The sequence below is a fragment of the Ixodes scapularis genome, unplaced genomic scaffold, assembly GCF_016920785.2.
Source record: "Ixodes scapularis isolate PalLabHiFi unplaced genomic scaffold, ASM1692078v2 PGA_scaffold13__105_contigs__length_92229423, whole genome shotgun sequence".
NCBI classification, from domain to species: Eukaryota; Metazoa; Arthropoda; class Arachnida; order Ixodida; family Ixodidae; genus Ixodes; species Ixodes scapularis.
Window position 1 is genome coordinate 35,339,639 of NW_024609839.1, and position 71,181 is coordinate 35,410,819.

General features: G+C 46.8%; 4 protein-coding genes across 4 annotated transcripts; 1 reads left to right on the forward strand and 3 right to left on the reverse strand.

The window, feature by feature from the left end:
- Positions 1-17,447: 17,447 nt before the first annotated feature.
- Positions 17,448-19,807, reverse strand: LOC115331017 (BEN domain-containing protein 5-like). The gene is made up of 4 exons (XM_040222098.1): positions 19,374-19,807; positions 19,183-19,253; positions 18,657-18,876; positions 17,448-17,593 (listed from the first exon to the last, which is right to left on the reverse strand). The coding sequence occupies exons 1-4, from the start codon at positions 19,465-19,467 to the stop codon at positions 17,448-17,450; spliced, it is 531 nt and encodes a 176-aa protein (XP_040078032.1). The 5' UTR covers positions 19,468-19,807.
- A 9,838-nt stretch (positions 19,808-29,645) lies between these two features.
- Positions 29,646-39,488, reverse strand: LOC115316560. The gene is made up of 5 exons (XM_040222099.2): positions 39,324-39,488; positions 35,020-35,238; positions 30,803-30,971; positions 30,631-30,707; positions 29,646-29,974 (listed from the first exon to the last, which is right to left on the reverse strand). Exons 1-5 carry the CDS (start codon positions 39,486-39,488, stop codon positions 29,657-29,659), a joined length of 948 nt encoding a protein of 315 aa, XP_040078033.1. The 3' UTR covers positions 29,646-29,656.
- Positions 39,489-42,830: 3,342 nt separating this feature from the next.
- LOC120836002 lies at positions 42,831-48,120 on the reverse strand. The gene is made up of 3 exons (XM_040222100.3): positions 47,846-48,120; positions 44,735-44,874; positions 42,831-43,020 (listed from the first exon to the last, which is right to left on the reverse strand). Exons 1-3 carry the CDS (start codon positions 47,981-47,983, stop codon positions 42,831-42,833), a joined length of 468 nt encoding a protein of 155 aa, XP_040078034.1. The 5' UTR covers positions 47,984-48,120.
- A 424-nt stretch (positions 48,121-48,544) lies between these two features.
- Positions 48,545-50,746, forward strand: LOC120849844. Its single transcript, XM_040505160.1, has one exon. It carries the CDS (start codon positions 48,545-48,547, stop codon positions 50,744-50,746), a length of 2,202 nt encoding a protein of 733 aa, XP_040361094.1.
- Positions 50,747-71,181: the final 20,435 nt, after the last annotated feature.

The following is a 71,181-nucleotide window of genomic DNA, read 5'->3' on the forward strand; positions in this document are numbered from 1 at the left end:
TTGTACCTTCCCCTTTTTCTCAAGAGCTGCGCTCTAATTCGTCATTACAGGAAATTGTAAACGTCTTTCATTTTTTAGAGCGCAGCTCTTAGGGGCCCGTTTCCAGCCTGAGCGGCGTCGGCGTCGCCGTTGGCGGCGCCGTCGGCGTAACCGCGCCTCTCTCTCTCCTCCTCCTCCCCTCCTCCTCCTCCTCCCCCTCCTTCTCCTCCTCCTCCCCTGTGTTATATGGTCCGAGCGGGTCACGTGACCTCGGGGGAGGGGGTCACATGACCCGTTTCCAGCCTGTGCGGCGTCGGCGTCGGCGTCGCCCCTCCCCCTCCTCCTCCCCCGCCAAGGTCACTTGACCCCGGGGGGTGACTCCCTCCCCTCGCCGGTTACGTGACGGCCCGCCCAAGGTCATGTGATCCCGTCCCCTCGAGGTCACGTGACCCCCCGGACCTCTGCCCTCCTCCTCCTCCCCCTCTTCCTCCTCCCCTCATTGTCTAGTATGGTCCGGGGGGTCACGTGACCTCGGGGGGAGGGGTAAAGGAGAGGGAGGGGGAGCAGGAGGGGAGGAGGACTAGCAGGCATGATCATGAGGGAGGAGGAGGAATATACCCTCCACTCCTCCTCCTCAAGAGCTGCGCTCCAATTCGGCGTTACAGGAAGTTGTAAACGGCTTTCACTTTTTTATATTGCTTTTTTATTTTTTACCCGTTACTGCAACAATGCACCGCTCTTTCGCCATTCTGGTACTTACAGGGCAGAAGACACCCGTCAGCTCGCCCGTATCTGCACTCTTAAACCTTAGCAACAGCAAAAACTGCGTTACGACGACCGTCACCTCCCTGCTGCCTTTACCAAAGGTGACAAAATCCTCTTGTGAACCTCCCGGATCGGAAATGACAGGTGCGAGGAGTTCCCGAAACTGTCTGTTGGCCCTTTTCGTGCTGTCCGACAGCTTTCCCCAACCAATAATGTAGTCGTGCCTGTTACGCCGCCCCTTGACCATCGCTCCAGGCCCTCCGACGGGGAGAAAATCAGCCACACAGGGCCTTTGTACCGCCAGCATTCATAATGTTCTAAACGCGCCGGGTGAACGGCGCTTACAACGCCGGGGGGTTATTGTAAAAAACAAGTGGCACCACTCACAATTACGATGGGAGGCGCTGCAATCGCCCATGAGAGGCTGAAGATACAGAATATTACAGTTGAGAGAGCTAGTAAATACAAGTATCTAGGAGTATGGATATGTGATGGTGCAGAATATCTTAGAGACCATGAAAAGTATATAATAGGTAAGGGCAACAGAAACGCAGCTGTAATGAAAAATAGTGCACTTTGGAATTACAACAGGTATGAGGTGGTGAGAGAGATTTGGAAAGGGGTCATGGTGCCTGGCTTGACTTTTGGAAACACAGTGCTATGCATGAAATCCGAAGTGCATGCGAGACTAGAAATAAAACAGCGCGGAGTAGGTAGACTGGCTTTGGGGGCACATTGCAAAACGCCAAACCAGGGAGTACAAGGAGACATGGGATGGGCATCATTTGAGAGCAGGGAAGCAGTGAGCAAGGTAGAATTTGAGGATAGGTTGAGGCAAATGGACGGGGAGCAATGGGCACGAAAGGTTTTCAGCTATTTATACATGAGGAGTGTAGACACAAAGTGGAGACAGCGCACTAGGAAAATAAGAGGAAAGTTTTTGGGCTAAAGCGAAGATACGGAAGAGCAAGTCTCAGTTAAGAAGAAAGTTAAGGCCACAGAAAGAGATTGGTGGCTAGAGGGAATGCAGACAAAGACGGCTCTGGAAAGCTATAGATTAAACAAAAGAGTTATTGCCAAAGAAAGCATTTATGACAATTCTAGGGGAAGCTCATTGCTGTTTGAGGCAAGAACGGGTGTTCTGCGAACCAGAACATACAGAGTGAAGTACCAGGAAATTGATACAGTGTGCACTGCTTGTGGAGAGGAGGACGAGACGGCTGAGCACTTGATACTCTACTGTAAAGGGCTTCACCCTATGCCTACCGAAGACAACATAGATTTAATAAAGTCATTGGGTTTTCGAGACAGCGAAGGGAGAGTGGATTTCAAGACTGTAGAGATTACCAAGCAAAGATTAAGTGAATGGTGGCAGAAATCGAGAGAAAACTAGGTATTTTCTTATCCACTGATGGCAAGGGGGTTTCATAGCCTCACTTTCTTTGCACTGCGGAGTGAATATAGATTTCACATTTAAATATTCTAAGCTTAAATGGTAAAACAAAATGGCTAGGTGGCGTAAGCTACCGCCCGATCCAAAGGGCTCAGCCGTATTCATCCATCCATCCATCCAAGGAAGCCGCATCTACGTGGAGCTCTGTGTTTTTGGATCGAAAACTCCGGCGTAGTCACTTTTACGACACCGAAGACGTCAGGAAGAACGGTAAAGACCCTCCGGACTCACGTAAGCTCAAGTCGTGCTCCGGCGGATCGGCCTTTTCTACCTCCGAGGAGGGTTCAGGGGTGCTATGTTGCGCTTTTTGCACTCACAGGAGACTTGGAAGGGGGAAGTGACGTCAACGACACAGCAAATGCAGATTGTATGTTGACAGAAGAAAACGAAATCAACACCCAATCTGCGTTTGCTGTTTCGTTGACGTCAATTCTCTCTCCCTAGTCTCCTGGGAGTGCAAAAAGCGCAACATAGCACTCCTGAATCCGGTCTGGAGAGTAGGCCTAGCGTGGCCGATGTGAACGTTGCGGCGGCAGGACCCGGCGCCGCCGGGAACTTTAGCGCCAACGATGCCGTCTATCCCGCCATGGAGGTATCGCAAGCCGATGCGGATGAGTCAGCTGCTGCTGGCTCTACGTTAACACCAAATGGTTCTGCCGCGCCGACGGGCGCCGGGTCCCCAGCATAGCGACACTCGCCGCCGCTGCAGGTCTACCGCACACCGTCGCCGGCCTTATCCTACCGAGTCAACGTCCGGCCACGAGAGCCGTTCGACATGACACAGGTGCCGGGTAAGGTGCTGCAAACGGTTACTAATCAAGGCTTACAAACAATGGGATATCGGGGCTACGAAGTGCACGGACCGTCGAACTCCATCACGCTGCATGTCGCAACGCCGGAGGACGCTGTGCGGATGTGCCAACTCTCGGCGCTGCCACTGTCCGAGAAAAAGCAGCTCCCGGTACAAGCATATCTGGCATCGAGCCCTGATATTACAAGACGTGTGGTCTGTCGCCTACACCCAGAAGACCCAAGTGAGAACATCCTATCGGATATTCACTGCTCGTCCCACAAAGTCATAGCTGCGCGCCGTCTGGGCAAGCGAGACACGTACCTGCTCATGCTACAGGGCCCCCAGGACATTCCGGATATTGTTTACTACTGTGGGGGTATTTTCCGCCCCCGGCCCTATCGGCCGAAGGCGATCGTATGCTACAAGTGCTGCCACTTAGGGCATATGCAGACTTACTGCCCACATGCCAAACCCAAGACAGACCTATAGTCACACAGGACGGTCAACCCCGGTATTAATGTGGTCTATGTAAAAGAGATGACCATCATATCACGTCTCCCAACTGCCCCCGCAAGCGATAGGCGACACTGCGCTCCCGCCAACAAAACCGGCTGCTGGAGAGGCAGTCGCCGACGAAGAATAGGTTCCTGCCCTTACTGGATGTTGATCCGGGAGATGCCGACGAAGGGGAGGACTTCCCAACGCTGTCCTACGCAAATGCGACCGTGAAATCCAAACGGCAGTCACAACGCCGGATGCAGAGAGCCCCCGCTCAGGAAACCTCGGCTAAGGAGATTGTTCAACAAATTGAGCGCCTTACACGGGACATCGCCAGAAGTCAGAAGCTCCTACAAGAACTACAGGCCAGGCGACAACAACTACGGATAGCCACAGCTCGACCTCGGGAGAGCCAGGAACACGACTTCAGTGCTGACGACGACACTCAGGATGTCCAAATGACAACCCACCAGCTTCTCATGGCCATATACCAACACCTGAAAGGCTCCCCACGACGTTGTGGAGTAAAATCGCCATAGGTACCGTGCTGCAGTGGAACTGCAGGGGCCTCGCTGCCAGGCGCAACGGGCTTCTCTTTCGTATGCAGTATGGCATCATCAAGCCCTGGGCATTCCTCCTCCAAGAAACACACGGTCTGCCCAACCTCTATCAATTCACGGGGTATCACTGTCCCTCCATTATTGACAGGCGCTATGGAATAGACGACACTGCTCCTGGCAAGGCGGCGATTTACGTCCGTACTGATATTCCGCAAGAGCAAATTGATACGTCACCGTGGTGCACACAACGACAGGATGTGGTAGCCGTCCTTGTCCGACGCAAGCAAACTAAGGTGATCTTGGTGTCAGTGTACGGAAAACCCGGGAGTGCACGGCTTAACTTCGGCTGGATCCAGCATCTCTGTCGGCGATACCTACATGTGCAAGTTCTGGTGGGTGGCGACTTCAATGCCCCGCACACAAGCTGGGGTTACGCCACCGACCCTGGTCGAGGCCGACAGGTGTACAGCTGCTTCAGGGACTCATCTTACGTCCTGCTGAACGAGGCCCACGTCTCCACTCGTCCGCTCACGGCTCCTAATACACCGGATCTTACATGGTGGCAGGGACATGGCCTTCCCAGTTGGACAGCGGAACCGGACTGTTGGGGCAGTGATCACACGCCTATTCACATTCACCTATCCCATCATCTAGTCAAGAAACAGCGCCGTATGACTAAAGTGATTAACTGGACGGAGCTTCGAACCTCTACCACCTTAGAAGGCGCCACGGCGGACTCCATTATGTGGGAACTCAAACAAATTGTGCATAAGCATACCACCGAACAAACAGTGAATCAAGATCAACCAAATCCGGATCTTCACCTCATTCGTCTCTGGGACCAACGTAAGCAGGCGGAACTCCAAGCCCGCTCACTTCCTCACAACGAGCAGCTTCAGTGGGAGGTGAATCGCTTAGCTGCTGAAGCAAAAAAGTATGAGACGCAACTGAGCGGACAACGATGGAGAGACTGGTGTGAATGCTTTGGGTCTTCCACTCCCTCTAAGAAACTCTGGCGCACATATCATGCAATGGAAACCAACAAGGCTGCCACTCCTCGGCCGTGCAACATACAACTGGCCATGGGATTATCTAACGAGAATTTCGCCAGGCATGCGGCCATGGCCTTTTTCCCACAACATGATAGCCCCGCAACCACTTGCCCGGCTTCCTACGCTGTGGATGACTGCGGCATAACATCACCAATTACCAAGGCCGAGCTCATCGCTGCAATCGAGGCAACTAAGAAGAAATCCGCCCCGGGACATGATGGTATCACTTATGAAGTGTTCAAGAACCTTGAGGGGCCGGCGGTGGACAACCTCTTAGGGGTCCTAAATGAAGTATGGACGGATGGGGAAATCCCACAGGAGTGGAAGCATGCTATCATTGTTCGGATCCCTAAATCCGGGAAAGCAGATAAAAGACCTCACAGCTTTACGCCCGATATCGCTCACGCCTTCCATATGTAAAATATACGAGCGCATCATAGCCTCACGCATCAACTGGTGGCTTGAAACGAAAAGACTCTACCATGAATCTCAAATCGGCTTCCGACAGCTGATGAGTGCAGAGGACGGCCTACATCGACTGGCCCAAGACATCACAAAGGTGCCGGGACGCATCCAATGGATCCGCAGCACTGTGGCAATCGACATCTCGAAGGCGTACGATAATATTCATCATGCCTCCATCTTAGATGCTATGGTCAACTTACAGTTCCCACATGGGATTGTTAAGGCCATCCACAACTTTTAGAGCGCAGCTCTTAGGGGCCCGTTTCCGGCTTGAGCGGCGTCGGCGTCGCCGTCGGCGTCGCCGTCGCCGTCGGCGTCGGCGTCGGCGTTGGCGTTGGCGTCGGCGTCGGCGTCGGCGACGGCGTAACCGCGCGGTGCATCATGGGAAATGTCCCATAATGCACCGCGCGAGCCCCCCACCGGGGTCACGTGACCTCATGGGGGGCACGTGACCCCCCCGAGGTCACGTGACCCCGGTGCATCATGGGAAATGTCCCATAATGCACCGCGCGAGCCCCCACCGGGGTCACGTGACCTCGGGGGGGGGGCACGTGACCCCCCGAAGTCACGTGACTCCCCTGAGGTCACGTGACCCCCGCCGATGTCGCGTGACCCCCAATAACGTCATCGTCACTGATGACGTCACCGGCATCCACATCGTCATCGTCATCATCACTGATGACGTCATCAGTGACGTCACTGATGTCGTCACCGGCATCCACATCGTCATCGTCACTGATGACGTCACCGGCATCCGCATCGTCATCGTCATCATCACTGATGACGTCACCGGCATCCGCATCGTCATCGTCATCATCACTGGTGAAGTCATCAGTGACGTCACTAATGACGTCATCGGTACCCGCATCGTCATCGTCACTGATGACGTCATCAGTGACGTCAGTGATGACATCATCGGCATTGGAGGTCACGTGACCCCCACGGTCACGTGACCCCCCAAGGTCACGTGACCCCCCTGGTTAGTTTAACCCCCCCCCAGTGCCCTTCCCTCCTCCTCCTCAAGAGCTGCGCTCTAATTCGGCGTTACAGGGAGTTGTAAGCAGCTTTCACTTTTTTTGACCAACCGCACCTTCTCGGTGCGAGTGGCAGGGGAAAATTCTGTTCCCTTTACCGCTAACTGTGGGATGCCCCAAGGCTCTGCCCTCGCGCCCATTCTCTTTAATATTGCATTCATCCAACTCGCATGGAAATTGGCACAACACAAACACCTCAAGTTCCTAATCTACGCTGACGATGTGACGCTCTGGGCCACTGTAGTGATTATGTTTACGGCCGTCTTTCATTCAGAGATGGCACCACCTACAATGCGCCGATTGCACGTGTCACGTGTTGTATGAAACCACGGGAAGCGTGGCGGCAAGACACGATTCGGCCACCAAAAATATGGTAAATAAATCTGCTCGAGGCGCTCGCCTCAGATCTGCCCTCGTCACCGTCGAGATCGATTGCCTGTCGTCTTGTTCTCATCGGCAGGTTCCGCCCCGGAGCCGGCCGACACCATCCATGTAAGCGCGCATCTAGTGAGGTCCAAGGCATGCAAGATTTGTTTGACCCCACAGCACCGGAGAATTACAAAATGGCGACGAGGATGGGATATTAGAATGCACATGCCCATCTAAGCCTACTTGACAATGGCTCAATCAGCATTGACTAATATCGCGGCGGCGATTCCTCTACCTCCAGTCTTTTTGGCCGTTCCCGGCACACCTGTACAGGCCTGGCCGGCGTGGAAGGAGGCCTTTCTTTCGTACCTCCATGCTACCGGTATCCACGACGTTCCGCCGGCTCAGAAGAAGCATGTCCTTTTTTCGATGTTGGGAGTAGAAGGGCAGCGCATTGTCTCTGCTTTTCAGCTGAACACCGTGCCGGCCACGGAGCGTCTGAACGAGTTTGAAGCGTTTTTAGCCGCGCTCGAAAAACACTTTGAATTTTCGGGATGTGTTGCTTTGGAGCGCAAGAAACTGCGCTCTCGGACTCAGCTGCCTGGAGAGACAGTTTCAGAATTTCTGGCTGCTCTAAGACATCAGGGTTCTTTTTGTGCATATGGTACTGCACTAGACGAACATCTGTGCGACGTGTTCCTTGAGGGCCTCGATTCCAGACGAGTTCAGGACCGTATCCTACGCGAGTCCGTTGGCACTGCGGTACCTATACTTAACCGGGCAGTACAGCTCGCTCTACAATTCGAGCAACTGGCTCGGACCTCCGAACAATTTCACCAACGCCAGACGTCGGTATCGGGGACATCTTCAAGCTCCGGTGAAGTCCAGTACATCGAGCAACCCCGTTTCGAACAGGCGCACGCACCAAGACGGGGATATCAAGATGGTCAAGGGCGACTGGCATCCCAGGTACTCAACCAAGATGGCCACCCAGGTTTTTCTACCTGGCCCTATCGTCAGTACACGCCAACACCAAGGACGTCCCGGATGACTCCCTGCCCTCCAGCAGTCAACCATGTACCGCGGCCGCAAGCGCGAGTGGGTCCTCAACAGCGTCGCGACGTTCCTCCTTCACGAATGGGCGAGCGAGCAGGCGGCCCCGACCTCTGCTGGTTTTGTGGATGTCGCAACCATGCGCGTGAGGTCTGTCCGGCACTCCACGCTCAGTGCTTCCGTTGCTTGAAGATGGGCCACTTCGCCGCTGTTTGTAGGAGTCGCCAACCACCGTCAGATTCCTTCGTATATGATCAACGACAAGCGTCCATTCCTTCCCGGGGCCACGCCCATGAACGTCAACACGGCCCTTCACCTCCGTGGAGATCCGGCCCAGCCACGGTTTGAGTGCACGACGACTGCGACTACCAGTATAACGTCACGTCCGTCGACGACGCCCCTGTGCGGACCTTGGAGGGACCTGTAGTCGACCGAAGCCGACTAAATGCCTTCATCGCTGATGTACAGGTAAATGGACTACCTTTAAAGCTCCTGATCGATATCGGATCCCACGTCTCGATTTTAAACGCGAGAATTTTTAATGACATTAATCGCTCCGGACAGATTCAGTTACATCCACCTGCACGAAGACTTGTTCACTACATGCATGAAACCATTCCTGTCCTTGGAACCTTCACTGGCCAAGTCGTTTTTAAGAACCGTTTTGCATCACTGGAGTTCTATGTCTGTCAAAATGGACTCTCCTTACTCGGCATCGATGCAGTGCGCGAGTTGCAAATTACTCTGTCGGGAGCTGATCACAGCTGCTCTTATGTTAACGCAGCTGACGGAAGACCGGACCCCCAGCAGGATGTGACGTCGGTTAAAGTTCCACAGCGCCGGCCGTTCACTGTTTTGTCCCGCCAACCACCGCACCAGCCAAGTTCGTCAGATGTCCCCGGCATCCTGTTTTCTTCACAACCGGGTGTTAACCTATCACAGGCACATCTGTCACCCGACAAGCAAGTGGACCTAGAAGTTTCATCAAGAACCCCACAGTCTACAGCTGTTGCGCACTCCGCATCTTCGACTTCGCGGGACGTATCGCAGCTTCCTCCCGGGTTCGAAGACTTCCAGCATCTTTTTAGACCGGAGCTTGGTTTGGTGCACAATCACACCCATACCGTCAAGGTGCGGTACAACGTGCCACCTGTTCCATCTAAATTACGTCGGTTGCCCATCACGTTGCGTGATGCGGTATCTGAAGAAATTTTCAGGCTGGAACATCAAGGCATCATTGAGCGCGTCAATGCGTCTGAGTGGGTCTCGCCCATTGTTGTGGTTAGGAAACAAGATGGCAGTATTCGTCTGTGCGTGAACCTACGTGCGCCGAACCAGGCCATCGTTTTCGACTCTTTTCCTTTACCACATATCGAAGAACTATTGAACTCCTTGCAAGGAGCCTCCCACTTTTCTAAGTTGGACCTGGCCTCAGCTTACCACCAAATCCGGCTTGCCCCAGAAAGCAGGGATTCGACCGCTTTCATCACTCATGAAGGCCTTTTTCGATTTAAAAGTCGGTTTTGGACTGGCTTCAGCACCTGCGGCCTTTCAAGACATCATGTCCAAGGTTTTGAGGAACTGCAAAGGTGTCCGATTTTATCTCGATGACATCATAGTGTATGGCTCGTCGCAGAGAGAGCATGACGAAAACCTACGAGAGGTATTGTCCTGCATCTCACGCGCAGAGATGAAGCTGAACCGTAAGGGTGTTTTCAGGGTTCAAGAACTATCGTACTTAGGACACCGTCTTTCCACGGAAGGGCTAGCTCCTCCCCCGTCTAAGGTTGACGATGTTCAAAACTTTGAGGCTCCTTCTGATCCATCGAAGCTTAAGGCTTTCTTAGGACTTGTGGAGTACTACAACAAGTTTATTCCGCATTGTTCCACTCTAGTAGAGCCGCTTCGTCGATTACTTCACAAGGACGTTCCTTTTGTCTGGTCCCCAGAAGTAGAAGCCAGCTTCCAGAAAGTAAAGGGCTGCCTTAAAAATGCACCAATTCTCTCTCTTTTTGATCCGACGCTTCCAGTCGTGGTATCCATTGACGCTTCCATGTATGGGTTGGGTGCCGTGTTGCAACAGCAGATAGGAAACCAACTACGGACAATAGCTTTTGCCTCACGCTCACTTGCTAACGCTGAGCGCATGTATTCCACCGCAGAAAAAGAGGCACTGGCATGCCTCTGGGCCTGCGAAACATAGCATGTTTACCTTTGGGGTCGTCTTTTCGTAATTCGCACTGATCACCAAGCCTTGGTAACATTACTTTCTAACAAAGGGTCTGGAGTTCGACCTCTCCGGATCACAAGGTGGACAGCAAGGTTGTTAAATTATAACTTTACAATGGAGTATCAGAAAGGGGCGGACAACGTGGTCGCTGATGCCCTCTCCAGACTTCCTGTGTCAGACACAGAAAACGGTACGCAGTTCGTGGAGGACGTAGTTTTCCTTATTATGCTTCCTTTGACACTAACGGATTTTGAAGAAGCTACCACCACAGATGTTGTCCTTCCTCGTGTCATTCGATATACCCTTTCATCATGGCCGGATGATAGCTTCGCCCTGACCGACCTGAGGCCTTACTTCAATGTAAGAGATCAACTGTCCTTACATAACGGGATCCTTTTCCAAGGGGAAAAGATTGTGGTACCTGAACAGTTACGTGACCGCATCGTCCAACTGGGCTACGAGACGCACCAAGGTATTTCCCGGACAACGACCATCATCCGAGACAAGTACTGGTGGCCCCGAATGTCTCAGGAAATCAAAGAACGGATTCAACATTGTACAGTATGCAACTCAACTGACAAAACTGCAAAGAGAGCACCGGCACCATTGCGACCAGTTGAGTTTCCCAAACAACCGTGGGAAAAGCTGGGGTTGGATATTGTGGAACCGGTTGAACACGCACCTCCGAGTCAACGTTCCTTTCTCGTACTAATAGATTATCACTCAAAATGGCCGGAAGTGCCACCGGTGGCATCAGTCACTTCAACAACTGTTATTAACTTCCTGAAAACTGTCTTTGCCCGCGAGGGTTTTCCTCGCGAAATAGTTTCGGACAACGGCGTCCAGTTTGTTTCACACGAGTTTCAAGGATTTCTACACCAGCATGGAATTAAGCATACCAAAACATCTTTATATCACCCTCAAGCTAATGGCCAAGTGGAACGGTTTAATCGCGTATTAAAGTCATGTCTTCAGCTAGCCGTCGTACAAGGACGCCCTCTGCCGGATGCTGTCCGGGACTACCTGGAAGCTTGCCGACGAACTCGCCAACAGGCCAAGCACCTTCCCTACTGCTTCATGGACGGACCCATAGGTCCAAGTTAGACATTCAAGGGATGTCGACCCCCGAAGCTCCGGCTGTCTCGTCAAGCCGGACTGATCTTCATGCGAGAGTGCGTAGTTACCAACAGAACATGAAGTCGTACTCGGACTCTCGAAGGGCTGTTCGGTGGCCGAGGTTCGTCGCTGGCCAAGCAGTCCGGATTTATCGACCACAACACAAGAATAAATTACAAACTAAGTATTCAACGCAACAAATTATTCAAACTCAAGTGGGCCCGGCCACTTACAAATTCGCTGACGGGCGAATATGGAACGCCGACAAATTAACAAGAGCGTTCATTCCACCAGAGCAGCAGGATGCAGATCTTTCCTGGGATGATGAAGATGAAAACGAACCTGCTCCGATAACACACCATTCTCCGTTGGGCAACCCTACTGTCACGGCTCCGCCCGATCCTGTCTGCAGTCCAGCTACAAGTAGGGCTAGTTGCAGCTCTGAACCTGCTGTGCCAGGTCCATCCGCGCAGGTACGTTCGTCTAAGTCTCAATTGAGCAGTCCTGTGTTTCCAAGTCTCGAGGTTCAAGATCCTCTTCAACCATTCATTCCGATGGCGACCAGCAGCCCCGCTGTATCTAATCCGGGAACACCTTCCTCCATGCCTCCCCTTGAAGAGAGCATGAACGGTAGCAGTGCTCACCCCTGCGGCCCGGAAGCAACCGTGACTACGCCAACTCAACTCTACAGTCGGCCAGTACGTGAAAGAAGACTTCCACAGCGACTGAAGGAATACGTGTTTTCATTTTATGGAAACAGTAATCTGTTTTCTTCATCTGGCAATTATCATGTGCAATGAACTGAAGCGACTTTTTTATTTTTAATGTCAACTCTCACGAACTGACTATTTTGCACTGTAATGCGACTTTCCACGCGGTTGTACCTGAACTGAACAGTGTTGCGCCCAGCTTAATATAGTAACGATGCCTGTTTTTTGTTTTGTTTGTTTGTTTGTTTTTTTCTTGTCTAGCGTATCATAGACAATTTACTAAGTGTGTCGGTTTTGAACAGTTGGAATTGTCTGTGTTACCGCTGCACTGTTTTTTTATGGAGGGGAGATTGATTAATTATTCATATACGCTCTAAAAAATGATTTTTTTATATACCATGTGCAGGTATTTTTGTTACTACGATTCTGTAAATATGTCGTGTTCCTTTTAGGTTTCTTTTTTTTATAAGGGGAGGAGAATGTAGTGATTATGTTTAAGGCCGTCTTTCATTCAGAGATGGCACCACCTACAATGCGCCGATTGCACGTGTCACGTGTTGTATGAAACCACGGGCCGCGTGGCGGCAAGACACGATTCGGCCACCAAAAATATGGTAAATAAATCTGCTCGAGGCGCTCGCCTCAGATCTGCCCTCGTCACCGTCGAGATCGATTGCCTGTCGTCTCGTTTTCATTGGCAGGTTGTGCCCCGGAGCCGGCCGACACCATCCATGTAAGCGCGCATCTAGTGGGGTCCAAGGCATGCAAGGCTTGTTTGACCCCACAGCACCGGAGAATTACAAAAGCCACCCATCTGGACCACACTCAACATCAAGATATACTTCAACGAGGGCTGAACACTTTCCACCAGTACACCCAAGCCATTGGCCTGGAATTATCCCCATCTAAATCTTGCTACATGCGCGTCTGCAATAATGCTGCCCGCAAGAAGCTAGGGACAGACGACCTCGATCTGAAGGTGGGTCAACAAACAGTCCCCAAAGTTGAAACTATGAGAATTCTCGACCTCCAAATTCACAAGACCGGCAGTGCCAAAGAGTGGCTCGTATCCATAAAGAAATCAGGCCACTCTATGCTTCACCTTATCAACCGCGTCTCCCAAAGACGCGGAGGTGCTTGTTCTGCGATTGCCACGTGCCTCCTGAAGGCCATTTTACAGCCTAGGATAATCTACCAAGCACAATTTCAGAACCTGACAGAGACGCAATAGAACTCGCTGGAAACTGTCAACCGGGCAGCGATGCGCAGCATTACCGGCCTCCCGATGCATACGCCTATTAAGCTGTTACAGGAGCATGCTCACCTGAATACACTACGACAATTATGTGATCAACGCACACAAGCCCGGGTTGCCAAACATCAACTGTACGCTTCAGAATGTCATAAGGAAACGTCATACATTGAGAAGATACAGCAGCTGCCCCCCTGGAGTTTCTCCTGCTTTACCACCAATAAGACCTCCCGCCGTAAGGCACGTCAAAATCCCAAGGCCCATAATCCAAAACCTTCTTCTCCGGATCACTGTATCCTGTACACGGACGCTGCATGTACGCAAAACGGAGGAGCTACTGCATTCGTCAGTCGCACTCATCCCCACCTTGACGACCAGAAGAAGTTTGCTACATCGGACGCATCTCCTTTGCTGCTTGAGCTACAAGCCACCTATGAAGCCCTTCTCGCAGCCTCCAAAGATCACTCCATTGATCAAGTGACCATCTTCACTGACTCCGCTCAGGCCATTAGGCACCTGAAACAGACCAAACAAGCCATGAACATTGTTCAAAAGATCCATCGTTTACGACACCATTTCGTGGGCATGGTCGTCATCGACTGGGTGCAGGGCCACGGCCCTGCAGAGGGCAACATAGCGGCTCATGAGGCGGCCAAACGGGCAGCCTAATCAGAGGACCTGCAGAGCTACACCCTCCCCATGGACATCGTGGCGACACTTCTGGCCACTAAGACCAGGATCCGGGCAAGCACGCGAGCTGTCATACCACCGTGCACCGCCCGGGTTCCCCCTGGTCTGTCCCGGCTCCAAGAGGTGTTGCTCCGGCGCATTCGCACTGGATGCATAACACCGGCAGTCCTCTCATCCTGGTGAGGGGACCACAGCCGCATCCCTCCCGCCTGCCCCCACTGCCCCGCTCCGGCGGACCAGGTGGATGTTCGCCATCTCATCTGGACCTGTCCGGGGATACGGGCGGATCGGGAGCACTACGTCCTCCAGGCGGGGATACGGTGGGACGATCCGGAGGCCTACAAGACCTGGACGTTTAACAACGCCTGCGCTCGAAGCCTTCTAGACTTCGTTCATACCGCCGGCCTCCCCGCTTTCCTTTAATTCCTTTCCCACTTAGGCCTGCGGGCCTTTCCTCTGGGCAATAAACAACAACAACACTACTCACAATTACGGGTTCGCCAAGTGCGCACTCGGCACGGAATCGTTTAGATTGCTGTACCGCCATTAATACTTACCGTATATTTTCTTCAAACTTCATAAAGTCACCTTTTACCAACATTTCAACACTGTCTTCTAGCCTTTGAGTGTGCTTTGATTTGTGAGGAAACGATATATGACAGACCATTTTTCAAGACACCGTTTGAAACAAACGCTTTATTCATTTCATCAATATGATCCTGACTTGTGCCTATCTCAAATACCTTACTCAAGACACTCTATTTCAATTACTTTTGGTAGTAATTTGGTATCTTGAAAATACCTGCTTTCCACTGGCCACACATCGTTCATTGCACACCACCACAGAAGAGAGAGAGAGAGAGAAGCTGCTTTTGTGCAAAATTTGAGTGACGAGTTAATCTTCTATAATCTTCTAGGGGAGAATAGCGACGTCTGACCACGTCTGAGACACACAAAAGAGAGTCCCGATGAGAGGGGAGTTGCTCCTTACCACATCTCTGGTGGTGGCCGGAAGACGGAAGTGCAAATCATGCATAGATTTGATTGACAGTATTTGAAACTTTATCTTAATTACATTTCTCAGTCTTTGTACTAATTTTCATATCTCAATTACATTAAAAAAAAAAGGAAACTCGTTGTAGGAATATTTTAACCGAAGAGGAACCGGCCCGTCCATGATCAAGTTGAAACGCTCGCAAACTTGAAGCGGAAACGACCGAACAAACAACAGAAAATAAGCCAGAACCAAAAGGGCAGACAAACAGAGACAAACAGAGAGAAGAAAAGGAAGAAGGGCAGAAGACGAAAAAAAAAAGTTTTTTAGATGTTTTTTTCTTCATGTTTTACCCGTTACTGCAACTAATGCTCCTGTCTTTTGGTAGTCTGGCACTTTCGGGAACACAGTGTATGGGAAGTGGTGACAACCGAACAATGAGGCAGGGGGACATGTAGACCCTTTCAGGCAACATTTCATGGGCGCCGCCATTTTGACGTCACGTGACCCTGCCGTCATAGCCGACCTTCAGTTTCTCGCCGTTGCTCCGCGTTGTGTGCTGCACCGGCCACCACCGGAGATTTGTTTTCGTGCTCTTTTACGTTCAGCGTTGAAATCTTGAGTTTTCCTTAGGTCTTTTCGATATTTCGGGCTTTAAATTAATCATTTGATATCTATATTTCAACATAGCTCATGTATTTTCTTATTTATAGAATGGAATCGGACAGCGAATGAATCGACGATACAAGATTTTGGCCTACCCTACCGAAGAATCCGGTATAACTTTTCGCTATCCGGATTATGGAACCGGAAATCTATCTGGATTCTATCTGAACTCTATCTGGAATTTAGGTTTTCAGAAAATATTCCTTTGTCTGCAATCTGGATTTCGGGTTTCCAGTAACAAATTTCCGGTTCCATAATCCGGATAGTGAAAAGTTATGCCGGATTTTTCGGTAGGGTAGGCTTCAGAGACCATGTAAGTTCATCACATTCCTTCGTTTTGTCTCTGATAAAGGGCAGTCAACACCATTGCGACATAGGAGGGCGAGTGTGAGTGTCGTTCGATACATTTTAAGCACGCGGTCGATGGCCGCCTTGCTGCGTTGCTCCAGGACCAGACGTACAAGACCTTCCACCAAAGATGATGAGCGATGCTGACACCGACGGCAGCCGCATTTTTTCAAAGGATTGGCGTCCGCTTTGAAATAAATGAAAGGGTACAACTTCGCACCAATGATCAAGGTATTCGGCCCCATAGATTTGACAACCTTCATAAACGGAGGTAAGATCCCTCCGCCAGCCCTAACTTCGAAGCTAACTTTCTGCTTTCTCATCTCCATTTCATACCTCCTCATGTTCACTTGATTCATGTAGGTGTTGGATACAATTGCATGTATAGGAACAGCGGGGATCATAAGTCCTTCGTGGTGACAAGCTTAATCGAATTGAGACGCTGGTGAAGTTTTTCGGTGTCGGAACGGTCGAGCATCTTCGACGCACTAACCACAACGGCTCGTCGAATTATCTCAAATTTTGCGCGAATTGTGTTGTCGTAGCGCTGCTGGGCCAGATTCTCGGCCTCAACGGATTACCGCAGAGGAGCAAGACTGCTTGTAGTTTGTGCACAATGTGAGAACTTTGCAGAAATGTCATTTGGAAGTGCAAATGAATCTGTTAAAACTGCCACAGCTTGGATAATGAGCAGGGCCATTCGGACATTGCTTTGCTGGTGCTGGTCAGTGATGACAGTTGCAAGGTTACGCTGAAGAGCTGACATGTTACTGAGACGAATGAGCGTTGGTACTGGTTTTGCGTACATCGGGGCAATCAACTCCTGCCAGTCTGACTCTTTAATACCAGGGATCCCTGCTGGAAAAAAGAGCTAAAATCTCATTCATTTTTGCACCAAAACCAATGTGCATGAATGAGCAACCCGATGAAACTTGAATGTGAAATTACCCTAGAAACCCACAAGCTGAATATAGAAAATGAGACAAAATGGATATGTATTTCGGTGCGAAAATGAATGTGCCCGAATGAGCAAAATAGGCAGACTGCCATGAGCGGTTATGTGCTTTGTAAGGAGGATTCAATCGTTTTGAATGAGAATGCAGGATAGAAACGAATAAGCATCAATGAGCTGAAGAAGTGAAAATCCAGCAGCAGTAATGTGAAATTTTAAGGGATTTGTATGTTATGCTCATTGAATTTTTAATACTATTTCAATGGCAGAAAATATCGCGGGAAAGGTCTACTGTAGCTGCTTTTAATGCGGCAAGCACACTAAAAAACAGCTACAGCAAACCTACCTTGCGGCGAAGTGAGAGACACTCCAGTGTTGAAACACAAATTTTACTTTTCTGAAATAATACATGTGGAAACATAGGAAGCGTCGTCCTTGACAAGCATAGTTCCAGAGACACTTGGTCCGTTATTCTTGGTCAGTACCTAGCGCATGCCGCACGTCACGGCCCAGGTCACGTACGGCGCTGTTTATGTGTGTGGTCAATGCTGCCATCCGCTCAGCCAACACATCGCCACTGGCGCCATGTTCACGTAGCCAGTCCTCATAGCATGCTGGAAAAAAAAATGCAACTATTAAACTCTGCATAATTTTGACAGAGAAATTTGTAATATTTAAAACAACCTAAGTGTGGGGTAATTTTAATCTTGCAGTATGCAGATATCTTTTTATCTTTTATATAAATAAAAAAAATGAGATACGTCTATCCTTTAGTTTATATTTGTGGGCATGACGGACATAGACGGCTGGATAACTGTCAGAATATGTCGACAAATTACAAATATATGGCAATTAACTTTTTATTTAGTGGTTTAATGAGGCATGTTGCAATCAGGCACGTAGCCAGGATTTTGTTTTGGGGGGGGGGCGCCCATGACAAATTGATGCATGAGGGGGAGGGGGGAGAGGAGGTCCCAACAAAATGTAAGATTTGGGGGGGGGGGGGGTGGCGGGCCTCATGGGGGCCCCCCAAAATAGCCATTATTACAGGCTAACCCAATTTCGACAATTCGTAAAAATTTGTCGCTTTGAAACGTTCATTGTTAAAATTTTCTTTTTCGTTGCCTAACTCAAGAACTGCGCACCAAAAAGAACCTGGGAAGTTTTGCCGATAATGGTCCATAGAAAAGTGACAGTTGTTTTAGTCATCTCGTCACTATCTGCACAGCATATCCTCGGTAGTTGCTCCACAGTCAACCACCAATTGCAACATGCCCATTAAACCATTTTTTAACAGGTTTTGGTTAGTTAGTCAATACAGGTGATGGTTATCCACCCATGTAAAAATTATGGAAGAAAAATGCCCTGCATATTTAAAAGATGCCTAGTTAAATGCATGCAACTTTTACCGAAAAAAATCTAGTGCACTACTGTGAAATATAATATACCAAACAGGTAAAAATAAATGTTCAAAAGGTTCGATACGCTGCACATTATTTCGTGTAGTATTTTTTTTAGTAACATCTCCAAAATCTCCATTTGTTGGTTATATTAATCTGTTGCTTCTTCTTCACCTTGTAGTCAGGTCATGAGAAATATGGCGGCCCTGTTGAATGTAATCAGTTAGTGATAAAACGGAGTAAACACGGAAAGTGCCGTAAACTACAAGCTACTCACCTTCTAGCACATTAAGTTTTGTTGGAGTCAGTGGTGGCTTCGCAGCACCTCCATCATTTATCAAACGGTTAGACACCTTGCCACTCGTAGATCGATTTTTCAAAATATTGCGTCCCCATATGGCAGTAGCCAGACTCCTCACAAACTTGGACTCTTTTTTTTGTCGCTGACAGGCGACCCATTGGTCCAAACTAAGGGTAACACTGTCATTTACACAGACCTGCAAATGAAGCAGAGCAATGGATATAAATAAAAACAATAAAGGCTTCATTTGTAATCCTACGAAGCTGTTGGAAATGACAGCAAGTACACAAACTTCAAATTAACCGACAGTTCAAGCCAGCTTTATTTCATGACCACAATCTTAAAACATCGATCGGCCATTTTCTAATTGCAGATTTTAAGAGCAGATATAAATCTAGCTTGTGGCTTCTTTATAATTTTGTCCTTTCCAGTACTTTGTCAAAATATTAAAAAAACTAAAACGGCAACCACAGGCTATAAAAAATTTGCTGCATCAGCTTACCGTTCTTCCGTCAGTTCTGAGTTTAGCCTTCTTCACGATATCATGCTTGGTGTTTGCATTTATTGAGCATCCTTGACGGCGCAAAAAAAAAAAAAAAACTAAGTTAAACATTTTAAATCACCATGGTTGTCTTAGGCTTTTTTTTTTTTTTTTTTGTAAAATTCATGCTTCAGAAGGAAAGAGATACGCACCTGCTCCAGTGCTCTCGAGCTTTGATTTGATGCTGTTTACACCCTCAAGAATCACATCCAGAATGTCTGTGTTTTTGGCCTCTCTTGTCCGCATCTTTTCAACGTCTTCCTTAAGTTCCCTTGTAGTTTTTTTAGGGCAAGATACTTCTGATGGAGATCGTCGTACAACTTTTTGGGAACAACAGCACCATCATCCCCACTGTCTGTATCACTGTGGCTTTCGTACCTGGCATGCTTGGCACTCCGAGCCTCTGGGAAAAGTGGGTTCTTGCGCTTCTGAGACAACTTTTCTGAAATTATTTGCTTCATCTTTGCTGTTGCTTCTCTTGTACGATTCAATTTCTGCTGAGCCTGCACTATTACAAGCACCATGTAGGGAAAGCTCCAGCATCTTTTGATTTCATTGGCGGTCACATTTTCATGGACACTCTTGTCAAAATAATGATTGTAATTTACACCATTTCTTTGCTCTGCCAAAGAAAAATTTAGTATATAATTGCAATAAGGATTTCTTCCAATACAATTTATGTTTTCAATCACAGCAAATTATATAGAAAATTAGTAATTTTTGTGTAAAACTCAATTATGCAGTTTCTTAATTGAAATTTTAGAAAGAAAATCAGGTGACGGATTGTCTGGGTGCTATTCTCACTGCATTACTGCACTCGGCTTATCAAGCCTTTGAGAAACATCACTAGTATGTTGACTAATTAACGAAAATCTGTAAATTAACTGTTTGGGGCTATGTTGCAATTGTAGTTAAGCAAACCATTGTTAGGGTACTATCGAATTGAAACAATCTGCAAAAGGGCAACAAGCTTTTAGATATTCAGAGCTGAAATTACGCCTTTTGTGTCCTGGTTAAAAAACTGCATACTGGAAGGAGCGCGTTATGTTGCGCTCACATAGTCGTTTTGGTCTGGCTTGCGGGTTTTTAGTCAAGCCATGAAAGGCAAAATTTATATCTAAAAACTTGTAGCCTTTTATAAATTGTTCAAATTCGGCAAGGCTTTAATAATAGCTCCATTTAAAAGTGCAATTGCAACACTGTCTAATAAACGGTTCTAATGTCAACCAATCACAATAAATATAAGGACAACATCCACATACATACCTATTACCTTTTCGTTTTTCTTAATAGAGAAAAAGAACAAAAATTGTTATATATTGTTTTACACTAGACAAGATGTATCAGTCATACTTAACCTCATTTCTCTGAATATTACAGAAAATTTGTAATCTTCCAAGGTGTGCTTTAAAACTATATGGGGGAATAAATAATGAACTACAGTACCAAAAAACCGAACAGACTAAATGGAAAAACAATATAATTTTAATTTCAACCAGAAACCAGCTAAAATCAGTTTTTTTTGTGAAGTATCAATTTTCATACTTTAATCTGTATTTACCTGTTAAGGTCATTGTTTTATTCAGTTACCACTTGTAGTGACATTTAGTCTTTTATTTCATAGTGTAAATAATTTTTCGTGGCAACACAGCTCATTTGTACATATTATGTGAAGGCACCGGAGGGGTTCTATGATAGTTCTAAAAGGATAAGCAGCAACAAAATGCTTGCCATTTCAACCCGAAGAGCTGCTTGGTCGTCTTCCGAACTGCTGTGCTCAACAACCTGGTCAAGGACTTTAGGTAGAGGGATCCTCTTGCCCCTTTTGATCCTCTCCTCGATCGACGACTTTGAGTCTGCAAAGTGGTACACACAATAACATATAGGGCAAGTCTCCTCTGGTGTGCTGCTGTGAGGAACTGCATTGATATATATCACCTGCCAAAAGTAGTATTTGGGCTTTAAAACAGCCCGGCTCCCCTCCGTCTGGAGTCAACAAAGCATCATAGAGGTGACCCTTCTTGTAGTCATCCTCACTTCTCGGTTCAAAGTTTTTAATTGCAGATGTACTGATGATAGTCTTAGGTCGTGCTGTTCCAGTAAAATATTGCACATATGCGAAATTCATCTCTGTAAGAAAAGAATACAATCGAATTTAATGTGAAGTAATCGCATTATGTTCAAACAATTCCAACCGTCACATCCGCATGTGGTGGAGAAAATGTGGCTGATCAGCGAGGTAATTTATTACACAAACAAAGCACCAAGGCAAGACGAGACTACACCAATTCCCGATTAATATTTTTATATTAATTATACGCCTTAATCAACCGTGACAGCGTGCGGTCTAGAGAAGCTCGTTCTAACGAACGCAGTTTTAGCGAAAACAGTTTCTTCGAGCTGCCTCGAAAGTCGAAACTCGGTTTCGAGAAGATGGCAACCCCCGGCATGCTGCTTCCGATGTTTCTCTGATTCATCAGCCTAGCTTGCCGAGTACTCAGCGATGAACCCTTGTAGGTGCGTGCTCGAACTTGAGATTAACATTCCTTCGAGCGACAGCGAGCGCGCGTAGCATGGTTTGCTTGCAAGTGTAGGTTCCCGCCGTGCACACATCGCATTTCTCTAAACCACACTTCGATAAAACGTACTCTTTTCGCTTTATATATAAATATGAAAGAAGAAGAAGAAGAAGAAGAAGACGAAAAAGAAGTGAGAGAAAAAAAAAAAAAACGCGTGCAACGCAGTTTCGTTTCGCCGATCCAACCATGCGCCGGCGCAAACTGCTGTCTGAATCGCAGTTTCGTTTCGCCGATCCAACCATGCGCCGGCGCAAACTGCTGTTGAACTATATTTTACTGCAATAAAATCTTACCCTTTCTTCCTGTAGGAATAGATGTCCTGCGGTCTTTTCAGCAACTGAAAGCTCATACGCAGCAGGTGATGCAACCAAAACTAGCAGCTCAACTGGCTCAACCGGCTCAACTGAAACCGCGCGCCGACTCCGGCTGGCCATATGGCGAGACGGCCACCTAACACCCATGGCAAATACAGAAGAGAAGGATAACTCTAATAAAAAAAAATTAAGTTTCATTTTACAACTTAGAATTATATTTAGTTCAGGACGTTGTTATTAGCACTATAGACTGTAAAGATGGTTTTGTTTACAATGCGGTTTATGGCGCGATGGCGTGCGTTTCACGTTTTCGAAGTACCCAGGTCCCCGGGTAGCCATCCCGCCAATCCCGCTACTACAGCCACTGTACCGCTACTAATCCCGCTTCCCGCTCTTCCCGCGTCATTCTTCGCCATTATTGCTCGTCAAACAAGCGCTACGTCGATTCTGCCGAAACTTCTGCATCTGAAACGGCATTATGGCCAGTCAGCAGCGGCCGAAGCAATACCGACGTTACCTGGCACCTTTATCCGAAGAGAGCGTGCCGCGGTCGACGCGTGCTCGGTGGCATCAGACCGAAAAGGTAGGCTTTTATAGTCGGTGAACCGTAAGATTTTATTGACGAAATCTTTTTGTTGTCAGATTCTTGCTGAAGGCGCCCCGCGACCTTTGGAGCAGAAGTCAGCTGCGCAGTCTCACAATCGTGGAGATGTGAGTTTGTTCATTTCAAGCGTTACTTCATGCATGGTCTTTCGTTGTTAAATACCGTGTGCGTTCGCTCTCGTCTTTCTCTGTATCGAGCCACTGCTTCCAACCTCCGGCTCCTATGCTTTGCTGCAGTGCTTCTGGGCTGGGCTTTGTGAGCGAATATCTGACGAATAGGCGATGAAGCTCGCCCGACGGCGCTCGATGTGCGCGTGCGAACGCCCCGGGGCGAGCTTCGTCGCTTTTTGAACACAAATATGGCAAAACTTGCAACTTGCTTTTTGGACACAAATAGGGGAAAACTTGCACTTGTATGGGAAAACTTGCAACGAAAATCTGAAAGAAAATTCTATCATGTAAGACCCCACACGGCCCAAGACCTCAAAAGCCTTGACGATGTCAAGAACGACGACGACGACGTCTTGGAAATCGAAGACGTCTTGGGCGCCTTAGATTGAAATCTTTGGAATACGGACAAAAAATTTAAGAAAGCGCGAAATTGACGTGTGGTGCTACTCGATCGAACATATAATGTCCCTATAACCTAAACTCATACTGTGCGTGCCGTTCTTTCTCATGTTCAAGCTTTCTTAATTTTTGTCAAATACTGTAAAACGTTTTTATTGTGCGGCCTTTATATTTTTTAAATCCGGCTGGGACCATCATGGCTTGCACGTGACGTCAAAGCTGCTCTTCTTGCTGGTGGTGAAAGCGTGCCGTTAATGCACTGGAAGCTGCGCCGACTCGTTTCCGCCCGCTGGTAACGCTTGTTTTTAGAGCGCAGCTCTTAGGGGCCCGTTTCCAACTTGAGCGGCGTCGGCGTCGGCGTCGGCGTAACCGCGCGGTGCATCATGGGAAATGTCCCATAATGCACCGCGCGAGCCCCCCACCGGGGTCACGTGACCTCGTGGGGGGTCACGTGACCCCCCGAAGTCACGTGACTCCCCTGAGGTCACGTGGCCCCCTCCTCGAGGTCACGTGACCCCCTCCTCGAGGTCACGTGACCCCCGCCGATGTCGCGTGACCCCCCGATGACGTCATCGTCACTGATGACGTCACCGGAATCCACATCGTCATCGTCATCATCACTGATGACGTCACCGGCATCCACATCGTCATCGTCATCATCACTGATGACGTCACCGGCATCCACATCGTCATCGTCATCACCGATGACGTCACCGGCATCCGCATCGTCATCGTCATCATCACTGATCACGTCACCGGCATCCATATCGTAATCGTCATCATCACTGATGACGTCACCGGCATCCACATCGTCATCGTCATCATCACTGATGACGTCACCGGCATCCGCATCGTCATCGTCATCATCACTGATGACGTCACCGGCATCCACATCGTCATCGTCATCATCACTGATGACGTCACCAGCATCCACATCGTCATCGTCATCACTGATGACGTCACCGGCATCCACATCGTCATCGTCATCATCACTGATGACGTCACCGACATCCGCATTGTCATCGTCATCATCACTGATGACGTCATCAGTGACGTCACTGATGTCGTCACCGGCATCCGCATCGTCATCGTCATCATCACTGATGACGTCATCAGCGACGTCACTGATGACGTCACCGACATTCGCATCGTCATCGTCATCATTACTGGTGAAGTCATCAGTGACGTCACTAATGACGTCATCGGTACCCGCATCATCATCGTCACTGATGACGTCATCAGCGACGTCAGTGATGACATCATCGGCATTGGGGGTCACGTGACCCCCAAGGTCACGTGACCCCCCCCTGGTTAGTTTAACCCCCCCCCCCCCCCCAGTGCCCTTCCCTCCTCCTCCTCAAGAGCTGCGCTCTAATTCGGCGTTACAGGGAGTTGTAAGCGGCTTTCATTTTTTTGGTTGTAGAATTAGTACTGTAAAGGCTATGCACCACCACCAGAGAGGATCAAATTATGCTGGTGCAGGCTATTCCAGGGGTCCAAATCCAGGCCTTTAAAGGTTGGATTATTTGTGTACGGTTAAACTAAGTTCTAAATCTTTTCTAATTAGTGAAATTGTGGCTCGCGAGCAGCAATAGTTTTACAGCATCTGTTTCATGGGGTCCATCTTGTGGGGAAGGAGGATGCCCTGCAAGAGCACGTTCTTCAGAGCATGAAACATAATTTTCATGTGCCTTCCCGCTCGACTGCTGGTTTAATCTACAGGGTGAAACAAGGAGACGGCAGGCTCTTTAAATCGACCGGAAAATTCGGTTTCTTAACCTATCGCGCTACGACTTTGTGCAGCGTTGCCCACAGATGGTCTTTTGAAGGTCTTTTGCAAAATATAGTGCCTGATACTGCTCGCATTGGTGTTGATGATATGCCCAATGCTATTTGATGTGAGACAGTATATTGCCTTTTTTTATTTGTTGCTGTAAACACTCTTTTATAGGGTCCGCCATGTTCTGGACAAGGGATTGAAGCTTGTTTGACCACTGGCCACCTAAGTGAGACAGACTGCAGTGGGCCAACTTCTCGACAGAGTGAGATTTCTTTGGCTGAAATGTCACCGGTGTTGCTCTCGGGTGAAATTCCGCAAACTGAAAGTATGTGTGAGGAGGCCGAGTCTCCGTGCAGCGCAGACAGCCTTTCGAGCTTCTCAGTTAGCTCTCCGGGGAGCTCAGAGTGCGAAGAGAAGGACATTCAGAGCGAAGGAGAGCAGCCTGGCTCTCCTACTGAACATGTTTCTGATGCACCATCAGCATTCAGCGTCAAGGGTTTTGACTTGACTACTCAAATTTGCAAATGTACAACAACGACCGTAGCGGAAGTGCTTGTTCTTCTGCTGTCATTTCTTGCAAAGCACCGGCCTACTGTGTCAGCTTTGGTTGACATCCTGCAGCTCTTCAATGTCGTGTTCCAGAAGGACATCCTGCCTAGTACAAAGTACCTGTTCAACAAAGCATTTTCCAGTCCCTCCCTCATGATGCAGTATCACATGTACTGTGAGTATTGTCTAGGATATGTTGGCATCCGAGAGCAGCTACGTTTGCAACAGTCAACATGTCCACATTGCCACCAGAAATTTTCAGTGACAACTTCACCCTACTTTCTCATGTTACCCCTTGCACCAGAACTAAAGTTCATGTTGGAAAATCAACCAGGGTTGGTCCAGGAACTTCAATACAGGAATGAAAAGAAACACAAAAATATATCCTGTCTTGAAGACATCTTTGATGGCACTCTGTATCAGGAACTTTCCAAACCTGGTGGCCTCTTGTCTTTCTGTAACAATTTTTCATTTTCTTTTAACACTGATGGAGCTCCAGTGTTCAAATCTTCCCGTGCCTCTGTGTGGCCTATTCATATCATGCTAAATGAACTACCACCAGTGTCCAGGGAAAAGAATTTGCTGCTGGCAGGCTTGTGGTATGGTAAGGGGGAACCAAACATGGATATGTTTCTGAAGTCATTTGTAGATGATGCAAAGCATCTGGCTACAATAGGAGTTACATGGAAGCATGTTGATGGTACCCTTATTAATAGTAAATTCGTTGCAACCTGTTGCTGCGTAGACAGCGTTGCTCGTCCTGCGATGCAAAAGTTAATGCAGTTCAATGGCTATTATTCTTGTGGGTGGTGTTACCACCCTGGTGAGAACGTAGGTAATGTTGTCAAGTACCCTGTAGGCCCAGAATGCTACCCCGACAGGACTAATGCGACAATGGAAAAGGAAATGGAACAAGCATTTGTAACGAAGACAACCATTTTTGGTGTCAAGGGCCCGTCTGCATTGATAAACATGCCAAAGTTTGGGATAGTATCTGGGTTCGTACCAGACTACATGCATGCTGTCCTTCTTGGGGTGGTACGGCAACTAGCAGAGCTATGGTTCTCGTCTGTTGGTGAAAAGTTTTATATTGGAGAGCCCTCGACTGTAGCTAAAATTAACAAGAGATTAGAAAGGATGTTTCCCCCCAAAACTGTTTCTCGACTGCCAAGGCCCATTTCTGAGCGACGGTTCTGGAAGGCGTCGGAGTGGAAATGCTGGTTGTTGTACTATGCTTTTCCTTGCCTGGATGGCATTCTTCCAAGAAAATATCTTAAACATTTTGCTTTGCTTTCACAGAGTGTGTATGCTCTGCTCAAGGACTCTGTGACGCATACAGATGTGAATAATGCCGACCTTATGTTGACCGAGTTTGTTTGTGGGATGCAAGAGTTGTACACGAAAACGTCAATGACATATAACGTCCATCTTCTCACTCATCTGCCGAAAAGCGTAAAAGAGTGGGGCCCGTTATGGGCCCATTCTGCTTTTGCATATGAATCTGCAAACGGCTTTCTTTTAAAATTAGCAAAAGGGACACGAAAAGTACCTCTGCAAATAGCCAAGAGTTATCTTTTGTACCGCTCTGTGTACTACTTCGTTAAATGCTACATCAGGCAACAAACAGTGCAAGAGTTTTGTGAGGGCTAGCTTGGGTCAAAGCGCTTAGTGCATACAAATGAGGTGGAGAAATGCCACCTTATTGGCAAAGGCTTAAAACATGGAAGTAGCCACAATTTTTTTGGTAGCTCTGTTGTTTTACCTGGCAGTGTCTGTACTGTGTATAAAAGGGTGATTGCAGGAGGTGAGTTGTTGCACTCTAAAGAATATGGTAAATGCAAGCGTCGCAATAATTCCTTTGTACAATTGAAAAACGGGTTGTGTGGAGAAATATTGAAAATCTGTGTATACAAGGAAAATGGTGTTCACCGTTGTGTGCTACTTCTTGAAGAGTATGTCTCGTCAAGAACGCTTCATGTGACCCATGTAAATGAGTATTAATCTAAGCAGAATGTGAGGATTGTCTCAGCAGACACTGTCTTGTCAAAATTTGTTGTCATGCGGTCAGGCAACAGGTTATTTGCCAGCCTTTTGCCCAACTATTATGAAAAGGAGTAACCATCATGTCATGTTAGTAGGTATGTTTGATTTGCCTACACCACCTGCACTGGTACTCTCAGTGTATGTACATCACTGTATCCTACTTGTTGGTGCAGACTATCTTGAGGACTCTTTAGGGGCTTGTTGTGTTTGGTCTCCAGGATCGAAATATTGTAACAAAAGGACGAGGACAGAACCACTTGTGGTGTCTGTCCTTGTTCCATTATGTGAAATGCCTTTAATCCTGGACAATGCATACCGTAATTACATTGCCCTGCACTGTACACTTTCTGCACCATGCAGGTGGGTGCAGCTAAATCAAGCATACCTACTGACATTAGCAGGGTGTCTACCAACCTAAAAAAGCTATAATTGCAAAGGAACTTTTGAGCTTCTGAAAAAGTCAGGGAAATCATGAAAAACTTAGCTAAATCTGAAAAAATGATCACTGACTTAACAGAGCCATCTATGTAGCATTTTGTTTAGAGGGAAACAGCCATATGGTTTTGGCGTCAGCCTTTCTTGGCATGTGCGTCCCTCCTGCCGCACGGAACTACAAGTGTAGCTAGTTCTGAAGTTTCACATGTAAAAGAAAACCTAGAAAAGTCTGCGAATTTGACATGTAATAGTTTGGTAGACACCATGATTAAGCAATAATGTAGGGATAATTGCTCTTTGGGAGAAGTCTGTTTTCATAAAGATGAAGGTGACTAGGGCTGTATTAAACAAGAACACGTACAATGGGTTACTGTATGCAAAATGCTTTACTTTTGTACTGTGAAAGGTTGCAGCTTCCAGTTAAAATAAAGCACTGTATTTGAAAGAGCAGTTGTGATATTCTTGTGTACCAGTACCTACTACTGCTTTACAGGCTGCTGCAAGTTTGTTCCCTGCATGAAAATCTGAATGTTCATACGATTGGGACTTCAGTTCTACTCGGGGCACTACACTCTAAGAAAAAAAGGAGTAGTACTTCCTCCCTTAAGGGACGAACTGGCGTGTCCAATATGTTACCACCCTAAAGGAGGAAAATTCCTCCCACAGTGAAGGGAGGAAACTTGCTCCCCTCAGAAGGGAGAAAAATTCCCACCTCTATCTGAGGAATGGAGGGAATTTCCTCCCCCTTGAAAGGAGGAAAATTCCCACCTCTGTCCCAGGCACGGAGGAAATTTTCTCCCTCTTGAAAGGAGCAAAATTCCCACCTCTACGAAAGACATGGAGGAAAGTTCCTCTCCCTTGAAAGGAGGAATATTCCCACCTCTATAATAGACATGGAGAAACTTTTCTCCCCATTGAAAGGAGAAAAATTCCCACCTCTACCTTAGGCATGGAGGACATTTTCTCCCTCTTGAAAGGAGAAAAATTCCCACCTCTATCATAGACATGGAAAAAATTTCCTCTCCCTTGAGAGGAGGAATATTCCCACCTCTATCATATGCATAGAGGAAATTTCCTCCCCTTTGAAAGGTGGAAAATTCCCACTTCTATGTTAGGCATGGAGGAAATTTCCTCCCCCCTGAAAGGAAGAAAATTCCCACCTACATCTCCCCACAAAAGAAGGAAATTTGCTGCCCATTTTTGTGAATAGAGAAAAACAGTCCTTTCCAAAAAGAAGAAATGTAACACCCATTTTCTTCCGGGAAAAAATTTGCTCCCCCTTTTGAGGCAGAAATTCACCACAAAATTTTGCTAGAGGAGACAAGCATGGTCCACTTGCATAGGACGAAAATTGCCACCTAATCCCAATGCTTGAGAAATATTGCTCCAGCTACACAATAGAAAATGTCCAACAACTTTCACCTGCAAGAGAAAAACTGCTACTTCTATGGAGAGAATTTCCCACTAGTTTCTACCACTAAGTATTTCTTCCCTCTTTCAGAATACAGGATGGAGGTATCATGAGTTGCCACCATATATCATCCTAAATTAAACAAACAATGTTAGTTCAAGTGTGCACTGTGCCTCAGGCAGAGATTTTTTTTTTTCAAGGTTTCCTTCATTGCCGACAGTGCCGTCACGACCATTGTGGTTGGTTTGGTGGCCTGCAGCCCCAACAGGTGCTCTAGAAGAGCATAAAATCCTCTCGCTCCCGGTTGGTAGCAAATGCCGGCCACCCAGTGCAGGCAGAATGCGACCAGGATCGCATGCGCTGGGTGGTCAGCCTTGATGAGTTGGTCCTCCACTTGGACCATACAGATCCCAACATCATCTGGATCTCCGTTCCAGATTACGGATGGGTACTTGGAGAACCACGGTGCCTGAAACCAGACAAGCAAACATCTGTTGGTCCCAAGACGTATCCATGTCGACCTGTTTGCATAGTTCAATTACAATTTCAATTGCTTGCCCACAGCTTGCCCTACCGCTTTTAAACAAGTCTCATATCATCTACCTCGACTACCAAGGTATGCTCAGCTCTATGTACAAAGGGTATACCGTTTGTCCCTTCTATACTGAGAAACTGAACCTTCCCAAGATCGTTGCTGGCAAACTGCAAAGTGCCATGCATTACGATACTGGGGTGTGTGACAACTGATTTCCCTACAGTCATAGAAATCCGTCTTTGGGGGGTTGGGTATAAAGAAAATTTAGAATTTAAATGACAAGCTGCAGCTGAACAATGTGGTATTGATGACTGCATAGCAAAGCAGCCATCCTATACACATGCATGGTGTGCCTGTGAAGGGTCAGCTTGAACACGAAGACACAAACGGAGAAAGGACAGGACAGAACATACAGCTAAGCTGAATACAGACTACGCTTTAGTAAACTTCTTTGCATATTTGATGTATCATGCATTTTCTGAGTATCAGATTGAATGTTGGAATTGGAATTGTGCCACGTGGTCCACAAATCCACAGTAAAAAAAAAAAACAGGTAGCTGTTAGACTAGCATTGCACAAGTTTTTATTACCACGTCCTTGACGAATGAGGACGCCTGCTCCTTTACAGTCCTTGGCAGAGTCACCAAAAAGGCCAGGGTGGTCATCACTGCAATGAAAACAAAGCAGAAAAGAACTAATTATAAAAAAGAATGGAATGATGAATACTTAGTTATATTAAGTCAACGTGAGAAGTGCTCTCACAATGTTGATCCTCCTTGCTGCAGGTATCCACCCTTTCCAGAATGTCCCAGGTGGCCTTCTCCACCCTCTTTGCAGCCACGTCTAATACAGTGGCCATCTGTAGCTGCGCCACCGCAGTCACAGTCTGGAGTGGCGCATCACCACCAAACCTTTCGAATTCCCGAAAGATCTGAAATACACAAAACAAAGAGAATAGTGCCAAAAAATCTGTGTAGAGAGGCAGGCACACATCCCTGTAGTCTCAGCTAGGTCAAAACGCTTCACATTAGTCATAGGTACATTATGAGGTGTGATCAAAAAATTCTGAGACTGATTTTCTAGCCTAAAAGGAGAGGGCAGCACAGTGACGTGCATGCAGCAGTCGAAGGCAGGAACCTTTCTGCGCCGTTATGCCAAAGGGTGTCGCTCTGAACATTTGGAACTAAGCTGCACGAGTTTGTTTGACCACATGCACGAGCATGGCAATCTCTTCATAGACTGCAAACCAAAGCAAAGGCGGACATCAATTTTATGTCTAGCTTGGCACATCTAAGACAGAGACCTCTGAAAGCATTTGGCAGTGACTATTTCGACGTCCACTGTCCAAATCTCAAAAATCATTTCGGCGTCTGTGACGTCACTTTTGTAAAATGTCAAAATAGTGGCTCTATTATTTCAACATCCCCTTTCAATGCCACAGTCGTAGCAAGAGTTTTGTGGTTTCATTCTGTTTAGTTTCTGATGGCATCGTTGGTGTTGTGTTGGCGTTTTCACGGATAGATTCGGTCCTTGTTGGCAGTGGAAATGTCTTGATCAGCTTGTGTGTGTGTGGCACTGGCTCGACAGTTTACCCTTTCGGATGTGACACGCCCATTGTCACGTCTTCAGGAAGTGGCGTCACGGATGTCAAAGTAATATTAAAAAATTTGAAAGTGGATGTTGAAATAGTCACTGCCAAGTAATTTAGAAGGCTTATGTCAAAAAGCAGTGAGGTGCGCAACGTGTTTTGAGTGGCACTCGTGCCTCAAGAATGGCAGAATCTCACTGAAATCAAAGCGAGGTTGGATAAGGTCGCCCTACCACTAATCATCTTCCACCGATGCTCTGCCGTTCCCAAGGTGCAAGTGCCACTTAAAACACTTTGCAAATTCACCGCTTTTTTGACACAAGCCTGCTAAATCATTTGAAAGGTCTCCGTTTTATATTTGCCGAGTTTGACAAAGAATTGATGTTCGCCCTCGCTCTGGCTTGCAGTCTATGGTGAAATCGCCATTGTGACCAAGCACGTGGTCACAAAACCTCGTGAAGCGCAGCTCCAAATACTCACAGAGCGACGCCCATTAGTGTAACGAGACACGAAGGTCCCCGCCTTCGACTGCTGCATGTGCATTACTGTGCTGCCGTCTCTTCTTACGCTACAAATTCAGTCTTGGAACTTTTTGATCACACCTCATGCAAACAATAATTTGCACATAATGCAGGTCGGTGCCAGCTGAGTCCTGCAATAGCTCACGCTCATGCAAAAAGAATGCCGAAAGAAATCTACAACAGAAATGTTGCAGCTTTGCTATAGCCAACCCTGATGACTTTTTTGATTGGCTGATGACAATACATGAGTGCAGAGGGTACCATTACGATGAAAGCACATTGGTTCATCACCACCACAAAAAAAGTGAAGATGCAGTTATTATGAGGGAAGCAAATGATGATCGTTTTCTGGGACTGCTCTGGTGTGCTCCTGATAGATTGTGTCCATAAGGGCCAAACAGTCACCAGGACCTCCTGACAAGGTTACAGGAAATCATTATCACAGTAAAGAGCAGACCAAAAGAGTGTGTTTGCTCCAAGGCAATACCTCAAATAATTCAGTGCAGAAGGCCGACACATGACACTGATTTTGGCAATTAAATTCTGCCTCAGCCTTCATATTCACGTGACCTGGCACCCAGTGCCTTTCATATCTCTTTAAGCGTTCACTGCGTGACAGGCATTTACAAGACGGTGACAAGATGCTCGTCGAGCTGACAGAGTTGATCTTCAACACCAAAAACAATATAAAAGGAAACAAAGCCAGCTGCAGAAATGGGTCAAGACACAAATAGAATTTGTTTTTAACCACACGGTTGAAGATATTTATCAAAACAAAAAATATGAATCTGAATCAAAATGCCTGCACTGACCTGTGTTATTGTGACGTGACATGTTTCTCAAAGATGTTGGCAGGAATGAATCAGAACGATGTGGATAATAGTCGAAGTCAAATGGGTTGTTTTTCTACTCCTCGTGCAATGCTCCCCGAGACCTCGAATGCTTCTTTTTTTAAACTTATGTTCGATAATTTCTAATTTGAGTGCAATCCTAGCAGTCAGTTTTGTTCCATTCACTTCACAACACTGTAACAGTCATTGAACAAAAAGATTTCCGGCTTCTGACCCCCCGACACCCCTCACGAACATGTCATGTCACACTGCACAGCGTGGGCACCTTGGATTCGATTAGATTGTGTGGTGAGACAATTTTTGGATCTGGCATAAAAAAAAAATATTTTCTTTCAGCTGTGTGCGGGACGTCTTTTAAGTAGGGGTGTGTGAATACCGAATAGTAGTTATCGAATCGAATACCAAATCAAATTAAGAAAAAAAAGCCGAATTATGAATTGAATATCGAATACTGATTTTATTTGTAGGAATTTTTCAAAGTGTGCTGTGAATGGCATGATTATATGTGCAGAGTATGCGCCTGGTGCACAATATGCATCTCGTACAGAACAAAAGCTCAAATGTATAAAAATCCTGGTGAAAAAAAAGAAAAGCAGCTGTTGATGGACATTGGGCACTAAAGATCCAATCTTATGGCACAAACATAATCTCTCTACCATAAGCGTCACAATAACCCAGTTACAGCCACGCGTACCTTCTTTTCTCGTTAAAAGCACGACCTAACACCGTGACATGTCCCTTTTTCTATATTTTTATATTTCAGAAAAGGAACATATTGCGATATTTGGTCTCTATTTTAAGGGAGAAAAAGGGCACCCGGGATTTTATTTTATATAGTAAACAAATAGCTGTTAAATCTGAATAAACAGGCTTAAACAATATAATCTGAAATAAGAAAAAACAAACCTGGTTAGGTGGCGTAAGTCACCGTCTAACTGACTCTATGCATCCATTCCTCCGTCCATCTATCCTGTTTTAGAGATCCTAGATTTAAAAAATGGAGCAAGCGAAACTGAAACCACGGAGACGGCCCCTCCGTAGATTGGTCGTAAGTGCGCAGTGCGCATGTGCTGTGTAGTCGCGTGGAAAGAAGGCGAGCAAACGAAAGAGTGACGACGCCTGCCCGATCGGCGCCTTCTGCCTTTTCGTCACCCTCTTGCAGTTCGTAATACAAATGCGGCTATCGAACGGTTGGAAACCCTCTCAAATCTAGGCACACTATTTTTCTGTTCCGTTTCGTTCCGAAGCAGAATTTGTGGCTTGCGGTTCCGAAAGAATGACGACGACAACTCGCCTGTTTCATCGGCGCGGTTAACTGTGTGTGTGACAAGTATTTCACAACGGCGCTTCAATTTGAAACGAGGGGCTTTACTCGTGGAATGAATTAGGCATGGCGCAGAATTCCGGCCTCCAAACATTTCCTCTCTGGAAGCGGCGCTAACGGGATGTTTCGGTTGTGATTCAAGGTTATATTGCTTCACGATCATGAGTAAATCTGTGCGGTATAAAGTTTGTAGCGTTTGTTACTTCTCTTTTTTCTAACCTGTGCATTAGATTTTTGTGGAATTTTAGAACCAAGAGCTGTTACTCGCATGGTCTACCGAACATCACGGCTCTAACATCGGGAGAAAACACAAATCTTTTGTCAGCTCTGCGCAAACCGCGCATCTTTGGTCGAATATATAGAATATTTGAGTGACCGAATACTAGAAATTCGATTCGCGAATCGAATTATTTGGGGACTTTCTATTCGATTCTAATTCATATATTCGAGTATTCACACACCCCTACTTTTAATAGTCAAAATGAGCACATCCGCAACCAGCATATCTGCTAGATCATCAATCCGTGGGGATATGCACACCCTTGTGAGGTGGATACGCATAAGGAGAACTAACCTCCCCACCATCGCAGCTATCTTTGTTCATGGTAGTAGTACAAGCTCTATGACCAATCCCCATACATGTCAGGGATTATGATGACACTGAAAGGGACGGCAAGCTGGAAAAGACCACTTACTTCTTCTGTTCTCTCCAGGGCGGGGTAGCGGCGAAGAATGTCCTGAACAGACGGGTGCTCTGCCGCAACCCACTGCCGCCGTGAAGCAAATGTGCGAGACATACTGTCTTCAATCCTCTCCATATCTGGGACGTCTTTTTGCAGCTCCCGTTTCATCGACTTTATGTGTCCCTCAATGCTGAAATCGTCCTCTCCAGCACCAAGCAGTAGCGCATCAGGCTGGTCCAGGAAGAATGAAAGGCATAAAATTATTAGACACCATGTTGCAGTAGTTCTTTGAATTAGGCTCAGAAGTTAACATACTCGTGCACCTTTGCTAATATTTGACCACCACCTCCAACATCTTGACCTCGACTCTTTGACTTCGATATCCTAGATCATCGCTCCTAGAAATCATTGAAAGCTCTCGTGGTTCTTTCGTAGAGATGAACTCTAGGCTGCGCTTCTTAACTGTTCAGTTGTTCTGGCAATTTCTTTTTTTCCTTAAAACGTCTTGTTGGTAGTTGAGTTGGTAGCTTTTTGTTTTGTGCTTCGTCCCGTAACAAGGCTTCGGGGAAAAGCCAGGGGAACTGACAAGGGGATAAGGTTAAAGTGGGTTTTGAAAGCTGAGTATTTTGAGGACGGGGAATTCACAGCGGGGATTTTGACACAGGTGTTTTGCGATTGGGTTATTTCATGCACTACTCGTGGTGAGCATGACATCGAGCTGTTCTGCCATGGGCAACACCAAAGGATGTCGGCTTTTCACAAGAGTCGTGCCAGCGTCCACTTTTGTTAGGCTGGCGAAGGTTTCTTTGGGAGAGCGGAAGAAAAATGATTGTGCCGCTGTGACACCGTCAGCAGGGCCAGTGGGAATGCTTCGTTACTAGACTGGACAAGTGCGTCGGGTAGGTCTATAGGGACCGTCTAATCCCCCCCCCCCCCCCCCCCCCCCCCCCCCGAGAAGGGCTTCATTCGAGCAGACAAGTTCTGTTCGTCTACTTCTCATCCATGGCGGACTCAAGTTACCTCACAAAATCACGATGATAACACCATTTCTTTTGTGGTGGTTTCCGTGGGACAACCTAAGAGTCCAACAGTTGTGTCTGCGTCGACCGTAATGGGTAGGCCTAGTAACCGTTGGGCCCTCCAGGAATAAGCTTCGTTGGCATCGGTGACTCTCCCTCATTCACAATTCGCAATTAACTTGCGAATTGTGAATGTAACAACATTTTTTGCGGTCTTTGTGCGGTGGCATGAATGATGCAGCCACCACTACCGATACCCTTCACTGCACAAGAAGTTGAGGTGACTCACTGCCATGCTGCCTCAGCAGATTCAAAGACTCCACCTGCAATTCTGTTGAGTTTAAAAATGAACTATTCCTACTAAAAATGCTGCCCTCTATATTTCTTAATCATCCATGAAATGTGGCATCTTTAGAAGTCTCATCATTTTGGTCCTTTGCACGCTACACCAAGTAATGATTGCCTCGTACCACACGTGAATAGGTTGAGGGACAAAAATTATAATCATGTCCTGGTGTTTCCTTCAACGAAACGAGCTAGCAAATATTCCTGCCGTTTTCTCCATATCTTGCGAAGTGTATGCAAGAATTAAAAAAATAAAAGGTGCGAACAAAACAAGACGAAAAAAGACATGTACGACACGGACAGGCGCCTTTTACATATTGGTCTTTTTTGTCCTGTTTTGTTCGCGCCTTTTAGCCTTTTAATCGATATGAACCAACTAGCCTGAACCAAAGTTTTAGTGGACACAAGACACTTTCGCCACCTTGGGAAGATGTCGTTTCACTCATTCGGCGACCAGCTTCCCTTCCCTCTGCTAGCTACCATAGGCGCGTGGGACTCATCTCCTATGTGTACTTGGGACGGCTAGCAAAAGATAGGCTTACGATCGATGCTTCTGTTCCCATGGAAATGAAGGCCGCAGTGCAGCAGGAGCCGTTGTATGAAGCGGATTGTAGTATTCCGAGTTTAGTTGTTGTACGGGCACGAATTCTGAACGAGAGAAGCGCGTGCCCCACTCGCAGTGGCGCGTGCTCAGGTCATGCATGCAACTACCGCTTTGGAACAGTTCACCCTGGGATTAAGAATGAACAAGTCGACAGTCACCGGTTTCCTTCCTCGCCCTCGGCGGGGCCCGTGAGGACGCGGGCCCCCGCCGTTACCGGGTCGCCTTAGCGGATGAACCCGACGTCAACTCCCCGGCCACGACGACGCCTGCAGCAGCGGCTGCAGCCCATTTCCCGACATTGACGAGGCAAGAAAGACATCGCCACCACTGGCATTGAAGGCCATCCACGCGCCACTGCGAGTGTGGCACGCGCTTCTTTCGTTCAGAATTCGTGCCCGTACAACAACTAAACTCGGAATACTACATTCTCCCTTTCTTAATATTTTTTTTAAACATGATGGAAGGATAAATAGCCAAACAGAGAATACTGCACGGATGCATGTTAAGTAATGCAAAGCAGACGACTTTTCACATCTGCGCAACACATGTCTGTGTGGTAGGCCACATGATCCCTTGTATCCCACGTTGGTATAAATGTTACTAATGTTGAGGATACATGACGTTGCCCACTTTTGTCGAAGTTTCGGTTTACAAACAGGTTATAGCAAAAACAGATGAAAAAATATTTTACTTTTCGTGAAATAAACATCGTAAGGAGACTTGTGGGTTCTTCCTAAATAAAGATCATGCACTATTTACAAAATTTTAGATAATAGCTGTGGAGTTACTTTTGAAAACCTGTAAACCATTTTTGCGCTACTCACTTATCTGTTTTGAAGCTAATCTTTAACATTACAGTGACATGCTGAAAGATCCGAAAACCAGTTTTATGAATATAAAAATTAAAGAAATGAAGATGTCTGAGTTTTTGAGAGTTCAACAAAGAATATGGATTGAATTACACAGAAAAGAGAGAAAATGTTGAGGAAGCATTTTTTCTCTCTCATGCACCTCATTCCTTCCTCTCCGTTCAACTCGAGGAGGCACAGCCTCTAAAAAATGGGTGTTGAGGTGTGATGTGAATGGGGCTAGGAAAAAACACATTTCTGTATTGCCCGTTTTGTTCAGAGCCTATGTGTACTTGCTTTTACTGTGAAAAGTTATTGCTATGCTCTTTGGATTGTCTGCTTCTTGGCTGGGAAATTTTTATTATTCACACACACACATCAGGATATTTTTTGTTTTTGGTTGCACATTAGGGGCATCCAAAAAGTGACTTTTGAAACCGAATTGAATACAAATCGAATTATTTTCCAATGATGGTAACCACAGGAGTGACGGCACTTGTTGTAAGAGCCACTCCAGAGGCCGCTGGAACAGCTTCCTGGCTCGCTCATTCACCCCGCGGCTTCTCTTCACAGTTTTTCGCATGATTCATGGTCGCACATTGTTTGATTGAGTGACGAGATCATGCCGGAGCCCTAACTACGTTTATTTTGTATTGACAGGGATGATCCGGGTAGTTTAGGTTTTCGGTGCTCGTTTATGGCCATTCTTCACTCAGGAGCAACCAACAACTGCACTGTTGGATGCAAGTTCAACCCATCGGAGCGGGTGATGCTCCAATGAAGTCTGCAGTGGCGTGGGATATTAAACTGTGACAGCAAACAAAAAGGCTTCCATTGGCCAAAGTCTGGATAGGTGGGGTTGCCTTCCGGAGTTGGAGGTCAGGCTTGCAACGTACATCGCAAAAGTGTGCAATCGGTCCCTATCCAGGATGTCCACACGATCACCGAGCAAGCGCGGCAGATGCGGTTGATCCTGTCATTTGCGAAGTGCAAGATTTGGTTGGACGACGCCGACGACGTGCTTCGAGAAAGTGGCAGTGATGAAGACGAGACTGACAGCACCAGTGCGGACGAGTCGTAGTCTAGTCCCGGACGGAGTGAGAACGACAGAGAGCAGCTTGAGTTGTCCCGCCTGCAGTGTGAACTTTATAGTTTCGATAACGCCTGGGCATCTCATGCACCTCGCGCGTGCATGCACAGCCAAAGCACGCTAGAAGGCATCGATCGCGTGCTGGAGGCTCGGCTTTCGAAACAGATACTTTGCCGTTCTCACGTGTTTGCAGTAAAATGCGCATCTACATATTTTTATTTTTTTTTTATTTTTCGCTGTTGTGCAATGTGGGGAGGGTCGACTTATAATCGAGTCGACTTACAATCATGTAAATACAGTAAGGGTGAAAAGACTGCCAAAATGCTTTTGCCTGAGTATCCAGGTTCAAGAAAACACACCCATCTCTTCTCTTTTGGAATGCTCAGATAGGAGTGAAAAGGTCCATTCACCTGGCGGCAGACTCGCTTGGCAGATTCATTGCCATTTGCAGCCTCTTGGTTTCTTGGCTGCTTGCCAAACTTCTGCCTTTTGAGAGCAACCTCTCCGTCATCCGCAAACTTTGTGCGTTCATACTTGCACTTAAATTTTAGTGCATTGTGCCAGGAGTCCTGCATATTTTGGAACATAAAGAAATGTCGTTTGAAGTCAAGAGCAAAATAGTTTTACAAAGATATTGCTTTCCCAATCCAACTTTTGTACATGACTTGTGCAAGTTTCCCTGAGCAGGTTTCAATTTTTCCAAACCAAAAAAAAAAAAAAAAAAACGCTCATCGGTAAATATGTCTCTTCTCGTAGAGACCAGGTAAACCAAGAAAGCATGAGTACAAGGTACTTTAGACTTATGCAGATGCCAATGCACTTGTCACACAGCTGTTGAAGGAATGTTTGGGATAACCTATATTAAAATAGTGTTAACTACCAAAAGAAAGACAAAGCACGCCATTGATAAAGAGCTTGTGAGGAAAAGCGACAGCCATATTTGTGGCTGTGTATAAACTGACAGTCTAGTCTGAGCAGGAATGTCGCAAATTGCACTGTGCAATTCGTTCCAAGCAAGCACGTAGCCAGGGGGTGGTTCATGGGGCCTGCCCCCCCCCCCCCCCCCCCCGAAATCTTCCACTGTGCTGGGGCCTCCTCTCCCCCCTCTCCCTCCCCCTCATACAGCATTTTGCTGGGGCCTCCTCCTCCCTCTCCCTCCCCTACACCCCGCCCCGCCCGCCCCCGCCCCGCCCCGAACCAAAATCCTGGCTACGTGCCTGGTTCCAAGCACTGACAGACCGTACCGTGTAGCGGCAGCAGTTTAGATAAATTTAGCGCAAATGATCACACCACTGCCAGTGAGTTAGGCATATCCAGAAAGCACAAACTTACAATACCCTCCTTCGATAAGAGAGCCTATCGACAATTTTAGACTAAATAAATGTCGTCAAAAGCAAATTCCACTTTTCAAGACTGGCCACTTTACTCCACCACTGTGGTGACACGTTAGGTAACCCCCTTTCTGGAGCGTAGCTTCATTACCCACGAAGCTTTACGTCCTTGTTGCATATCAGTGAGGCACGGGAAAGGCACTGCTGGTAGCCCCGATTATTTAGTCAATTGAAAAAATGTTCCTAAAATTACTCGAGGAATGACTAATGAGTCGTTTATGAACATGCACTTTCCCACTTGCCCCCAGAAAATCTCTTGCTCATGGAAGTGACCTGCCACTCCACTCATAGAAATGACCTGCCACTATCGACAGGTTTTTTTGTTGTTTTTTTTTGTGTGTGTAAACAGTGAAGCACTTAAAGCATGCATGCTATTTGGGCAACTTTTCTCGATGCAACCTTGTCAGCTACTAACAAGCTTTTCGAACAAAAAATATTTTTCAGTTAGCTACCAAATATAAACACAGGACATGAAAGTGTGTATAAATTAACTACATACTATGATGGGATCATATTGTAAGAAATGAAGTGACAGGAAAGGCAGCACACAGCAGTTTTTTGTTGGCCCTGTGTCATATCATGTGAAAAGATGAAATGCAAACGTTGTAAAACACATTCACCAGAAGGTTTAGAAGAAATATGAATTTTTATTATAGAGAAGCCTACCTGTGTCATCTAAATAGACAAAAAAGGTGGAGGTCATTGCGTAAGACTTATGCAGTGTCCCGAAATACAGTTGTCTCCATAATTCAAAATTTGCAAGAAATACTTGAAACTAAAAGGAGAGTGAACTGATTTTCCTATATAAATTGAGCCTGCTTTCCACCTTGACTTCAAAGGCGAATAAGCGATCATGTGGTTGTGACAAACAACCCTCCTGGAATTGGAAGTACTCAGTGGTCAGCCTTTGACAATTCGCCTAAGACCCACAATGACAATGATTTAAACAATGAGAAAGAAGGCAATCCCCCATTTGCGTTAGAATTCAACAGTCTCCATAATGGCATTGATTGGCTTCCCCAGCGGCACAAGACTCCTGTCCAACTTTAAGAGCTGGATTCGACTGACGTGCAATGGACCTTTTTCGAGTACCGAGCGCTGTCTGGGGAGTTGTCTGCGAACTACAAATGAAGAGCAGCCCAACATGCTTCCGCCCGTCAAAACACGTTGGCATCGTGCTGTTGTATCGTTTTTCAGTGTTCTACCCCATGCTACCAATACTAAAAAACAAAGCGTCAAAATAGACTAAATACGCGCGAAGATGGATGTTGCTGTCGCCATTTTTGGAGGGCACCGTCCCGATGCCCTCTGAAAATGGCGACGGCGGGAATGTGCGCATGCGCGGAAGCTTACTGGAAAAAGGTCCATTCTACCTCAAAAGCATCAAGGCAAAAGGAAGTAAGCTTTGCAAAGAAGCGCAATAGTCTGCGTCTATTTTCAACAAAGAATGTGTTTGTCTCAGTAATGATTTGAAATCGAGTGTCCGACCATTGCGCCCCTTTCATTCCACCTTCCCTTCCCACCTGTGTTCGCCCCCAATTCGGGGATAAAATAAATTTCTGCCCAAACAGGAGTCAAACCTACCTCACAGTCCGCAGCCCAATGCTATAAAAAGGGCCCCTGACATTCAAAATATATCTCTTTTCTTCTGGAAAATCAGCTAAACTTTTTGGTACAGATCCAAGAAGCGTCATACTCCGCTCGAGGAGGAGACAAGGGAGAGGGAAATTAGAGAGGAGGAAAGAAAGAGGGAGAGAAGGATTAGAGCGAGAGGTGGGCGGTTGGCACTTCTAAAGACTGGCACTTCTAAAAGACTCGCAAAACCCCAACGTCCTTTTTAAGCTATCACAAGGGGCACATAGCCATCCAGCTGCCCGAAATACTGGATGCTTTGCCTGCACAGAACCAGCTAGAAGAATCCAAGCCTCTGCAGTTGAATTTCGACGTCATCACAGTCAGATGAAGCGCAGACACAGATTGTACCCAAGTGCTGTGTCAGCATTCGGCTGGCAGCCATGTCCAGTCAATGCATCAAAGGACGTTCAGAGTTGGGATCGGGGCAAATTATTGAGCCATCCGAGTTTGATGACTTTTTGTGGAGAGAGAGGAAGCCGTTCGGAAGCTTTGACTGTTCCAGGTGGTGTTGGTCCGCACCCAAAGAGCCAGAAGGAATGGAAACCTTATGGTACAGGTTATCACACTATGGTATTTAACCACAGAATGCATAAGCAACATATCAGTATCATTATAGGCAAATTCGCGACTCCAGCAAAACGGACGCCACCAAGTGGGAAAACCGGGAACCAGCCGGTCCAGGTCGCTCCGTGCCCCTCCGCGTCTCTGCAGTAGGGTGCCTTCATGAAGGCTCCCTACTCTGCAGTGGCGGCAAGCAGCAGGCCCCCCCCCCCCCCCCCCCCCCCCGGGCCTGCTGCTTGCCGTCCGGCCCGTTCCACTTTGGCCTCGCGGCGACTCGGCCCGCTGCGCCAAAAGGTTGCCGACCACTGTATTAGAGGAACAGGGGCATACTCACAGAGTGTACCTGAAAAGATCGAAACACATCCATTCCACAATGCGGCGGCGGAGATCTAACGGCACTCTGGCCTTCTGCGTGACCTGTGAAAGGTTGTGTGCTATGTCTTTGGGGGTCGGAGGAAATACATATTTCTTCGGATCCAGTGTTGGGCTAGGGCCCTCCTGGATCATAGGCACTTCCATTCTGAAAATGTGAGCAAAGTTATTATATGAATGACACACACCTATAAAAACAGGTGCATAAGCTTTAGAACTCCCAGTCCCCCAATATTGAAAACGCTTATGGCGAATTCGGGAGGTCAATCGTCGGCAACTTATTTTGCCCGAAAACCGGCAATAGTGTTTGCGTGGTCAGTTTCCGGCTGGCGCGCACTGTTCGGGTGGTGGTTCTCCGGCAAGCACCGGCAACTTTCCGGAGCTTTTTCCACCCGAGCTCCGAACGTCTGCGCGAGCAGGCGCCAGACTGCATCCGGTGTCGTCCCTTCCGAAATCGGAGAGAAGGTCTGTGAGAAAAAAATGAATAGGAGAAGGTAACTGATCTGAAGTCACTTTAGCAGCCGCTACACGAGTCAATCCAAGTCGTTGGGACATGGGTGACAGTGGCGACGGGCTCTCGCTGGCGGTGTCGCACGGGCAAGAGGTGAAGTAAACTGCCACCATCTCGCATTTCGTGTTCGGTTGCTAAGTGTCACGTGGTATGCTGCCGGCGCGTTTCTGGCTGCCGGTTCAGCCGGCTCGTTCTCGCCGGCGATTGGCCACCCGAATTCGCCATTATAAAAACAACTGCATGAGCTGTAGAACTAACACTCCTACAACACCTTATTGCTAGGTTTCCATGCTTTCGGATAAATCCAAAAAAAGCTGAAAAACACTCCTCAGTAAAATTTTTGAAGGGTCAGGACATGCCAAAAATGAAATATGAGGCAACTATACTGCTAGAATCCATTGTATGTTCCTATAATCCTGCTAAATAGTTCAATTACAATGGCGCAATAGTTTTATGGATAAATTGATATATTTACGGGACCCTCGGATCCTCCCCATTCAGAAGGTGTGCGACGTCATTAGCCAACTGCACAGCGTCTCCTTGCACGCGCTTACAGACTTGGCTCTTTCAGCGTCTCAAGATTCAGCTTCCTCGTTTACCTTCCGCATTTCAAGCATGCAAGCATGCATGTAGATTATTATGTCTACGGCATCGCTCGCTTTATTTAAGTCTTTGACACTGATCGCAGCAAAGAGATGTTGGAAGCTGTTCATTTTGACTGCGACCCACTGGCGACCAGCTCCAGTGACGGTAGTCACGAACAAACTCGCCGAGGTCACCGTCGTCTGGGACAATCTTGCAGGTGCACGCAGGAGAGAAGGTAAAAAAGCCGAAGGTGAGAGCAAAAATAGTGTTGGTGTTGCCAAGTTCTGCGAGTGGTTCTGATCATACCTCATCCGTACATTTCAGCGACTGTACGGTAACAAAACTTGCAAAGGTATGAATTGTTGATTGCTTCCTTCATGAAATAGCGAGAAAATCGCAATACAAGCTCGCGTTCGATACACTCTCACAGGACACAATTTCTAGCAGAAAGTCTAGTTGTTTATTCGGATCCTCTTCATGCAAACAGCAGCTCGTAGCAGACAAACCCCCATCGTCTGCTCTCGCACCTCGTCTGAGTAATGCATGACTGGGTTGCATCCTGGCACACATTCGATTTTCTCGGTGCAGCAAGTGCATTCACGCGTGCAGTGCCAGTGCTGGAACAAACTCGGAAAGTGCACCCGCTCGTGCAGTGCCCACTGAAACAAACCTGCTCCACACTGCGAGTGAGCATGCGTCGGCACACGTAGGCACAAGTGCCGTAAAGCAAACTCGCTATTAAAACAGTTCTAAAAAATAATCATACACTTCTGGTGAAGCGGCTACAGGAGCAGGAGGTGGGGCCGACTCTTGGGGCGCCAGCCGTGTAGCCCTCATCTTGGAGCCCGCGACCAAGGTTGTCGTACTATCCCAGTCAAGATATTCGCCGAGTTCTACATCAAGGACCTGCAAAGGTTACATTCAATTATTTTAAATTCTAAACAGAAACCTAAGACAAGATTAAAAAATTAAAAATAAAGAAGTGAATTGGTTAGGGATACTATGCTGAAAGCATACAAGTTTTTTATTTAGAAAGTGGCTATTCTGCCGGCAGCCGAGAACGATTTTTCTGTTATTCTACCGGCAGTCGCCTCCTTTTAGCTGTCTGAACGTGCGTGGGTGGGTTAACATTTTTGTATTGAGCCGCCGCAGACTGTCGCCACGAAGCAGTGTAAACGGGTGCGCTGGGTAGGTTAACAGGCGTCCCAGTGATCAATGTGCAATGAAATGTCCCTACAGCAAGCAACTCATGTAACGAGTGTCCATGAAACATGCGCCTTTTCAAATGTGCCTAGAGAATAACAACTTAAATATTGTACAGGCATTTGCTACATGGTTTCAGGCAACCAATTGGAAGCGACAGGCAGTAGATTAACGGAAAAGTTATTCTGCCTACTGCCGGCAGAATAGCCCCTGCCTTTATTTTTGCGCACTAGGAGTTGAGACTTGAAATTTTCGTTATTTTCGTTTTGGAGCGCGCCGGGATCGACTTCTATGGAACGAGCCTATTTCACTGGGAGATTGTGATCGAGACGGACATGTTCCACTGGTCAATTTGGATTAGGTCCCGCTCCAGATCTCGATCTGGATGCGAGAAAAGTCGCTTCCAACGATTTCGTCGGATTCAGCCGGAAACCAGCTGGGCCAGCCCTCGGCGCACACACGTGACTTCCTTTCTCGTGGGGCATCTCGCCTGATCTCGCCCCAGAAGAATTTCTGGGTGAGATCAGGCGAGATGCCCCTTGGTTCGACAGCTGTAATGGCTGTCGAGCCAAGGGGCATCGACAGCCATTTGTGGGTAAGCAAGCAGCCAATTTGTAATGGCTGCTTGCTTACCCCTTGGCTCGACAGCCGGTTTGTTTTGCAGGAAAAAGAAGAGAAGGTTTTGCCGCACTATGAGCATTCCGGCAATCTTTGCTAGAAGCTCCCAAGATTCCTGCAACTCGTGCGTCAAACACGTGTTAGCGCCACGATCGCAAAAATGTCTTCGAAACTACCGTAGCGGCCGCAAAAAGGGGATTCCCGGGCAGTTGAATGACGGGAAGGCATCTCCCGATCCCGAAGCAGTGGTCATATTTTACTGAGGATCCGTAGGCGTCGTGACCCCGTTCGGATCGTGCGCTCCATTCCCGGTCTGGTCAACTGATCCCGGCGCGCTCCAAAACGGCCAGTGAAATTCACCATTAAATACACATTCTAAGAAAGTTGCTACCTGATGCTTCCGGTTGTTGATATTTTTGTGGGAGCATTAGTTGTATAAGTGAATAGAGGTTTTGGTTGACTGATTGATTTTAATGTACATGTATTTGCATCAGACTAGCTACATCATGATGTGGTCCACTGGACGTTTGCCTGCTAGAGGACATGCACTTACATTAGTTGCACAGTTGTAAGCAAAAAAGGCTCAAGGTATACCTAAGCATTTCTTATGAGTTGTGAATGTGAAAGCATGAATGTTGTTCTTGCGCGCGGCATCGTGAAGTGGCCGTGCCGCGCTGACATGGCCGTCCCGCCACTCTGAAGTCTCCCCGACGGGGCTGGCCCCACCCCCAGGCGATTCCTTTTACCGGCACAATGGCGGCACGGGTACGCAGCAGCATAGGGTGGCGCCCCTTGAAACTGACGTGCGGAGGCCGCATCCCTCAGGTTTCGGCTTAATTTCGTTGCCGTTTTGCGTGGCGTTTTGTGCGGCTCCAAAGCTAGGAGGCTTCAGACCGCGGCTACTGGCAGAGGGGAATTCAGCCGCCGTTTGGCAAATGACGTCGGCTCGCTGAATGGGACAGTTGATGCTCTCGCATTAAATGGAATAAAATGACAGAAATAAACAATGCCAGTTTCCAACATGAGTAATGCTATTCGAGCGACGTCGTGCACCTTGATCGGAAATAGCCACACACACGACACAAAACTTCTTTGGTCTTGCACATAATGAATTGTCAAAATAGACTGCTACAGCTGGAGCATCGCCTTGTGATAGGGATGGACGCTTCCCACGCATGGACCCAGGATCAAATCTGGAAAACTGTGGGAATATTCTTTTTTTGTCAAACATTTGGTGATGTTAGCATCCTGTTTTACAATTATCACAGTATGTCGCTAAACTACACAATAAATAAATAAGTAAATAAATATATATCTTTTTTTTTTAATGCAACGAGTTGGTTAGGTGGGTTAATATGTTTAAACATACCATCCTAAGACTCAGATTGTTGCCGTTTCGCGGCGAACGTCTGCGCGTCGTGTGTATAGCGTACAGTCTCCGTTTCGTGCGTATAGTCACTTCCAGTCAAGGTGCACGGCGTCGTGCGTACGCGCCGAGGAACCGAGGGGGAGGAGTAGACGAGAGCGCGCGGGGGCGTCAGAACAACCAACTCTGGTTGGAATTATGAGTGGGTACACCTGAAGTTGTCTCCTCTGCACTCGCCGAACGCCCTAGAACGCAGAACGCCGGCGTTTGCTTTTTTGCATCCGAACGCGTTCGACGGGTGCAGTGGAGACAAAGGCAGCTAGCTTTAGGTCTACCCACTTATCACGTTAGAACCAGAGATTGGCGTTCTGACGTCCCCATGCGCTCTTGTTTCCATCTCTAGGTTCCCATAACATGAGTGAATGTCGTTTTAGCGAACAGCGCCATCGGAGTGAACCTACGTTTTAGCGAATTACGGAGGCGAGTGTTAGCCCCCCCCCCCCCCCCCCCCCTTTTTCGCGCGCGCGCTTTGCGGCGGGTCTGCGGCGGCTCATTACAGAAATGTTAACCAATTTGGCCCACCCACCCGTGCCTACTCTGTGACTATTCGCTAAAGTGTTTTTCTATGAAAAGTCGGCGTTCGCTAAAACGTCGTTTGACCAATTGATTGCCACCACTCTTCAGACATACCTGGATGAGGACCCTGTCCGTTCCTTCAAGTTCTGGAAACTTGATCAAAAAGGCATCTTTGATACTGTCGAAAGTGAAGTCCGGTGGAATCATAATTGGACGACAGAACTTCTCGAAGAAGCCCACACACCTAAACATTTTCACACAAAAAAGAAACAGATCGCACACCGAGTAACGTAAACGAGCCGCGAACGAGCACGCCCGAAAACCTCAAACGAAGTTGCGCGGCGTATTGTGGCCAGATGGTATGATCTGAAATAAGCCGAAAGTGAAGAAAAGTGTAGCCCAAAAATTGAAAAATAGGCAATAAGGTAAACAATTTTAAAACTAGTTATTTAGTCGTATTAATTTACTTCAAAAGTAAAAGAAATATGCTTTTGCATTTCTAAATTATTTTATTCGAGCGCTTTGCTCCCCCGGTCGCCTCACTGGTCGCCTCCACTCAACGTTGCCTCCACGACAGTGACTGTACCTCCACTGACTGCCTCGATTACCGAATCCAATCCGGAGCAGAAGGCGCTCAACAGTGGTCCTCCTTGCTCAGTGGGGTGGCTCGTTGGTGTTTCTGGCGTTGCTGACGCGCTGGGAGGCGCTGTTGTTTGTCTACTTTTTGTTACGACCCAACTAATTGTGATGCGTATTGTTCACTGCCCAAGATGCGCCTTCACAGGGACATCAATACGACGAGTGGTAAACCATATGAGGGTCCACAGCTGTGAACCTGACTTCCGCGTGATATGTGGTATAGAAAACTGTGCGGCGACGTTTCGGCGTTACAGTGCCTACCAGAAGCACGTGTACCGCACGCACAGAGCGATTGCGGGAATAACCCCGGCTCCAGGGAGGTGCGCTACAAGAAACGAACACGCTGGGGACATCGAACAAGATGCCTCGATCCCCACCGCCTCAACTTCATCGGAAGAAGCGCTCGTCGACAACGAGGGCCCCTCGGGCAGCGGTGATTTCATCAGTGATATCCGGGAGCAGCTTGTACTTTTTTATCTTAAAATCACAGAGAAGCTGAAGTTGGTCTTTACGACGGCAGACGAGATATTCACGGTGATGAGGTCTTTGGTGCACCAGATTCTTGACGGCCACAACCAGAACACTCTGAAATTTCTAATGGAGGAGAATGTGGCATCGTCCGTCATCGAAAACCTCGGTTCACGTGCAAGTGCTGCAGACATTGTTGAAAACATATTCTCCGGGCTGGGTAGCACACACTTGAGAAAAAAGTATGTTGCAGAACATTTCCCACATACCGAAGTGACCGAGGTGCCGCTTCAGGCGGGCAGCTGTAACGACTCTGTCTGCTATATCCCAGTTAAAAAGCTTCTGACAAGTTTCGTGCAAAATGAAGACATGCTGGAATGTTTAATGCAGCCTCCCGCAACACCATCAGACGTGCTTTCCGACTTCGCCGATGGTGACTTTCTCGGTCATCATCGCCAGCTCGCCCAAGATGACAGCCACACCATATTCCTGCTCTTTTATACAGACGAGCTTGAGATCACCAACCCCCTCGGCAGTGCTGCTGGACGACACAAGGTTCTAGCTGTGTACTTTTCAGTTTTGAATCTGCACCCTCGGTACCGGTCAAAGCTTGGTGCTATCCACCTTATACTTCTTGTGGAGTACTGTGTTGCCATGCGCCATGGCTTAGATAAAGTGCTCGCTCCCCTGGTGGGGGACTTGAACTTGCTTCACAAGCATGGCATGGATGCCAGGAGCTTACATTTTAACGTGGTGACAGTGGCGTTCACTGGAGACAATCTGTCTATGCATCGTCTTGCAGGGCTTCAGTGCTGCTTCAGTAATGGCCGTATCTCCCGGTTTTGCTTAGCGCGGCACAAACAACTTAGGCAGCTCCATGCGACTAGTGACTGTGTTGAAAGGACCAGCCAAATGCACAAAAGCCACCTTGAAGCTTTCGCACTCGACCCATTAGTAAATGGCCCCCTTTATGGGATCTCAAATGTCTCCCCTCTGGAGGGACTCAGCAACTTCGACGTCACTGACCAACTGCCCCCTGATGCAATGCATGACATTCTTGAGGGGGGCATTGGATGCGTCCTTCGTCATGTCCTCGGTGGATTGATTCAAGACAGAATACTGCGCAAGCAGGATCTCGACAGAGTTGCTGCTTTCAAGTATGGCTTTCATGACAGGAAGTCTGCACCCAATGCAGTCAGGGACACCTTCCTCACCGGTAAGGCAAGCCTGAGAGGTACAGCTAGCCAGAGGTTGTGCCTGTTCCGACTGCTGCCTCAGTTCTACGGAGACTCCATCCCTGAAGACAATCCACACTGGAGGGTGTATTTGGCATACCGACATGTTGTCGACATCATCCTTGCAGAGAGGATCCCCAAGGACTGCATTCCTTACCTTCAAGTGAAAGTCGAAGAGTTCCTGGAACTCTACACGGCGCAATACCCAAATGCAGTAGTGACGCCGAAGCTTCACTACTTGCTGCATTACTCGAAATACATCCAGAAGTTCGGACCACCTCGCCGCTTCTGGGGCATGCGATTCGAGGCGAAGCACTCGTACTTCAAGAGTCTCGCCTCCAAAGTAAAGAACTTTCGGAACACTTGTCTGACGCTTGCGACCCGGCACCAGCTTCTCCAGGCTTATGAGCTGTCGGGAAGTCTGTTTGACTCGCCACTTGAGACAACTGGAGCAAGGCCGATCAAGGTAGAAGAGCTGCCAGAAGAGCAGCAAGCTGCTGTTGCCAAGGTGACGCTGGAGACAGAAGTTTCTGCTGTGAAAACCGCGAGCTTTGACAATTGCCAGTATCGTCTAAGTGACGTGTTCGTTCACAAAATGCAACACGACATTCCACAGTTTCTTAAGATTGAGAAGCTTCTTGTTTTCGGTAGTTTCTTACTGCTGTTATGCTAGCGTCTTGCTACACTTCATTGTAGCGAGCACAGGTGCTCCTACATTGTTAGGGAACTTAATGAGAGTGTGGCGATAATGCCAGATCAGTTGTTTAACTTTTATGCACTTGATCTTTACCGTTGCAGAGACTTTCGTGAGGTGGTGCCCCATCACGCACTACTGGATTAGTTTTGCCAAAAACTGCACGGTCTCCGCTTGTTTGTGTAATGGCATTTATAATAACTCAACGTCCCTTTTTTTTTCGCTGTTTTTTTTTGTTTTTGTAGTGTTTTGAGTGCAATCCTGGCATTTCAGTCTTATGCAAGTATTGTCTGTGCTATGTGATTTGGCCTTTTTTTATGTTGCATGTATTTATATGTTCTGTATTAGGTTCCAAGGTTGGTTAGAACCATTTCAATGAGCTTGTGTTTCTGTTGCTGGGGTTCTGCACTAGGTTTTGTTATAGGATATTATTTCGTATCATACCAGTTGTGTCCTGTGTTTTGTGTGCGTATGGTTTGTTTGTTTAAATTACACAATTAACTGTAAGATTTTCTACTCCATGCGCCATTTTTCTTTTTTTCTGATGCAGTCTTTGTTGGGCAATGCCACCTTTGACCCTACCTGCTCATGTGTGTTCTATCTCTATGTTCCAGGCTTTCATACAAAAAGAATTTTATTGCTGATTTCAGCAACTAAAAGTTTCTTTATTATTGACTCATGTACCACATTTATTAAATAGTTGCCACCACACTGTTTATCAAAAATGCTCACACTCCTGCACAAAGAGTACATACATCCAGTCATCACAATCTGCAGAAAAAAGTAGGCTAAGGAAATGGCAGATGACATTCCTGCTGAACAATGCTAATGGACTGCAAAACTGAGCACGACATTGTGAATCAAATTTCTTGCGTGCTCTGTTGTGGCTTGGGATGGGCGATGTGGTGTGACTTGCCATCCTCCAGTATCGCATGGTGCAGCATGCCCCACACACTGTGGCAACACGCAACCGTTCCAGCCAGCGCCATGCCACACAAATAGGCATGCTAGTATAGGGTGACCCAGACACCATAACTGTGGCACTGATTACGACCCAGCTGGATTTGATATTGCCAAGAAGGTATGGCACATGAAAGGGCCGTGATCCATCGATAGGTATGGAAGCGGCAGACGCAATAAGATTGCGGTTATGCAAGCTAAATCACGGCTTCAAAAGAAGAAAGAAAAAAAAATCTTTCTAATTATGCAACACCAAATGCCAGTTCTACCATGAAGTATAAACTGCATGTAAAGGCTGAACCGCATGCAAGCGAAGTAGCAAGCTCCGAGACGAGAGTCGGCGACGGAAGATTTAAAGCTGAACAGCATGTAAGCGGTTTAGCGAGCGACGAGAGTCTGCGACAAGCGACGGTGATGTCTCACTGTCTTCCGTCCCCATCCCTCGGCAAACCTCACTCATGAGAGCCCTCACTGACCCTCATCTTCACAGGCGAGGTGAGGGTGGGTGAGTTTCTGAACCAGAAAAATTCATGAGTGTGAGGGCCGTGAGGGTGGTGAGGGCCATGAGTGTGTGAGGTTCAGTGAAGGGCTGAAGGCGAGTGCAACTGTGAGGAAAAGGGTGAGTGAGGGGCTGAAGGTGAGTGTAGCTGTGAGGGTGAGTGAGGGGCTTAGGTAAGTGTGGCTGTGAGGGTCAGGGAGGGCGACCTAAAATGCCGACCTCTGCCCGTCGTGTTGCTCGGATTTTGGATTTCTAAAAAACGTACCTCACCGTCTTGGTTGATTACTCCTCTTGGTCGCTTGCTGCCGTTGCTTCCATGCGGTTTGTATCATTGCGCGACTGACCGAGCGACAGCGAAGCGGGTTGCCGTCGCTTGTCTCGTTGCTCGCTGAATTGCTCGCATTAAGCAATTTGACGAGCGATGAGACAAATGATGGCAAGCCGCCTCACTGTTGCTTGGTCAGTTGTGTGACAATGCAAACCGCATTAAAGCAACGGCAGCAAGCGACCAAGGCGATGAGCGACGTTTTCTAGAAATCCAAAAACCAAGTGACGCAACAAGCGACAGTGAAAAATTTCAGTCGCTTGTCGATGACGTCGTTGATTGGGCCGTCTCTCGTCTCTTCGCTTGCCAAATCGCATACATGCGGTTCAGCCTTTAAAGCCCAACTGCATGCAAAGTGATTTAGCAAGTGACGAAACGAGCGACGGAGATTTCTTTGCTGCCTGTCGCGTTGCTCGGTGTTGGTATTTTTTGAACCGGTGTGAGTAGAGTTTCCTCCAGACGGAACAATAGTCGCCACTATCGTTCGCGGAGAGCTCGTGCCATTTGGATCACCCTTTTCGGAAGGCGCAACTATCACTGGGGAGCGCGTTAACTCACAACCCCGCCTGCGTTCACGCCGCTTTGCGGCGACAGTCTGCGACTGTTAATTACAAACCTATAAACCCACTTGGCCCACCGAACACGCCGCCCATACCATTTAGTTCAACAAAATTTCATCAACATGTGTTTTTCTTTTTTTCCAGTGATAATTGTAAAAAAAATGTAAATATTGGCAAATGTTCAAGAAAAAAAAAGACAGGTCTACAGTGCGGTTTGAACCCGGGCCCGCTGCGTGCAGAGGAGACACAGCTCCACTATGCTATGCCACCGCTTCGAAACCGTTTTGATCATTTGTTTTATGCGAGACCCAACATGGACAGAACTTTGGTGGCGGCTATCATTCCGTTTGGACGGAACTCTAGACACTTCTTTCTAGGAAATGTCGCTCATCGTCTTGGTCGCTTGCTCCCGTCGCTTTCATGCGGTTTGCCTTGTCGCGCGACTAGCTGAGCGACAGCTAAGCTGGCTCTCGGGTAACTACCTGTTCGAACCGATTTTAGTTCTGTGTTTCGTAAATGTTGCCGAGTGCACATCTCGCACGATCATCTTGATTCAATTTGCCAGAGACGTAACATTCCGCTTACTTACAGAGATATTGAAAATGAAAACGCAGTGGCGTACTAACTTGTTCTTGAGTGGAGGGGGAAACCAGACTCACCTCTCCCGCCTCCCCTTCCCCCGGAGGGCGGTGCCCTTGGTATCCCTTGGGCGCCCGCGCCGCCGGCCGGTGTTTGCCCTGCCCAGTGACGGCTGTTTCAGGGGGGGGGGGGGGGGGTGGAGGGAGGGGAGGGGGGCAAGACTTATGCCTTGCCTCCCCATTGTAAACATAGAAATAAAACAGCGCAAACAAACACAAGGACAAGTAGGAGGAGGGACACAGACACAGCGCTCCTTCTACTTGTCCTTGTGTTTGTTTGCGCTGTTTTATTTCTATGTTTACAATGCATCACCGACTAGCCCACCTCTAAACATTACTTGCCTCCCCACTCTGAGAACTGGGGGGGAGGGGGGGGGGGGGCAAGCCCCCTTGCCCCCACGGTTTTTGGTACGCCAATGTGCAAACGTTATCAACCAGTTTATTTCAAATTAAGCCAAGCCGCAGCTGCCTGGTCAAGCGCGCTTTTCTGCTGGGTACGGACTACGGAGGCTACGAGTACGAGTTCGTAGCCAAATCCGATCACGGAGCTTCCGTCAATCGTCCAGTGGAAACTGCACCTTTTATCAATGTTATCGCGGGAAGCGATCCATGACCTACTGATGCGCACGGCGACAACTTGGGCGATTATTTGAAGAGTCGTTCGTCCGTCGGCGTTGAAGTGCGCGAAGAGGCTTAGCGTTGAGCAGATCGCAGCGTTCGCGCACATCACCAGCTGTTAACATTTTCACTGTGCACTCCTTCAGCTGCATGGCGATCTGACACGACTGCGGAGGGTCCGGGAAATAATTGCCGAGCTGAACACCATGTAATTTTACGTAACACTGAACTTTACGAACACCACGTCGCCGATGCTGCACGCAGTCAAGGCAGCGCGGAGGCGCTGGAACTGGTGTTGTCGCTGGTTCCGAGATCTCTCGAGAGCTTTCCGCCACAGTGCTTCCCGCAAAGCCCGTAGCGCAAATTCCCCACGTCGACAGTGTCGTATCGCACCAAGTGCAGAATGGCCAGGCACAATTTTCTAAAGCGGCGGTGGAATGGTGTCCGGCAACGCGTAAGCGTCACCGAGCGGTGAGCAATATTGAAGTAGCCGCGGAAAATACATCTTATCCGGGTTGCATCACTCAGAGTCGAAAACAAACGTAGTTCATAATTTAATAGCAATCCTCGCACCGGTAAACGCTCGAACACGTTGCAGAACATCATTTCATCACCGCGCACGTCATCAATGCTCACTTGCGAATAGCAGTAATCACGGAGATGGAGGAAATTTTCTCCCCTTTCCCATTTCCGGTAGAGGGCGCGCCAGCTAAATTCAGCAAAAGGGAGGAACAGCATCAATTTCCTCCCCCTTCACGGGTCACAGGGAGGAAAAACGAAAGTTCCTCCCTTTTCCTCCCCTTTTTTCTTAGAGTGTATAAAAAAAAAAAAATCTTGTGCCATACGAAAGCCAATTATACCAATTATTTTCAGGTTGGCATAATAGTGAGCATAGATAGTTGTGCGACTGGGGGAGGGAACCCTCTGGTGCGGCCTTGGCATGGTAATTGAGCTTGTATTTAGTATATAACAAGTCGGTGATAATACGTCAAGGTATGGACACTAATGAGCAAACTATTAGTCCTAATAAGTGCTTGCCGACTCTAGAGATTGACTTCACTTGTCAACGCCTTCACGCTGCAGCTTCCCTGTAGTGTTTAGAGTGGCAGTAATAAGCGAACGAGGCATCACGCAGATTGGTGCTAATGGTCTTCATAGACTCTGCCAGCTATCGTCTACAAACTTGGCTTTGGAAGTTGGTTGCCCCGGATTGCAGCTTCCCTGTAGTGTTTCTACAAGCACCAATGAGAAAATGGTGAGATTGCTTGAGATCTCCCTAAAGTTGGCTTCACCTGCTTTATGAAGTAACCCTTCCCCCGGATTTTGTCTTTCCTGCAATGTATCCCATGGCCCGAATGAGAAAATGTCTTTTTAACCACATTGGTGCTATCGGCGCCAATGTGCTCATAGGAGCACATTGGTGCTCATAGAAACTTGCCCGAGTTCTTTCCCCAAGGTTGGCTTCACCTCAATCAGAAAACTGCCCCTTTTCTAAGATTGTGGCTTCCCTGCAGTCTTCCTATGTGCACCAATGAGAAAACTCTTGGTTTTGCACATTCGTGTTACACTGCACATTGGCACACATTAATTCTGACTACTTCCTCAATGTGAATGTGCGCCTCATTTCCAGCAGGGATGAGCTGTTGCAAGACGTCTGACCGTTGGTGTAAGATGTTGCCCTTTACAGACACTACAATCTGATGCTGTACTTGCTCCAATTCTGCCAGACTAACATTCGTCTTTAACAGTCGAATAAAAACTGACAGGGCTCGCGGCGTAACACTCGAGAACCCCTGAAATGCTGTTTGGTGTTCAGGGAGGGAAGCAGTTCGTATGTTTAACCTCTGGACACCTTTCCAGTTGGAGCCTATTGTGACCTGCACCGGCGTGGATAGTGAGTACACAAGTGACAGCTTTAGAAAAAGTCCCAAGGCCTCACGTGCTCCCGTTGGAACGGCTCTCCCTACTGATAGCACCACTGCAGAGACGGCGTCATCGACGGAGGTAGCACTTGTAGCGAAAAGGCAGCTCTTGTAAAATTCGGTGGTTGCTCGACCTGCTGGGCTTTCAACTCTTCCTTGATACACTGGCAGCACAACGGTATTCTCGTATGCTGCTTTAAAAATACCCTAGAAAACGTTCATCCCAGCTGTAGCAGGTGTGGTTGAAGAAGTTCTTGCATGGGTCCACGCTGAAGTTTCCTGAACGTATGAGACTTGCGGCTACCTCCGGGCAGCAGTAGAATCGTGTTTGGTCACGAACCTCGTCGGTGTGTTTGAGCCATTTGATGACTAACTCGAACACGATAATGACCAGACCGGTGCACACGATGAGTGCGATGCATGGAGGTCGTAGTTTTGAAACTTCTTTGTTGCACTGTAATTTCGAGGACAAAACTGAGTGTTTTCACTCAATCTCTCCTTCGCGAAACCTGATGACGTAGGTGGGCGGTAGCAGTACCGCCCAGTGACAATATTTGAATGCCGCTTATAGATTGGACCCGAGCATTGCGTGGACGCTCGATTTGGCTCGTAATAATCGATAGCTCGCGAAGCATTCGAGTAGTGTCCTGTGTCCAATCGCTGCAATGACGACAACAGCCGAACCATAACAATGTTTGGAACTCGGCGCGTATCCTGTGCCTTGCCAACCCCAGCGCATGGCTATGATCAACACTGGCGGCATATAATCGGCTCCGGATCACGCGGCCGCTTGTTCTGGCCGCCAGTTTAGGGGGTGAGCTCTGCTCGTTTTACTTTATTTTTTTCTGCGACTTCTACTGCATGTGGTGAAAAACAAACGGGTATTTCACAGGTCATTAACGTTAGGGATCCGTTCTAAGCGGTATTTGCGCAAAATACAAAAGTCGTTGCATCGCCCCTTTAATCATAGCCACGCGCTGGGGTTGACAATGTAGCAATCGCGTGCTGAGCTCCAGGCATTGTTAGAGTCTGGCTATTCTCATCACCGCAGTGGTTGGACACGAACCTCTACCGGATTCTGCCGAGGCATTGATTGTTACGAGCCGAAGCCGTGTGCTCACGCAGTTCTCGTGTCCAATTCATGAGCCGCGCTTGACTGTTGTCAGGCGGGTGGTTTCGATCCGATGGGGGATCGGTGGCCGAGCCACTGGGACGTGACTCCGCGTGTGTTTGAATATATTCAGTGGTCTACAGAGCCCGGTGTATACTTGGGAGTGCCTTTGAACAATTACCGTGAAAGCAACGAGCTGTGGCGTAACAAAGCAGAGGAGATGAGTCTTATGGCAAATCCGAGTGGTCAATCGCCGGCGAGCCCTCGCCGGCGGCACCGGCAACCAAAACCGCGCTAGCGGCGCACCACGTGACGCTCTCCACCCGAACACAAAGCGCCGGCAACTGGCGTTTCTGTTTTTCTGAGTAGCGCGTGAGCTTTGTAAACTTCTTCGGTAATTTTATGCACGTGATCTTATGATACAATAGGCACGCTGTAGGCATTAGCGACATATATTCGGACTCTGAGATGTGGGTAAACAAATTTTAATATAATTTTGTTTGGATTCCCGAAAACTATTGCCATCTTACAAGGATCCCAGAAGGCTCACCAGCGTCGCTGTTTAATTCTATTTTCTTGTTATTACCTTTTTCTCTGAAATCCTCAGCCTTTTCATTTGGCCCAGCCCTTTGAAATAGTAATGCGCGTTCAAGTGTCGAGCTGCAGCACTATCAATACATTTTTCTTTTTTCTTTAGAGCGGTGTAATAACACGCTGTGTCCCACAACAAACTGATCTTGCGCAAGCTTCCTTTAAAATATTGTATCATTATTTCCGTTGCTTTTGCTTTCTTTTCTGGTACTACAGAGGGGTGTTCGTTATCTACTCGAACCCGCTATCGGTGACCAATGTTTCGTTTGTTTCCCTTTCCCGATTCGGATATGACGATACCGGATACAGTCTGGCAGACAAGTTGCCCGACCTCTTGAAGCTCAGGCAAAAATTGTGCCGGTAAGTTGCCGGCACACGCCTGAGAAGAGCCACCCGAACGGCACGCACTCGCCAGCTTTTGACCACGCGAACGCCCTTGCCAAAGATATGGAAAAATATTTTGCCGGGAAACGACCACCCGAATAAGCCATTAAAGCCGCGAAGTGATGTGGCAAGGAATTTTCTATCTTTGCACAGGGAACTATGTGTAATTTATTTGTGTTGCAAAAATTTGGTATCTGTTACAGGTTCTGCACTGCCCTCGTGTGCATTTGCAACGCATGCACCGGGTGATGGCCGTGTACATATGAAAGTCTACCTGGGAAAGGGCTAGACGAGACAACCTTTTTCGCCGCGTAAAGTCGGGTGGGCTTAGTTTGTCGCATTTGTTCATTCGACAGCTGGTATCGAGGTTTTTCTTTTTGCGAGACCAGGCTGACCCGTTTCCGAGAACTGTCATTCAAGTACGGTTGTTCAGAGAGTTACCCGAGTTCATTGTTTCGACGTGTGACACATGTGAAGGCCAAGTAACGGGCTTTCTTAGAGAGGTTGTTTGTGCGTACCAACTTCTTAGTGTGCGATTTTCAAGAGAGTACTTAAAATCTGTCACACGAAAGCGTCTGAAGCGAGATCTTGCTGAATGCCTGTTTCCCGTCCCATTGTATCGCTCTTTGTTCTCCGACAGTACTGGCCGTGATGTGCTTTCCCGCGTGAAAAGAATGCTAGTTCCCGGATCTGTGAAAATCTTTTATTTTAAGCTACATACCAACACGCTTCCAGTAAAGACATGGTTAGCAAAAAAGGGCATGTTTGTACCATGGAGCGAGGATTGTATTTTCTGCAAGAAACCAGAGACCGCAGAGCACGTGTTCCTGGACTGCTGGGATGCTATCCTGTTCTGGGACGTGCTCCAGCACTCTTAAAAAAGACCTACCGCTCACGGCTCGGGGAATACGCTTTTTGTCTGTGGAAGGGACGCCTTTCCCATATGACCTCGTATTTTTACTGGGCCTGCATGCTATTTGGAGATGTAGGATGGCAGTTCGTCACGCGGATCTGGATGCCAGTCCAGTACGGTATTATTTCATTGAAAATGTAAACTTGATAGCAGCTTTGTTCGAGAAAGTATGTCCGGAACTGGAGTGGTTGCCTGCATTTTTGAAAATGTCGATGATGAGAGAATTTTAACAATTCTCACCACCTCTCCAAACCTTACAGGCGACGTTCTATCGTCGCCTTCACTAACGTCGTCAATATAATATTGCACATGTTCAAGTGAAATTTATCGTGCATTGTGAATCTTTGTTCACTGTCGAAATCTTGCAATAAAGAAAAAAAAAAAAAGGATCGGTGGCCGAGTGGGCTGAAGCGCACACCCAGCTCGACGCGCGTGGAGCGAAAGCTCGCGCTGCAGAACCGAGGGATCCTGGGTTCGAGCCCCACTTCTGCCCGTTTCGATCTGGATGAGCATCGTACCGGCGTGCAGTCGTGTATCACTATTGCGTGATGCACGTTAAACACCCCAGGCTAGCGGTTGTACTGCACTGGCTAAATTGCTCATCTACAGCGTGTGACTCGTCGCGACTTTAATGGCTGACCAACTACACACTGTATAAATATCCCCACAACCCCCAATTTCGATCTGATAATTACGTCATCAAGCTTTGCAAAGGCAAGACTGAAAGCTATAGTCCCTTTTTATGGTCACAATTTCACCGCGACAAAGAAACTTCTGAATCAGTGACGGTCTGTGCGAGTATACTTGGACCAGACTAAGACCAGTGCGCCTCTGCAAAATCATGAACATTTTAACCCGATATTTTTTCATGACCCCTCCAAGTTATTTTACCTTTGTTTTCGTGTGAGAAAAGAAAAAAGTGAAAGACGTTTACCATTCTCTGTAATGCGAAATTAGAGCGCAGCTCTTGAGGACAAAGAGGGGACGGCATGGGTATGCCCCTTCTCGCCCTCCGCATCCTCTCCTCCTCGCCTCCCATCTAGCGGAAAATGTTCGCCCAATTTAGCGAAAATTTCCCCGAAACATTTAGCGGAGAAATTTTCCCGCCAAATTTAGTAGGCAATTTAGCGAGAAATATAGTGAAAATTTTGTCACTAAGCCTTAGCGTGGAAATCTTTCGCTAAATTTAGCGGGAAAATTTCCCCGCTAAATTTAGCGGGGTAAGTCTCCCTGATAAATTTAGCGGGGAAATTAGCACTGCATGTCCTCAACAGCAGTTCAGTTTCACTGCTAAATTTAGCGGGGAAACTGTGACGTCCCAGAATGTAACGGCGCGATTACACCGACGCCGACGCCGACACCGACCGCGAAGCCGCTCAACCCGGAAACGGGCGTCCAAAAGCTCCGTTCTAAAAAAAAGCGCTCCCTAGCATCAATGGAGGCCAGCCACGTTAAGGTGCTTTTGCACGAGCTGTGTGCCGAGAGAACTAGTGTCACCTTAAACCTTCTCACTTATGCTCTGAATACTTAATAGCCGCGTGGCGCGAGTTCAGTATCCTTCTGCCACTGGAACAGCTTGAAGGGCAGCAAGCGCAGACTCAAGCCGGCTGCGACCACTACGACATCCGTCCAAGGAGGAGCGCTAATGATACTGAGAAAAATAGTGCACATTTTAGCACTCTAGTTGACATTTGGCGATGTCACATTTGTTGTTCACATTTGCTTCAGTAATTTCTTTTCATAAACGGTGCATTTGTTTCGGACATCGGATCTATCTCGGGCTACTCTCGGAGTTCCACTCACGCGGGCGATCTGCTGAAGAAGAGAAGTGAAACGTCTAATCAAAGTTCAAGTCTGAGTTTCCATTTCGAACAATCAAAATCTCCCACTTGCGCCGTCTACCTCCAGACTCCGGTAGCCTGTCAAAATTTCAATGGAAAAATTTGTTTTCTTGTCATAAAATAAAAATGAGGGCACAGGTATCAAAGCTCTTCCAGACATAGGTTTTTGATGAGCGTTGACAGCGCCTCGACACAAAAAAGAGAGCGTAAAAAAAAGTGGAAGGTGGTTCCAAATGCGATTGTAATTCTGCTCAGTTTGTCTGGGAAATGTTGGAAGAGAAACGAAATTTGCGGTATTAATTTCATCTAGACAGACGCCTAAGGAAAGTAGGCCTTGATTAAGAAGGCCGAGACAATGCACGACTGTTTTATCCAGGTAGTTTCATGGTAGTACCACTATGAAAAGTTCCTGCACGCATTTTGCGCGACACACCTCCACCAGCAGCACCGAGGGACCGTCCTGAAGGTCATAAGCAGGTTTTATGCTTCTCAAGCCGCCTGCGGTGTGGCGCAGAGTTTATCGCGCGGGGCTTGCATTCCGCTGTCTCGGGTTTGATCTCACTCGAGTTCTTACTGTCGGGTGAACCGCGGCGCTATTGTGGACCATCGAGGACTAGACATCATCAGTTATTTTCTTTCATCTGAATGTTTTTTTTATATATATCCCGCCCCGCAGATTAAAAACTATTTTAGTATTTAAATAGGCTCTTGAGCGTCAGTGCTGAAGATTTATAAACTTTGCCATATTTTGCATGTTTTTTTTTTGTTAATCTCAACTTTCGCAAAGCAGCACGGAGTTCCCTATTGAAAATTCCATCAAGGTACGTAATTTGGAACACTGACTGCCAGTCAGCAGCCCTGGTGGAACGTGCCCTGATGGTCCATCAGATGACGTCTGACTGCCCCTGATGGAATGTCCCAAATTACGTATGTGGTGGTCTTTGATGGAACGTACTGTGGTGGTCTTTGATGGAACGTATTGTGGTGGTCTTTGATGGAACGTATTGCGGTGGTCTTTGATGGAACATATTTGATGGAAGGTGTGATTGTGATCACTGCTGAGCTGATAGGATAGCCTAACCAAATTGCAGCGTTGCCAGAGAAACTATTACATACTTTCGAGTGCCATAGGATCACTGCAAGTTAACTTCAAGGAGAACAGCCAATAAAATGACAAGTAAAATGCAAAATCAAACCTGTTGTATCTTTATTAGGTCACAGAAAACGCCTGCCTTGAGCGATGCTCAATCTGAAAAGGTAAAACAAACAGCACAGTTAGAATAAATTAAGTTAAAGCAAGTGGTAACTGCAATGGTGGAACTGACAAATGGTGATTTGGAGCTCTTGTAGCAGGCAAAAACTGGTTTTGGGGCAGACATTCTCACTTTTGGAGCAAACATTTTACCAATGTTATTGCGTCATTTCCAATGCAGAAGTTCAAAAATGCTATAACAACTTGGAACCAAATGCCGGAGCTGAGGGTTTCTCAGCAATGGTGACAGCTGCTCATATTGAATTCGAACAAGGGAATAAGTGTGTACCCGTCCTTATTTCTTGTTTTTTTCTTTCACTTTTGAAATTTGATTTTTTAGGCAACAGGGACATTCCTTCACAAACGGGCCCACGTGCACCCAAAGCATGTTTCAGAGAAACGCCCTCGATGTCTGAACCTTTCGGGACCACCGTATACTTTAGTTCACAAAACGTATGCAACTCAGCTGAAGCTAGAGAGCAAGCATGCATGCTACGACAGGCAGTCCCTTGCTTCCACGGATGAACACGAGCAGCAGACATATCTGAACTATGCTCACGGATGCTTTTTGTCTGCGCTCTTCATGAAACAATAATAATGAGCTGCAACATAGCGGTAATGCCAATAGCCCATCTGTAAAAAATTTGCCTCTTTTACGGAGAAATTCTCTGGCACCTATGCTGCCGGAAAGGTCATCCGTAATTCTAATAACGGAAAAATCCTTTTAAACATACACACAATCCGTAAATTAAAGGACATTCCGCAAAACAGATTACGGAAAGTGCTCTACTATCCTTAACGCTATTCAAGAGCTGTCCATAAAACAACGGACTGGAATGTGCATTCCGTAAAACCTATTACGGAAATCGCTCTAGTATCCGTAAAAGTGCTTAAACGTTGTCGGTAAAAGGGCAAACAGAGTAGGCTTTCCGTAACTTATATTACGGAAAGCACTCTTGAGTATCCGTAATCCTATGCGGAGCGCAAGTTTGTCTGCTTCTTGCACAGGGGTTGCGGTAATGTCAGAAGGCCGAGCTCTTATTGGCCGATTGAACAAAAAAAATAGTGCGTAGACCTCATGGTGTCTAGCATTGTGGTCTACCCACTATATCCTTCCAATCAAAGCCAATGAGAGATCGTCACCCTTCTGACATCACCGTAATGTCTGTGCAAGAAGCAGACGACTTACTCTCCGCATAGGGCGGTGTCAATAGAAAGGTAGGCTGTAAAATGAGCGAGAAGAATCAATGCCTTCATCTAGCAAGCTGAACTTATCAAAGGTTTTCTTTTTGAGACACAGATTCCCATGAAAACTTTTAAGGTGCAACTCCAGTCTGTGAAAAATAGAACTACATTATTTAAATTTGACAATGGGCACCAATGTATACAATCGCGAGCTGCCACAACCTGTTGTGGAAAGCAGGCAACACAGCTGAGCAATGCATCTGCAGCAAGTTTTCTCAATGTCAGTTGTTTTTTCTTCTGTCAGTTCTGGCATTCAGATCAATGTGCAGAATTATAAAAGGTAGTGGGATTACAAAACATTATCTGTAGTCTGACTGACCACCGCAGTCATTGCATTTTTAAACAGCGATATAAAGCACCTTCTCGGCAACACCAAACGTCACTCTCACTCATCTGCGTCGGCACTCATGCTTGAAAATAAAGAGAATGCTGTTTTCACATTCTACAGAGACGGAGCTGTGCCTTTACACGTCACAATGGTGTTCACTGCTAAAATAGACCTTTGGTAAGAAAATGAGCTCAATGCTTGTAGGTACAGATTTCTCCAGTTCATTTAACAGCCAGTCCCTTAGTGATGCTGCCCTATACATAAAGTAATGTTCATTATGACGCTGATACAACCAGGTTTTCTATAAAAAAAAAGTTACAGAATTTTGAATTGGAAAAGGATCTCTTTAAACAAATACTGAGTACTCTTTCCTATGCTGCTTGCAGCAATCATGCAATGTCACCTGAATAATTAATGAGAAAATAAGAAAAGTACTTTCGAACACTTTATGTGGGACCTTGAAGAGCCAAAGTAAAGCCCCCCGTGGTGTTTGGCCTTTGTTTTCAGATGCTGCATGTAGCATGATGTGCTAAAGAGAAAACAGAGAAAAAATAATTAAATATCTATATCAGATGCAAATTGAGCTTGTGCATAAAACACAGCCCCCTCAGTCCATTTAATTATTAGCCATGAACCTTATACAAAAGTCAAATGGACATTGCCTCTAATTGTTCATCCTGTGATCCGATATCTAAAACCAATGTTTGACTTGAGGGTCTTGTTCTCCTGTTCCTTAGTCAAAACTGATACACTTCAAGCCTAAATTCGTTCGAAACTTACAAAAAAATGCAAGGCCGGAATTGCAATAGTGATTTGGTTTATAATGTGAAGCATTTCTTGAGAACTGATGAACCAACCGGAAAACTCGATTCAGTTTGAGTAATGCTTTATTTCTAAGGTTCATGAGATGTTGCAGAAGAGTCTATGTAAAACTGGCTAAGCTCATATCCCAGACTTTCATAAGTTTGGGCAGCCACTCAAAATCTCCCATTAGAACGAAGGGCTAGTTGCACTCTTTCTCGTTGTCGAATCAGGTGGTCAGCCTCGAGTGCTTAGAGTGTGTGAACATAGAAACTTGATTTTCTCTTTAGATATCCCTGAAGGTTTTCACAGAACTGAGCGGGTGAAAGAGTGCATATGTACTAAAACTGCTATCAAAAACTGGGGACTAAGCAGTAGCTTAGTCTATAGCCCCCAATCTTACAATTTGGGAGCTCCATCCTACCCACGTTTGAGCACACCTGTGCACACGCTTTTGAGTTGAGCGAGTGGTAAAAATTTAGAGTATTTATATATGGCATGCAAGTCTGTTTGAAAAGCTCCAAACTTAGTCCACCTGATTACCCCCCAAATGTGGTCTAGCCATTCCCTTTACCCCAAGTGCCTACCACTCAAGGAGCTTGCTTGGCCACCTCGTCAGCGCATTCTGGCTGCGCATTTCTTTTGTTGCCCGTGGAAAGGCGGACCCTTCTTCATAATTTTCTCTGAGAGACTGTTCCGATGTGTGCGAACGATGCATTTTGGTGTACCTGCATGCCATATACTCCAATTTACAAGTTGGATTTGGAGCTGACAAAAGCATAGGGTCAGATGCACGATTTTAAAAAGCTTTCTCTCTGCGTGAGCGCTCATACAAACCAAGCTGTCATCATGTGCCTCTGCCGTTGCCTGTGCTAGAGTCAAATCGGTCACACAAACCATAAAACAGACCAACCGACTGGTGAAAAGTGCCAAAAATGTTCGCCCACAAATGCTGTTGAATTTAAAGTGAAAATAGGTCAAGCCGAGACGAGCAACCCATTAAAAAAAGGTACCATGAAACTTTCATTACACCAGTTATTTTATATCTACAAGAAATAAATATTTGAAGCCAACCGCATAAAATGAATTTATAGAGACCATATCGGATCAGCACAGATGAGGAAAAAGCCAATCTTGTGGAAGGCCTTCTTAATAACTGTGGCCTTTGATCTAGCGAAGCTGTACAAGTTAGGATAGAATAAATGTTAGACACACATTTTTCTCCATACATTGTGGACAAATAGGCATCCGACTACGACTGTGGAGGGGAGGTGGACACAGGCAGCAGCTGCATCTTTCTTCTGCGTGCACCTCGACCAAGTCGTATTAATTTGGGTTGTGGGGACCTGTACCTGCATGTCTTGGCACAGAAGTCCGCCGAGCACAGCGATTTCTGTGCCAAGACATGAAGGCCACAAGACATTTTTCAAAGAATTGGGCAGCTAGCAGGACTAGTGGGCAGCGAAACCACTGCCACCCACTGTGAGAAAAACCCTGGTTAGATGTGATCAATATTGTTTAAACAGTTTTCAGAAGTGTGCTGTCAGTCACATCAAGTTTGCTTTTCTCTCAGACCATGCTAGATTTTAAAAACTGAACTATTTACTTGCCAGCAAAAAACATGTGCAGCCAACTCCACAAAATGACTTTTTCAAAGTGACCAATCGTCAAAAACTGCTCCACGTTGTACAATTCCAAATGTAGTTCCTGAAAAAAAAAAGACAAACACGAATGACAATCTATACAAATGAGAGTTGCTTAAATCGTAGCTGGCTATAACCATCCAAGGTAATCCTGCAGTACAATGGCCACAGGAGACTGCCAGAAATCAGCTGACTTGTGCTCCAAGAAATTCCTACAAACAAGACTTAAGAACCATGCAGTTCCCTTTACTTAAAGGTTACCTTATAATGTGTTAGAATATACAAGAAAACAGATTTCAAATCTTAGAGCAAGACCTTGTAGGCATCGACATAAACTAAGCGAAAAAATTATGCGATTAGAGGACCCTTACAATATTTGTATTTATATAAAAAGACTACCTAATTAAGCTAGTTAAGAAAAACATAGCCTATATTGGTTACTCCCAAGAGGTAATTCCATTATCTTACTTTACTTCTTTTATTAAACAAATAAACAAGGAAAACTAGGAACCGGCTATGCTCAGGTTTTTTGCACAAAGTGCCTGTATCAGTGTTATTACATCTTATACTGAAGCAGCAGTTGCTTTTCTAAATTTTCATCCAAAAGTTTTACATTACTGAAGGCAAGCACATCCATTTCCATCGCTGAACAAGCTTTCAACTGGCACACTTGGTGGAATGGCTTGCATGCACAAGGATTTGTTCCTGGTTAAAACCTCAACAATATACAAAGCCATTGCCTCTGAGGTTACCTTTCTCCACCACTGCTCCTCACTGTAAGCACAACTTTTGGAGGGAGTTGAGAAAAAATATTCCCCTTGTTAACTCCAAAAGAACATTGCTACTTTTTTATTCAGTAAAAATAACGTGATACAGAACTTGCTTCCCACAAACTTAGCGTGTGACAGTTAGTGTTACCAAGAAAACAATTGTTACATCAATATGTTGCTTGCAACGTGTCACTACTTAATACTACCTGCGATTCAAACGTGGCAAGTTCATCGGCTACAAAAAGCCAGCAGCAGGTGACCTAGTATGTTTGAATTTAGCTATAGTAACTAGATTCAAATGAATTTAGCATATTAGGATTGAATCTAGCTATAGTGAATAGTAACACCAGTTGGGGTCAAAACAATGTTACATGCGACGGACACTACTACAAAACTTGTCGGAAGTGACACCAGCTGGATCAGCGTTGTCTCCCTCTCAGAGTCGTGCTCGATCTGTAATAACTCACTTTTTACTTACCATGAAAATACACCAGCGAAGTTGACTCCGTAACTCGACTTGTTCAAATAGTTAAATCATAAAACGTTGCTCGACATTTCGTATCTTCTGAAAAACAAGACATACACAAGACTGTCAGAATGCCAGTTAAAGCAAGTGAGAGTAGCTTAAACCGCAGTTGGCACTGGACATGCAAAGTAACCCTGCAGTCCAAGCATGGCTGCAGGAGGCTGCAAGAGATTTATTTATTTATTTAAAATAAATAAATAAATCTCTTGCAGCCTCCTGCATAAAACGTTGCTCGACATTTCGTATCTTCTGAAAAACAAGACATACACAAGACTGTCAGAATGCCAGTTAAAGAAAGTGAGAGTAGCTTAAACCGCAGTTGGCACTGGACATGCAAAGTAACCCTGCAGTCCAATCATGGCTGCAGGAGGCTGCAAGAGATCAGCCAACTTGTGCCCTGAAAAACCTCTACAAAACAAGAATAAACCATGCAGTTCCAGTTTGATGTTAACTCATAATCTGCTAAAATATGCATTAGAAAAAGGCTTGATACATGTTCAAACTTGGGCTTTAGGGGCAACATGTTAGATGTGGCTGATATTGCTACAACAGTTGTCGAAAAAGTGACATCAGCTACATCAGCGTTGCCTCCCCCTCAGGGACATGCTCATTCTGTAAGAACTCAGACTGGAGACTTACCATAAAAAAAATACAAAAGCGAAGTTGACTCCGTAATTCAACTGGTTCAAATGGTTAAATCGTCAAACATAGATCGACGTCTTGAGGTGCACACTGTATTTTCTAAAAAACAAGACACAAGATTGTCAAACTGTCAATTTAATCAGGTTAGAGCAGCTTAAATAGCAGTTGGCACTGGACATGCTAAGTAATCATGCAGTGCAAGCATGGCTGCAGGTGGCTGGCAGACCGGCCGACTTGTGCTTTGAAAAACCTCTATAAAACAAAAAGAAAGAACCATGAGGCTTCACTTAGTTCAAAGCTTAAAAGTTACTATTTAGAGGGGGGTGCAACGATTTCCGGACTTCGGTCAAAAATTTGTGGAGGTTGCTCTCCGACACTTCTGAAGTAAAGAACAGGAAACCGATTTCGCCTGCGCGTCCTAGTTGTTGCGTAAAAAAAAAAGACAGCTATTGGCATTTCGGGCACCCCTCAACTCACTCCCAGTCTTCAGGGTCACACCTGGTCGCACTCCTAGTGACGTCATTCGGAGTGCCGTGTAGGTTCCCGTGTGCTATCTCGGAGGACGCTTCCATTAGCGGGCGTTATGCTGCAGCTTGGAGCCGAGCGAGAGCACGTAATCTTCTAGCCGTAGTTCCTTCGGCTGCCACTTGCGGCTGCAGGTGGGGGAAAAAGCTTGGCTTTTGTTTTGCGATTATGCAGCGGAATCGCAACATTCTTAATGAAGGAGATGTTTTCTGTATCCTCCGGGACGTGATAAACAACATAAAAATGACGAGATGCAAATTCTCTTAATCATAAAATCGTTGCACCCCCCCTCTAATAATAATACATTTAAATATCAAACGAATAATTATTTTGTGCGAGAGCAAGGGGCAAAAAAGTTGCAAGGAGATCATTTGTAAAGTGGCAGGATGCCGGTTGCTGTAATTAAACAGATGCAGACTCCTAATAACACGGGATATGAATACCATATCATGTCGCCCACATCTGCCTTGACACTGTAGCACTCGCACTGCGTCCATGCATCACCGGTTCACAGCAGCATACCGCAGCAAATCATGTATTGGCTCTGGGGGCTCAAACATTTTACAGATCAACCATCTGTGGTTACAATTACAGGATGCCTTCCCGTTTTAAATGAACGAGTTGAAATAAGTTTTATTTGCATACAGTTCCCAGACTTCTGTGTGGGCTTTTGTGAGTCGTTTCAGTTGCTTTTTTACGATGGTGTGTCCTGGAACATTCTCAGATTGAAAATTCGTACAACTGCCGAACCGTCCTATCCGATGAAAGTATAAACAAAATATGACATCATTCGCTTCGATATTTGAAAGTTCTGAATACTCACAAAGCCCTTTGTTACGCTTCTCAAAAGATTGGCATCAGTCACATTAGAGTTGTCTTCCTCTTAGGTACATGCTAGATGTCTAGGAATTCAAATTTGCACTTACCATAAAGAAACATACAGGTTCAAGGGATTTCTGTGGACACTTCATTTGAAGCCCTTCAGCATCGCTAAAATCTTGAGCTGGGCCGTCGTTCGCTTCACTGCTCCCATTCTCTTCAAGCCCTTCTCCAGGTTGATTTGGAAGATTGGTCTAGGAGGATATATTGCATCATCTAACATTAATGCCATGCCTGCTTCAAGCATACTCAGCCTGGTGAAGGTGAAGCCATTTATTTTCTACTATCAAGTCAGACTATGGTAGTGTTGGAACATGTTAAACCTGAATGACTGCTGAACAAGCACAGATTCTATAGACCGACACCCTGTTTATAAGCAAGCCCGCGTTGGCCAGACCAGGTGTGAGCACTGTGCGTGCGCAAAAACCAAATTCGCGTAAAGTGAAGCGTCTGCGCTGTGCCGCCGACAGCGCCACGGCAGCTGTGCGACGTCAGTGCTGCGTGCTGGTCTATACACGATAACCATGCTTCCCTGCCTTGAAAGTTACAGCCTAATGACAACCAGTGTTCCCACGTTATCAATTCATTATAAATATGCAGCAGCGTAATTCTTTGTAAAATTAGTACAGCTCAAATGTTTGTGTGAGTTGTGAAAAAGGGAGCTACGGCACGATAAATGATAGGGTAATCTAGATTATGTCATTCTATGACACATCCTGTCGACTTGACGCATTTCAAGATTTTCTCACATTTGCATAAACTCGAGAGTGGCCAAGGCTTCCATTGAATAGGTAAATTCAACACGTAAAAAGCTCCAAACAAGACTCATACCGCCTTCAAGAATGGCATAGGCTCTTTAAACATTGGCCAATGCTCAGTGACAAGGAAGCAATTGTCGTTGAAGACGCCTCCTGAAAAAAATATGAGCTTGCATCTCAGACAATTTGAAACTGCAGGAACGGTGACTATGTTCCTTACAAACAGTCTGACTGAGGAGCCAAGATTAATGCACACAATCTTGCAGTCCGTGGAACAGTGGTATTACGTGCCCTCCTGAGTGGCGCCGTGCAAGTATTGAGCGGAGGTATATTGCTTTAATATACACATAGAATATTATGAGCATAAAAATGAATATCAATACGATGATCTTAGACCATCTGGTTGGGGGGAATCAGCGAACAGTGACACAAGTGCATTCTGTGAAATGAGAAATTCATCGGCTGCGTTATGACTGCTAACCAACCAGTGAACGTGAAGTATGCAGTGGTGATACACCAATGGGGAATCAGTTCATCGAACGACGTTTCCTCGACAGCTCGAATTAACCTTCTTTTTTTTCTTTTTTTTTTTCGGGGGGGGGGGGGGGGGTAAGCTGCATGAGACTGTCGCCGCGAAGCGACCTGTACGGGTCGGTTAGGTGGGTTAACATTTTTGTAACGAG

What these genes read in the sequence shown, in the direction of transcription:
- LOC120836002 (XM_040222100.3), bottom strand. Translation starts at nt 47,983, where the DNA reads ATGTTTAGGTGTGTGGGCTTCTTCGAGAAGTTCTGTCGTCCAATTATG. An exon ending in CGGACAGGGTCCTCATCCAG is followed by an intron (nt 44,875 to 47,845) that starts GTATGTCTGAAG and finishes TAACCTTTGCAG; the next exon opens with GTCCTTGATGTAGAACTCGG. An exon ending in GTAGCCGCTTCACCAGAAGT is followed by an intron (nt 43,021 to 44,734) that starts GTATGATTATTT and finishes TCACATTTTCAG; the next exon opens with AATGGAAGTGCCTATGATCC.
- LOC115331017 (XM_040222098.1), bottom strand. Translation starts at nt 19,467, where the DNA reads ATGCGGACAAGAGAGGCCAAAAACACAGACATTCTGGATGTGATTCTT. An exon ending in TCAGAACTGACGGAAGAACG is followed by an intron (nt 18,877 to 19,182) that starts GTAAGCTGATGC and finishes CTTCATTTGCAG; the next exon opens with GTCTGTGTAAATGACAGTGT. An exon ending in AAAACTTAATGTGCTAGAAG is followed by an intron (nt 17,594 to 18,656) that starts GTGAGTAGCTTG and finishes TTTTTTTTCCAG; the next exon opens with CATGCTATGAGGACTGGCTA.
- LOC120849844 (XM_040505160.1), top strand. Translation starts at nt 48,545, where the DNA reads ATGAGGGTCCACAGCTGTGAACCTGACTTCCGCGTGATATGTGGTATA.
- LOC115316560 (XM_040222099.2), bottom strand. Translation starts at nt 39,488, where the DNA reads ATGCAGGACTCCTGGCACAATGCACTAAAATTTAAGTGCAAGTATGAA. An exon ending in CCAAGCGAGTCTGCCGCCAG is followed by an intron (nt 35,239 to 39,323) that starts GTGAATGGACCT and finishes TTCCTGGACCAG; the next exon opens with CCTGATGCGCTACTGCTTGG. An exon ending in CAGCAAGGAGGATCAACATT is followed by an intron (nt 30,708 to 30,802) that starts GTGAGAGCACTT and finishes TTTTCATTGCAG; the next exon opens with TGATGACCACCCTGGCCTTT.